This window comes from Corapipo altera, unplaced genomic scaffold (genome assembly GCF_003945725.1).
Source record: "Corapipo altera isolate COAL_440 unplaced genomic scaffold, ASM394572v1 343, whole genome shotgun sequence".
NCBI classification, from domain to species: Eukaryota; Metazoa; Chordata; class Aves; order Passeriformes; family Pipridae; genus Corapipo; species Corapipo altera.
The window spans coordinates 3,602,980-3,674,208 of NW_020884913.1; the positions used below are offsets into that span (position 1 = coordinate 3,602,980).

Sequence of the window (71,229 nt, forward strand, 5' to 3'; positions counted from 1 at the left end):
TTTTAGGCTGGGGTGAGCTCAGAGACTGACTTCCTAGAGCTCTGCCCCAACACAATGGGATAGCGACTGTTTTGGGGCAGCTGGGTCTGGGAACACAAACCCAAGGTCCAGCACAGCTACCAAAGGCAGCCTAAGATACAGCACAACCCAGTCCCACACATGGATCAGGGACTTAAATACTAACTGAATGAAAACAGAGGGTTACTATTCTGGGGCCAGAAGTGGGAGTTTCAAAAGTGCTCACAATTTGATCCCCATATTTAGTATTTCTCAGGCTTTAGGATAGTCTCCCATATGGTCTAGGATTTCAGATACCTGGTTTTCATCCAGGTGGTCCAGGTTGAACTCCTGGTATGGGAAGCTTTTGATTTTTTCCCTGGAAGTGTTCAAAGCCAGGTTGGATGGGGCTCTGAGCAACCTGGTCTAGTAGAAAGTGTCCCTGCCCATGTCAGGGCATTGGAATGAGAAGGAGTTTTAGGGTCCCTTTTAGCTCAAACCATTCTGTGATTTTATGATTCTCTTTAGCTGCTGCTGCTCTCAGTGGGAAATGATACCTCAAGGAAACTTGCTGATCTGGCCTATCAATGGGATTAATGTACCTAAATCACCCACCTGTGTTTTAGAATGGAAATAATCTGTATTAATTCTACCCTAACACCTAACCTTCCTGCTACTGAAATCAATGCTGAGTAATCCATTGAGTTCTATGGTGGGGAACCAAACCAGTAAACTGGACAACTCCCCCATCAGCAAATCCTACATGGCCAGAAGTGAAAACAGCAATGAACACTACACTGATGTTTCAGGCCCCAGATGGTTTTCAGTGTGTGCTTTGGCTATGGGTTTGGTGTATAGAAGAGTGCTATATTGTGTTTTCCTGCATCTGTCTCTGTGTGGCACTGGTGCACTTTGAGAAATTCTTGAAGATGAACTAAAGATGTGGGATTTTGATGGATTCAACTGCTGTGCAGACATTTATATATTGTTGTCATTCCATTTTACTCAGTGCCTTCCAAAAACTTTGTAAAAGTGCTGAGCAGTCCTGACACACCATTTATACAGTGTGCACATTCATGTTTCTACTATAGACAGCCAGAGCAATTATAAGCTTCTGCTACTGTTGTTTTATCAACTGCATTATGTAAAAGCCTTTCTTACAAATTGTTTCATGACTTTTGCAGTTTTCAAGAAGAAAATTCTAAATCTGGAAAGCTGAGAAGTAACAACAGCATCTCCCATCACAGCCACGCATGTGGAAGCCAGTCTATATCCTCCTCTCTTCTATGAGTCAAAGGGAAATCTGTTTTTTCAACATTTTTAGAATATGCAGAAAATCCAGCCTGTCTGCCACACCAAAAATCTTTATATATTTTATATATATTTTTATTCCGAAGTATTTAGGCAGGAAGGGGCATCCAGAGGGACAATCACCTCTTTTGCAAAGAACTGGCACACGACATGAGACATGCACTGCTTGAGCTGTCAAAAGGTGTCTTAAGTGGCCATTAAACACTGGTTTATAATGGTCTTCTTCACAGAGCTGAATTGAACCCCAAACTACGACTGTATCTGTATTGAGTATCTCATTTCAACAGAATTCCACCCAAATAGAAGAAGATTCAGAAAATAACTGGAGTTCCGCTGGTTTTCTGCCTTCTGATACTAAATATTTTTTATCTTTGGTAGATAGTTTATTATGCTGGACTCCTCGTGTCAGGACCCATCTCATTCATTTTGATTTAGACCTTTTAGCCACAGCTTTTCTGGAAAGTAATGCACTCCCAGTGCAAAGAAACTGGAGGTGGTGAGGTGTAACCTACTTGCCTGGCCTTGAGGAAAGAGGGGTAGTTTTAAAACTTCGCTGTGGGAAAGGTGGGATTTCACCATTACCTGCATGACCTAAAATGACTCATTCAAAAGATAAGCAAGGCTATTTAGATCTTGACTTGATTTGGAAAATGGTTGTCACCACCACCACACCCTCTACTTTCCTAACTTGTTTACATGGATGTAGAAATACTTCTAAACATTTCCTTTAGCATGTGATGCTAAAGCAGATGATATTAGGAATAGCTCTCTTTTGTGGGAACTGTGAGAACTGGTCTCACTGCAATAATTCTTTTTTTTTTGTTCCTTCTTAACTACCCTTTAGGTCAGACACTTGACTTACTGTTAATTTCCCAGAAGTCATCTACTGTGTAGGAGAAAATCTATGTATTTTACCTATATGCAGCATTTTAGATAGATCTTGTGCATAAATTGTAGTGGACTAGGACAGAGAAAGACTCATCAATCAGGCAGAATTCAGCCAGTGGTCTGTAGGTTAGCTTAAAGCTCATAATTTTCTTTCTGCTGCTGGAGAGTCCATAACAAGTGGCTGAAATGCTCCATGTTCATTAGACTGCCCATGTTCAGAGGGAACAGTGTGTGCTCTTTGTGCCCTACCTACTGGCAGAGCAGGGAAGCAAAATACAAAATGCCTCTTGACACCATCCTCTAGCTTGGACAAGTTACTTTTTCAACTCTTTGTCTGCATTTCCCTTCATGTCTTTGTGCCCTGTAAGTTTTTTGGGGTACTCAGTGCAGGTGGCAAAACAAGAAAAGTCCTCTCTGTAGAGCTGTGGGAGGAGATCATTCCCACCCTGACTTAAATCTCAGCTGAATCTGCTGGATCCTACTGCAATAGCCTCTAACACAAATCCTGGTTATGGTGAAAATTCAGGGCCTGGAGTTTGCTCCCAGGCTTCCCCCTGGCTTGGCCAAAAAGCTGCCACGGTGGCTAAAGATTCAGGGGTTCTGTAACCAGCTTCTGCAAGATCGAGGATTTGGCTTCTGGTGGTGTGGTGTATCCCTCTGCTAATTAAAAGCACATTGTCCACATAAGGAATGCAGCTCTTCAAATGGGAACGTCATGTAATTATGAAAGCAGTAGGAGATAAGAATAATTGTTTTCAGTTCCAGATGTCCTGTCTTCTTCAGCACCGCGGGGAGATTAAGTGAAAGTCGAGCAGGGCAATAACAAAGTTCACATGCACAGCGGGATAACTGATGTTGACCAAAGTACTGGTAGGACCTAATGGAGTTCAAAGAAAATTCCTTTCCATATTCTTGGTCACCAGAAAGGTTTCTCACAGTCGTTGTAAGCACATCCATTTCATGAGCCTGATTACCCCGGGAGTGGGTGCTTTGCTAACCAGGCTGAACTCCCTTGTGCTGTGAACTGTGTTAATGAGAGGGGAACTACAGCCTTTCATGTGGAATGATTTGGTTCTCTGGTTTAACTGGCTTTGGGCTCCTTTTGGACTCCATTCCTCGTCACAAAACACATACACTGCATGACATGGTAAGGATAATTTACAACATATTAAACATGTTGAAAGAGTGCTTTCTGAAAGTTTCAGTAAATGCAGTAAACTGGCATGTTGTGTCCGTGTGTGGGCTTAGGAATGAAATAAAGGAAAATTCAGTGGAGGGTTAGGGAAAAGGCAAGAAAAACTAATTGAATAGGGAGCCCACAATAGTTGTACTTTGCCAGATTAATGAGTCACTGTTTGCTGTGCTGTCAAGGCCCAGGAGACTGTTAGAAACTCAAAGGAAGCCATGAAGTATTGCAAGTGTGTTTGAGTCGGCAGAGCAACAGCATTGCTCAATTTAGGAGCAGAACTCTGCTCTCTCAGTGGGCTGCGTGGGTTCCAGAATCACACAGGCTTCTTGCTTATCATCCCAGCTTTGGGGCTGCACCTCCCTCTAAGCAGCTGTGCTAAAGCCCCAGGGAGGAGATTTTGTCATTTAGGGCAGGTCCTAAAGAGGAACTATGTATCATGGAAGCAGGGCGGTCCAAAACTGTGAACCTGTAACCCCTCACTGCAGCTGTTGCTCAGCCCTGAAGTTTCCTCAGCTGTTTGCACTGAATTTCTACAGGTGCCAAACGTGCTGCTTGGGGTATGTCTGGTCCTTCTTTCCTTACATCCTTGGAGAGCTGTGCTCAGAACACAGCAGGACCTTAAAAGGCAGAGGAAGTCACTCATCCCTTTCAAAAAAGGCCAGAGCTGTGGTACCCAAGTTGTGTGTGACCCTTCAGTGCCTGAGTGCTACAAACCCACCCTTCTAGGGGAGAGCCTGCTGATCTCCCAGCACTGAGGAGGCCTCATTCCCATCACTTTTCATGGCAGCTTTCGTGTTTCACAACAAGGAGTTACAATTGCAGGACAGAGTCTGACCTTCTAGCCTTTCTAGGACATCTATTTGTGCAGAAACATGAATTCTAAGCCCAGCTTAGCATTCAGTGCTTGTTTATGTGTACTTCAGATTAGTTCCTCAAAAAAAATCAGTATTGGGAGTTATTTTATGTAATACTTTCAGTGTTTTATGTAATACTTTCAGTAATAAAGTTGGCATAGAAAAGTGAGAATGTACTAGTGGAACTGTGGATGATGTAAGCATGGGGGAACCAAACACTGCACTGGAAGGACTAGAGAGGAATTGATGTAATAGGAATGGGGTGAAATTTAGGTCATGCACACATGTGCTAACAGCAAGAATTTCTGATATAAAGTGAAAAATGAAACTGATACTGGAGAAAAATCCAGACATGCTGAACAATCAGAGGAAAATTATGAAATGTTAGTATTTCTGGCAGGACAGGAAAATACTTGAACTTCCATGCAGAATTGGTAAGGCCACATGTGAAAAAATTATTGAAAATAAGCCTGAGATACTCTCATTTATCCCTCTTAGGACAGTAGAGACTTAATTGCCAAAAGAAAGAACATCTACTTCAGCCAAAGGCTTACTTGTCCATGTATAATTGTCTATGAATCCATGCAGCTAGAAACAAGACAGAGGTTCCTAGATACCAACAGAATAAGTCTCATAGCATTCCAACAGGAGGAGTAGGAAACCCAATTGGTTTGAGGTGGAACTCAGCAAGTTTAATAAAGCTATTACTGACACTGCTGCCTGCATTAGGAAGGACTGGACTTAATGGCCTAATGAAGTTCCCCTCAGATCCAGTTGGCTTGTAATTTCTGCTCAAATGCTGATGTATTTGAAGGGAACACTAGCAAATGGGGAAAAAAAAAGCCAGTTTCTTGTATAAAGCTGTGGAGCTTTTCCAGAACCTCCTGGTTGATTTTTCTGGAGCAGATGAACCCTTGGCAGGATCTCCATCACTGGGCAGTTCTTAACAACACACAGGGTGAAATCCTGGCCCACATGAAGTTGGTGGAAGTTTCACTATTAATTTCTGTGAGGCCAGGATTTCACCCTGGAAAGGGAGTCAAAAGTACATGCATGCTTTCAGAGACAGAGTGGCTGATTAAATACATCTGCTGCACTGCTCTTTTATCAATCATTGATAAAATAGTGCCTTTTAAATATAAACTTCGGGTAAGCTTAACCGCAAAATTCAAACACGTCCTTTACGAGACTTAAGAGCATAATTTGTCTGCTTTTTATCTGAAATAACAGGAATCATGGTAAAAAAAAATAACACCCACCCACATCCATCCACTCCAAACCCCTGCAGTATTTGATGTGCCGCAGAAACGAGCGATTAAAGCTTAGAAAAGCCAGTTAAAATATTTCTAAATGATACACAAAACTTTATCCCCTAAGAATGTAACCCAAAACTATGCTCCTCCTCATGTAATTCCTGAGCAGTCGAACTGGGAGTTCATCTGGAATTCGCTATGGCCTGTGCTTTCAAGTGACCCGGCGCGGCTCAGGACGGGCGGTGACCCTCACCCGCACCGCTCCAGAGGGGATGTGGCCGCACCCCCCGCGTGGTGGTGGGTGTGCGGGAGGACAGGGAGGGCAGGGGAAGGCTGGGGAGCTCCGGGGAACGCTGTCCCACGCCCCGCGTGTGTGACCTGTCGCGGCCGGGGCGCGATGCGGAGCCTCCCCGCGGTGCCGAGCGGGAACCAGGCGCGTCCCCGCCGTGCGCATCCCTGAGCCGGGCGTGTGAGCCGAGCACGGAGGAGGGAGGAGGGCCGGCTCCGTGCCCTGCCCAGCCCCGGACAGCCTTCCCCAGCCTTCCCGGCCCCCCCCGCACCCGGGAGAACGTCCCGCTGCCGCCCCGCCCGCGGCTGAGTTTGCTCCGGTCCCTTAATTGTTTCGCTCTCACCGAGAACTTTGTTTACAGTCCCTTGTGCAGCGAGCGAGCTGCATCCCCTCTTACGCTGCCTGCGGGCTGGCGGCCGCCGCAGTCCCGCCCGGCGGCCAGGAGGTAAGGTACGGCTCGGCAAGGCTCGGCTCGGCAAGGCTCGGCTTGGCAAGGCACGGCATGCTCGGCACACTGTGGCACGCTAGCCTGTACTATGGCATGGACTGGCACGGCTCAGCTTGGCTTAGCACGGCTCGGTTCGCAGCCGCTGGACCCGCGGCCGCGCCCCCGCCGGCTCCCGGTGCCCGCGGGGCTCCGGCTCCCGGTTCTCCGGGGCAGCTGGGGCTGCTCGGACACTGCGGGACCCGCTCCGGCCGTGGCAAAGGGCTCTCCCGGTTGTTCGCAGCTTCGGGGTCCCCGCAGCCGGAGCCGCTGCCCCGGTGGCAGGTCGGGGGTTCCCGGTGCCGCTCGGTGCCCGGAGGGGTTACGGGCAGACAGGGTGCACAAGGCTCTCCCCGCCTGTTCCCGTCCCTGCTCTCTCGCAGAGGTGCTCGGGGACAGGCGTGACACGCAGGGTTTTACCCCAGGTGTGTGTGTGTGTTGTGTGTTATGGGAGCGTTTGAAAGTTTTGCGGTTTGCAGATGGCAAAAGTCCGTTTGTGGAGGGGTTTGGTTGGCTCCCATCCTACCCCTCAGCTGTGTCGGAAAGACGAAAAAGGTGTGAGCTTAAATCTGGTCATTATTTTACGTAAAAACTCGGTGAGAGAATTTTACTGCATCCTGCGGCTCAGGCAATGGAGGTGGTGTGTTCTCCTGCCCCTTTGGCTTAGACCCTGATCCTCGAGTCTGGTAAATACAAATTCTAGTTGTGTGTTTCCAGGAATGTTCACCTGGAGAAGAGCTTAGGGACTGTGTTGAGGGTTACTATAGTCTGTTGGATTCCAAATGAACTCTGGCTCTTCTCTCGGTACAGGAGGACTCCTTGCACTGTTTTCCATAGTCACTTTAATGCATAACCAATTGTGAAGTGTAAGCATTATGATTTATTGGAATTTTACATAAGCAAAAAGGTTGTCTGAAGTAGTGTGCAAACTAGAGAGAATCAGGTCCAGAGCCTGGAGGCAGAAAACTCAAATGTGACCTGCTGGTTCTGAGTAAAATGCAAAAAAAGGGGAAAGGGTTGTAGTGGCTGAACAATGTTATCTCTTTGCCCTTGCACAGAGATATTCCTTATGTGGGAAGCTCCTGAGAAAGCACCACATTGAAATGATTCTGAGTTAAAATATTGGAAGCTTCATGTGTAGGTTTCGTGTGTTTCTGATTCTCAGGTTTGTGGTGAGAGAGGGAAGTGGAAAAGAAGAAATCTCATCTCTGAAAAGCTGCTCTGTCAATCAGGATTTTTGATAAAGATATTAATTTAAGAAAATTACCTAAACTGTGTGTAGTCAAGAATAAATGCAAATAAAGAACTGACAGAGCAATTAATCTTTTCAAAGCAAGATGCTGGCAGAGTGGCTTAGGGGGCACAATTGCTCTAGGAAGAGCTTTTCAAACAAACGTAACCTTTCTGTGATCTGAGTGGAAGTTGGCTGCAAGTACATTTCCAAGGTGTGTGTTTGTTTTAATGTAATTTAGATTTTTTATTTAAAGTGGGTTTTTTTCCTGCATTGCCCTCCAAACTTTTCAGAAAGTTAAACTAATTGCTAGGTGGTGTGTACAGGAATATAGTCAAGGAGACAAGCAAGGAGACTTCCTTATTATTAGCTAAGTTCAATAATCAGCTAAATATACTTTAGCTATGTCACAGGTTTATTCCAAGGATCCCCTGAGAACAGCAGCAGTTTGTGCCTGTAAATGTTTGTGTTAGTGAAATGTTAGTATGGTCTAAATAACTTAAAAAGAGAAAAGCCCTTAAAGTTTATCATTATACAGACTTATTCTCTTGAATTTGCTCTCGTTGTCACTTAGAACTCCTATTTGAGGGTGGAAATAATCTTCCATAATCATGCACATATAGAAAGGGAATGTCAAATAAGATTAGCAACATAAATCTCTGCTGCTTGGTCAGTTTTGCCCAGCTGCCTGCTGGTTTCACAGCTGTTTCTGCAGTTGATAACAATTTCCATCGCTCTGCTCTCTGCAGTCCTCACACTGCCCTGCTGCAGATTCCACCTTGTCCCTCTCTGAGTTATGAATCTTGTGTTAAAAAAATCCAGTAATAACAGAAATGAACAATGATAAATATTATGGAGTTACGTTTATTACAGTGGGTTCTTGGACTCTGTTAGTTTGCCTTTTTTTTTCTGAGAAGAGTTTTTGCGATCGTATTACTTGGGTTTTGTTATAGTAGGATAGTTTTAAAAGGGTTCTTTTTAGTGGGAAGTGTGTTGTCATGGCCAGTTTATGGAGTCAGGAGATGGAGTGATTTGCTCAAAGAAACTGGACACATGGAAAACACCAACCCCCAGGTATTCTGAGTTGTTATTCACAGAGGTGAAGTGAGCAATAGAAATGAGGTTAAATGAGATTTTTATCTGCAGAAGTTCATGTGCATTACCTTTTCCTGCCTAGCTCTTTCTGGGGGACTTGCCTGGGCTATGATACTCATTATCGAGACGTCACATCATCAAAGGAAAATGTTATTTAGGGCCAGACATGGGTGGCTGCTGCCAAGAAAAGAGGAGAGCCAGAGGGAGAACATCTCCTGCTGCCGTTAGGTTGGGAGCAGGAGTCAGCATACAGTGGGAGCTTTTCCAAGCAGGAGTCTTATTCTTAAGAAGCTGACAAAAATCCAACAACTTTTCTTGTAGGAGGAAACTTCCATGCTAGAATATTGTCATCTCCAATTCATCATTCAGCAAAATCTGACACTTCAAAGCCTGGAGCAGTCCTTTCTGCTGCCTGACTCTGCCTTGAACTGACACAAAGAGACATCTTCAGCAGTGTCCCTCTGCTTTTGAGACAAGGATTTGTTCCCATGGATTTCTCATGGACCTGGTAGGTGTGCATGCTGATGGATTTCACATCTTTTCAGTAAATGTCAACTTATAATTATTAGTGGCTAAAAATTTCCTCTCCCCATTACCCAGTGTTGGCCACGGATTGCCACAGAAGCACATTCTTCCTTCAACCCCAAGTAGCTCCTTAAGACAGTACTTGTGGTATGATTAGTCAGAGGATGCTGGTGCTGCCGGGTATCTTTGCCTAAATTTCTTACCCTGAAACTTGAACCAAATCACCTGTTGGCGTAAGTCAGAACTGACTTTGCTGGCAATGAGGATCCAGTGCCCTTTTTTCTAGGGCTGAATACCTTTACTCACACTTCAAATAGGTTCTGCTGTTTATTTAACTTAAAAGGATTTCAATAGAGGCTTGTTTATTTGTTTTGTGTGAATGCTCCTCTGCTTGCATCCTATTTCATGCAAGAACTGTGCTCCTCAGAAGTCAACAGGTATTTTGCCATTGTCCTAATTTTGGTAGTTTATAGGATTTTTTTTCTAATTCCTGTTAGTTTCAACTGTATAAACATATCTTCTTTCTTCATAAGTGTCTGTACAAGATATCTAAGATATTTAACTGCTCATTGGGGATGTATCTGAAGCAGAGGGACAATGACTTTAGAGACAGGAGTAAATATACTTTGAATGAATGTTGCAGTTTTTCAGAATAATAATGTTTATTATGAACCTAGTCCAAAGCCTTTTCAAGTTATTAAGAAGTTTCCCTATTTCTGTGACTGTTAGAGTATCTGAACTTTTGAAGTTATTACAGGGTATTGGTACCAGTAGATCTTTTATATGGAAAATTGTTATTTTTACTACCTCAACTTTAATAATAACATGTTAAACTAATTGAATATGGCTAATGGTAAGATCAAAGAAAAAGGTTGCATTTGGGGGCCACATTCTTATATTGTGCTGAACTCCTGTAACGTTTTATAGATAAATAATGCAGCAACATGATGGCACCAGTGTAAGTCCCACTGCCACGTAAGTCATTATTGAAAATGCAGAACTTGGGTTCAGATCCCTGTGGGAAGAGATCAATGGCACTCTAGAGCAAACCCATGGCTTTCCTGGGCTCTTCCTCTCTGATATAAAAGGTACTTAATCATGTTATGATTCAAAGAACAAAGCAACAGAACCTAGGAGAATTTAGGATATCTAAGGTGTCAGCACAGATATATTTGCTTTTCTGATAAGCACTGAACAAGTCTCCTTCCTGCCCTTGGAGGCAGCAAGTGCTCTGACAGAAGCTCATGGAATCATGGAATGGTTGTGGTTGGAAGGGGACTCTGGAGGCTGTCTGGTCCACCCCATCCTGCTCGAGCAGGGTCACCTAAGGAAGGATGCCCAGGACTGTCCAGGTGGCTTTGGAATACTTCCAAGGATGGAGGCTCCAAAACCTTTCTGGGCCACCTGCTCAGTCACCACTCACACTTGAAAAAGCCTTTCTTGGTGTTCCGAGTGTTCCGGTGTGTGCCCGTGGCCCCTGGTGCTGACAGTGTGTGCTCAGGGTTGTGTGGCTGTGTGCTGAGCACTCCTCCATAGAGCACTAGAACAGCTTTGGCAAACCAGATCTGAACTGTCCTTCTCTCATGAGGGCTTGAGACTCAGATACAAACTTTCTGAATAGAAACAGCGTGAAGCCTGTTTGTGCCTGTGCTTAAAAGCAGTGAAATCCTCTGTCTCTCAAAACCCACGGTCAGTTATAGGAGGTGCTGAGATATAAAACCAAGGGCTCTCCACAATGAACGAATATATCTTAGCAACAAGGGTGGAGTGGTGGGAAAGGAAAAGGAGAATACAAGTATCTGGCAATTAACTTCCTAGTCACAGATGTGAAGGTGATAAAAGTGATAAAAGCATTACGGCATTGCCAACGCTCTTCCTTGTTCTCTGAGCTGCATATCATGCTGCTCGTGAAAGCAAAAGCTACACAGCCCACACCAGAGTGGTGGAGGGAGCTATCTGCAGCAGGAGAATTAGTGGTTCCTCAGCGTTCGAGCCTCTTTTGCACATGTTGGGGTGCACTGGGCACACAGCCTGCTCTAAAGCAGCACAGCAGTGGCAGCCTTGGCGTTGTCAGAGGTCACTGCAGGCCCCAGGGTGGCCCCACACCACGAGAGCCCCAGTGAGAGGGCCAAGGGCTGTGAAGGCAGCCTGCAGCAGTGCAGAGCCGTGGGCTCATCCTCCCCTGATCAGGTGGACTCCAGTTACACGCTGGCTCCATGGAGCCAGAAGGTATTTGCCTCATAATGCAGATGCAGTCAAACTGTGCTTGCTGTGTGTAGGACTGAGAGTGTGTTTACACTATGGAGACAGGGGGAAAACAACATGCTGTAACTGAGAGGAGTGAATATGAATATAAAACTCCCTCCCACACGGTTACAGGGATGTGGTTTCACGGCTTCATTACTTTTGCATGAAGCCAGTGTAAATGGCAAGCTGTCAGGCTGGCACTGAAGTTGCTACAATGGGAGGTTCACCAGCTTTGAGCTGTGCTCAGTGCAGGAAACTTTCTGCATCCCCACTCTCCCCAACATCCACACTTTGTCATGGCCATTTGAATTGTTTCCCTAAGTAGCACTTGTGTTGAGAAAAGGCTCACTGTTCATCCTGGTTTTTGCTGGGCCCGTGCTTGCCCACAGTACTGTGATGTGCATTGGAGTAAATCCATGTAACGTGTGTGTTTAGGTGTATATATAAACAGTGTGAAAAGGCAAAAAATCAAATCAGACTGTGAACTTCACCTCTGTCTGAGAAAATGTAGTGCCATTGAAACCTAAATTACATCCAGAAATGCTGACTTCAGGATGTAACCTAAAATAGGATTTGGCTCACAACACTTCAAGATTGGTGTCTGTCTTGGTCTGTGACTCTGTTCTTTCTAGAACATAGGCACATATCGATGACTACTTGATTCTAATCCTCCACAACCAGTAGTGTCACTACTGATCTTGTGCATAAATCCTTGTGGGTTCTGAGTGTCTGGTTGTTTGTGATCCCAGGTGGGATCACAGTTCTTCTTGGGATCACCCACGTGTCACAGAGCAGTAATTGGTGATTATTGGTTGAACTCGTGCTCTTCTCTCCGCAGCGCCGCCCGAGCTCAGCAGAGCCTGCTCTAGCCTAGGAACTGCCCGACTCAAGGCAACCAAGATGACAAACGAACCTATTAAAGAGATCCTGGGCTCCCCAAAGCATCCTGACTCTGTAACCACGGAGAAGAGCAACAACAATGACTGTGTGGTCACCACCATCCCCCTGGTCAGTGAGTGCCAGCTGACAGCAGCCACGGGGGGAGCAGAGCTCTCCTGCTACCGCTGCACGGTGCCCTTCGGAGTGGTCATCCTCATAGCTGGCATCGTGGTCACCGCCGTGGCATACAGCTTCAACTCCCATGGATCCATCATCTCCGTGTTTGGGTTGGTCCTCCTGTCATCAGGACTCCTTTTGCTGGCTTCCAGTGCAGTGTGCTGGAAAATCAGGCAGCAAAACAAGAAAGCCAAGAGGCGGGAGAGCCAGACAGCGCTCGTGGCAAATCAGCGAACCTTGTTTGGTTAAAGACAACCAGGAGAAGGCTGGACAGAAGGCAGAGCCTTTGTAAGTCAGCTTGGCTATTTATCAGTGGGAGAGATTGCAGGTTTTAATTTAACTGTGGAAATGAGTGGAAATGGAAATGGAATGGATTAAGAAATACCCTTAACTCTGCAAGTGCTCTTGATATTCTCTTACTGCAGACTTGGTAGTGATTCTTTCCAAGACGGAGGAAAAACCACTTTTCCTTCACAGAAAACTTTGTCATCATAACTGCAACCATCCTAACTGCGTTCTCCAACATGCTGATCGTGTTGGAAAGGGAACCTGTGGGAACTGAGAAAATAATTTGAACTGACTTGACATGCCAGAGATCTCCTTAAACACACACTGTGACATTTGACCAAGGGAGAAGTCACAGCATTTGAAGTGACTACAAGCTTATGGTCAGAGTACCTGGGACTTAAACTGTAGCTCAGAAACAAACAAACAAACAAACAAACAAAAACAAAAAAAGAAGGCAATAAGAACACACTGCAGTTTGCTCAATAAGCTGATTCTTATATTTTATGTAACTTTCCCTTCGCAATATCTGTGGTACTTTCCCCCTTTTTTAAAACAACTAATATTAATTTTGTTTTCCTATTGAATAGAAATAAGTAGAAATGTGTAATTATATTGTCTAACCTGAATAACGAGGTATGATTATAGCTTAAAACATGAGACTTTTTTTGTAAATTAAAGTGACAGGTTTAGCACTTTTGATTATTTTGCTATAAAATTAAAAAGTAAATTTCATTAAAATAATATTCAGTGCTGCTAGACCTTTAGAAAAATCTTTATTGCTGTCAAGATAGCCTGTATCTTCAACTCTGACTGCTCTATGATTCTATTTTTGTAGAACAACCCCTGTGACAATAACTGTGAACACATGCACTGCTGATCTCTTCCAAAAATCTCTGTAGCCTGTGGACTTTGGTTTGATAGCCCATCCCTCTGCATACCAGCTCAGTTATTGAAAAATCATAGCAGTCAGTTCTGCAGACGCTGGCACAGTCAGTTTGAAACACAGCTATTAATTACTCATGAAAGCAAAGCCATGTGTTTGGTGTTTGCTGACTGAGCTTTGGGATGATGAATCTTTATGAAAAGCAGGTGCCAGGTGTCCCTGGTGTGTGTCTGAGATGCTCATTCTGTAACTCTCGTTTCTAGAGGTCTTCTGGCTTTTCTCAGTTAATGAATTATTGAGGGGCTGGTCCCAAATTGAAGCAAACCAGAACATTATTTCTTTGTCTATATCTTAAAGGACAAGTGAGCTGAGTCACAGATTTCCACCCTGGCCTGTGTGAGGGTGTCAGAAGCCAGAGGAGCTGCACGAAGTCCTCTTCCCCCTTACTATCTCCAGACTCCAAAGGGCTGGATGTGATTTTTGCTTTCCACTGCCACAGTGAGCAAGGCCAGTGCTAACGTGCCTCCTCTTTGCCCTCCAGAGGCTCTGGCAGCCACGAGGGCTGTGGTGATGTCCCTGCAGAGCACACCTGCCAAGCAGGTGCCGCAGGGGGTTCCTCCTGGAGGTCATCCCGGATCCACGCGCTCCTCCCGCCGAAACCACCCAGGCATCCTGGCTCAGGTGCCGCCATTTCCTCTGCCCTCCACACTTTAAGCTTGTTACATCCATAACTTATCCCCGGATTTGCAAAGTGCACTCCGTGTTTTTAAATAGAGCAGGCCTATATGTGCGGGGAGGGGATGTTTGGGGTCAGTATTTGCGTTGCCACACTCCGTGGTTACCAGACGCTATAATAAAATCACTTGCATCAGAGGAAAGCTGACAACACATTTTAGCACTTCCATAGCCCCAAACTTAATCACGGCAGGAAGCTTTCCTGCTGCTAGGAGAACATGTTGCGTCACCAGAACATCTGACACCGGTGTCTAGTGTCAATCACTTTGCTTAAGGTCATTAAAAATATTAGGGTGTCCCCTTACGATGTACAGGTTTTGCATGAGTGACAATTCATGGGAAACGCATAGCATGATAAATAATGGAACAGGTGGACTAAAGTGGTCTTTCCTGTTTAAAATGAGAAAAGTGATTGACATTAGCAAAGCTGGATAAGTTAAATAGGGCTGTTTATTTTTTTTCCTCTCCCTGGGAACACAATAGTTTTTCTGACTCCTTCTTCCCCTTCCTCGTTTCTTTTTTTTCCTCAGTGGAATTTTGGGGGGCTGCCGAGGAGAGAATTGCAAGGGCTATAGAGATGCAATGATTTCCACTACATGTGTGGCAGCTCTGGCCCACAATTCCCAGGCTGAGCCCAGAGCAGGAGCAGCCCATTGCTCTCTCAAGCCTTTCCCATCTCCCTTCTCCACTGCTGTGATACAGCTGAGCTTGCTGTGGCAGGAAGGTAGAGGAACAAGGTGAGGCTCAGCTCCAAGTCAAAAGATAAAGCCAGACTCAGTGGAACAGAGGCAGTGGGGTTTGGGGAGCAGTTTTTTCAGGAAGGGTAAATAAGAGTAAGAGTCACTCTGCTCCTACTACAGAAGTTTTCCTTTCCCTTATCTCTGCTCTCTTTTATATTTGCAGCGCACATACAAGGACACAGCAGAGTTCCTGCTCCACCCTCTGCCCTGCTAATTGTGGGGCACCCAGGCACTAAGAAACGTGTGAGCAGTGACAGGCAGCATTGCATGACCCTAGACATGATCCCCTGGCACAGCAAAGCTTCAGGTACAACGTGGTGTCCCATAATACCTTCTAACTGACAGGCTGGGAGGCCTCCAGGTGATATGGGGCTGCCAGAGCACACACTGCTGAGCTCAGTAGCATTGGCTGTATCCCAGAGAGAAGGTACATGCACAGGCATCTTCATATCAAGCACTGAGTGAAAGTCTGTGCAGGAATTCAGTCTTGTTTGGCCTTTATTCAGAGAAGCAAAACAGTAACTTTATTGGGGAGAATCCCAGCACTTGTTTCTGGTGTCCTGCAGGAGCAAGAGGTTGTGAATAGTTTAGTCAGAGACCTTATGCTGTTGAAGATGTTTTCAGATGTTTCATCACCGGAATGGTCACATGGTCTTAGAAACTGGCACAGACTTCTCCACTATGATGTGTGTGCATCGATTTTGGGACAATCTGAAGCAGTAGTAGCATCTTTTCTGAACGACCAAGGAGGAATCCAACACAAGTCTTACAAAGTCTTGCAAATCTACGTATTTCAGAGACTTCCATTATCATCCTCTCTCCCTGCACCCCTTGTCCTGGTTCTAACACAGGAACAATACATCCTTTTTGGCCCCTAAAGCCCAGCCATTCTGGGAGGTGCAGTGTGAGGACAGTGTGCAGGCTCAGCACCTCCTTTTTTCCCAGAGTCTGATGATATTGTTAGATCTGAGAAGTTTTTTTGACAGGAGCACATTGACAGTGCTTTTACAAGGGTCAGCCCCCTCAAACTGGATACAACCAGCAAAATTTCTGCTTCAAATTTTGAACCCCATGACCTAATCTGGATTGATTTGGGGTTTCATGCCTGTGTGCCAAGTCCACCAAGTCTTTGATACAAAGCCATTGGAACTCCACAGTTGCTGTTTGGTGTTTCCCATGGGAATCTGGTAGGCAGAAGGATGCAGCCCTGTGATCACAGTGACTTTCCAGTTCAGAAACACCTTCCCTTCTGGTGTGAAAAGGCTTTGAACGCGACAAATGATGTTTCTGGGAGAGGCTGGGTGGGAGCTGATGCAAATTTTATTGTCGCAGTTGCTTGTCTCTCCCTTCCTGAAAGCCCTGGCAGGACTGTGCAAGCAAAATTGCCCTCACAAGGATAGAAAATTATCTAATGGAGGAATTGCGCTGGTGCGCCGGGCAAACGTTGCCACGATCTTAAATAATAATTTCAAAACCCAAGCACAGGAAATTGTGTCTGTAACTACACCCTGTATTGCTATTGTACACAAAGACAGTTATAGCCTGGGACAGTATTTTAAAATAATAATCGGTTTGGTATGACAATGCTTAAGGATTTTGCTCAAGTCAAAACGCCCAATTTACGATTCCCCAGTCACTTCACGTGTCGTGTTTTGTACGTGACTGTGGCTCTTACACTGTAATTTGCCAGGTTTAGAAAAAAAAAAGGAGAGAGAGAGAGAGAGAGATAAAGGTTAGTTTCATGGACTTGTGTCAAGAATTAAGTTTCTCTGCCTGGGACACTTGGGAGAGCTCCTGTTACCAAACACTGAATGTACAGTATTACTGCAGCTCTTCAGAACAGGAACCAGGCTCAGAGTGTGGAACCAAGACAGGCCTGAGAGTCTCATCAGGATCCGGAAGGGTCAGGCCAGGAACAAGCCCTCTGGAATATCCCCTATTCTTGTCTCAGCTTTGCTTATCCAGAGTCAAATCCAGGGCCATCACTCCTTTAATATCTGAGATGGAAGTTGTTGTATGTTATTAGCAGGTTCCACCTAATTTTTAAAATGTTTTTAAATGTTTTAAATGTTTTTAAAATGGGCTCCAAAATAAGAAGAGCAGAACAATATTGGGAGCCATCATTTTGCATATATATTTCCAGCACCTCTAAGTATTAGCAGCTGTCATTTTGCATTTATATTTCCAGTACCTCTGATGCCTTTAGCTTGTAGGACATTTTAGTTACATCACTATAAATATTTGCCAATTACTAAGGGCTTCTATATATAAAATTACATTACATATCAAGAATTGTGCTGTATGATGCAAAAAAATATAAATCCTGGCAGAAATCTGTGTGTAGACTAAATCTTACAGGCTAAACCATATGGGACAACAATGGTCTTAAACTGCAGAATCAACTTGAATTTTTGGCTTTTATTCAGGTTGTTGATGTCACTATTAACATGACACAGGACCTAATCCTTCCTCTTCTGAGCAGCCAGTTGGAGTCCTATTGTCCTGATTCTATGCATCTTAAAATTTGCATTTGTGGCAAACATGGCATTTTTGAAAAATGCTTTTTTTTTTGATTGATTGGGTTTTTTCTTAACTCTTTTTCCGTGCTTTCTAGACTAAGAGAAAAAGAGTATTAAACTTTAAAACAGGGACAAAAAAGAGGGAAGCAAGTGAAGATCACACAACTGCAGATGTTGGACTATGCATAAAGACGTGGAGAGATAGTAAAGCTTTACATAAGTGCCTTGTTGAAAGACAGAGACTTAAAAAAATATGTAAGTCTTGTTTCTGCAACATCCTTGGCTATATCCTCACTCTCATTCTTATAATATGCCTGAAGTCCCCGGGTTAACATCAGTCTTAGATCTCACCTCGGGTTTATTTTCTGTTTCCCAGGAACCATTTAGCTCAGCAAAAGGCAGAATCTCTTAGCATCTTTTGCAGTCTGACTGAAATCAAATGGCTGTTTGGGATTAGCAAATGCAGTGCCTCCCTGGTTTTATGAGTTAGAAGGCATTCAGCCACAGTCTGCTCTTCCAGAGGTAGGTGCTGTGTAAAGGTAAAGATTTCTGAACTGCAGAGAGAGATGTCAGCGAATTATCTATGAAAAAGGGTAAATAACTGCAGGCCAGCCCTTCTCAGCCACGTTCCCTTTCAATCTGAAGGCCCGAGTTTGTGAATAGAGTTAACAGCTTTCCTGGAAAACTGGCCCATGACATTATTTCCTTGTGAACTCCATCCACCTGTCATGTTAGGGCTTGGTGCGACGCCAGCGCTGGCAGGAAATAATAGGCAGCAGGATGCTGGTGTGTGTCGATGGCCCTGACCCTCCCATTCCTGAACATGAATAAGCTCCGAGCTCACCAGGCGTCACAGCAGAGCGGCTCCCGGGCCCTCGGCAGCGCATGGGTGGGATGCACAGCCACTAAAATAACATCCAGCCGGCGGAGCTGCGGCAGGAGCCGCATGGGAAGGGACGGTGTCACATTCTCGCCGCCTGCTGCTCTTTGTTCTCGCCCTGCACGGTCTCGCTGTGCTGCAGAGAGCACGAGGGCTGCCTCACAAAATGAAAAAGTGCAAAGCAGGCAGGTATGTGAATTTGCTGAGACCCCCCCCCAAAAGAACACAAAAGGTTCATTGAACAACTTTTACCGCTTTGGGAGGGAAATGCACTGGTGGGGGAACATGAGTTATGAGCCTGAAGTGGTTTGCAGATGGCTTTCTCCTCTTGTGCCTGGGAAGGGTACCTCAGTTCGGTGTTTTGCAGGACAAACTCTTGGGACGTTAGGTGGTGAGACAAGGGAGCCCAAATCACCCTTAAATCAGGCTTGGGCTCAGTGTCTGACACAGTGCACACTGAAATGTGTGTTCTCTGAGACCACCCCAGCCACCCCTTGTCCATCTGGTTAGTTGGCATCCCCAAATACCGCACAGGCATTGGGCAGAATGCAGAGAGGACAGAAAGACTTCTTATTCCCATTTTTCCCTCTACCAGACCACATGTGACAAATCTGCTTAGGTTCTCATATGGCAAATGTTCTCTGAGGTACTCAGATTATTAATCTGGAATATAAATCCTCTTGCTCCTCATCTCAAAGGTGAAGGAGATCGCTGTGCTCTCCTGAAGGACATACCATTTTTAAACCCAAAGTCACTAGTCCATTTTATTATATCTTAAAAATTTCTGTATTGGTAAAAATAAATATAAAAAGATAAAAGATCGTATATACACACACACACACTCTTTGACTACATGTAGGGGCAAATAGCCCCTAATTTTCTAATTATTTCTAGTGCTTGCAACATAAAAATGCACTCCCCCAAAGGAAGCTCCTTCCCAGGACTGATGGCTGAGAGCCAGGATAATTGCTGGAAGGGCCAGGCACGTTGGGGCTGCAGCTGAAATGGAAGTTTATTTGCAAGCCAGGGCTCACCAGCTCCCCACTGCCTTCACAGAAGTTCTGGCTTACCTGTGGTGAGATGTCTTCTCCTCTAAATCAAGCCATGACCATTTTCCCTTCGTCTTACATGTAATGGAAGAGCTAAAATCCCACTGTACTTCACATCATGTAACTCAAGAGCTCCTCGGCTAAGAAAGCTGGGGTCAGATACACAGTCTGTGAACAGGCTTATTTCTGGACTCCATGGGGTATGTTATGTATGACCATCTGTGTTGCCACTTCTGATTTGCTTTTAGCTAGATAGAGACAAAGATAATTTCACCTTTGCCTACCAACTGATGGTGTTTCAAAGAATGACCTCTGCTATCACACAAGCAAAGAGCTTTTCAGCCTTCACTCTGGCTCGTAAAATAAATTTGTAAAGAAACATCCTGATCTCTTAACCATTTCCCTATAAATATTTTCCTCAAGAAAGTCAAATGACTGGATCTGGAGCAAAACTGATCTGGAGCAGAAGCGGTACAGCAGAAGTTTAATGAAATGCAGGCTGGAAGCAAAGCTTCCTGTCACCCCTTTTCCTTTTTGCCCAAAGGCAAAACTGCTGAAGTCAATAATGTAACTCCTGCAAAAGATCATAGAGATGGTCAAGTTATTGCTCATGTTTTAACTCTTGCAAGACGAGTGACTAAGTGTAATAGGACCAACACCTTCATTTGTCTTTCACAATAAAAACCCCAAGAAGCCAGAGAACGAGCTGTTCTTCCCTTGGCAGAGCATTTTAGCTCCTCACCACAGCAGCTGGGGCATGACAGATGTCATAGCCTCAATTGCCACCAGCACCAAGTGTTGTGAAAGATGTAAACCATCAGTGCTGGGCACAGCATTCACAGTCACTGACTTGCTGAGGTTCTGCCCCACTGTGTGCTGACATCAGGGGGTCTAAGGTGGCTTATCTGAGCAGCCACCTCTTCCTCACTGTAGCCTGGAGGAACTTACCTCCAGACATGGAAAAGCACAGTTGGTCTGTAAAGCAACCAGAAGTGAAAGCATGGACCTGGAGCTCAGGGTGGGACAAAAAAGCCCAAGGCAGAATCCATGTGCCCACATGTGCTTGGCTCACACTGATGCTACAGCAGAGGTAAGTAGTGCAGGGAGGACTGAAGCACGTTGGCAACCAGCTCGGGGAGGCTTTCACCACTGCTGCTGTGACGTGTCTGATCCCTGGCTGGGTGAAGGGCTTTGTTTTCCTTCACATAAAGCAATGACAGCCAGGTCTGGGCTCCACACAGAGTGTTGCTGGACACCCCGGAGCAGGGGATGAATCACAGCGTGGTGTTTCTGATGCACTTCTGGCAGTGGCTTTGTGGGACTTCAGGGGAACTGGCCATTAGATCATTTCCCAGGACCACCAACTGGGGACTCAATCAGATGGCATCAACTCTCACTTGGATTTTTGGCCTAAATGGTCAATAAAAAACATTCCCCTGGTGGTGGTGAAACCATTTGTGCTTCTGTGCAAGAATTACTGTTCAATTGCCTTTGGAATACAACAAACTTGTTCCAGTCAGAACTACAAAATTTAAAGCTGCCACCTGAAGTGGCCATTACTGAACAACAGGACTGCACAGGAATGGGCAGCCAGACACTCCCCTGCCTGGCAGGTCATGTTCTACAACTGCCCTGGGTCTCAGCACTTCTCCAAAACTCTGCTGTGTTTTTATAGGACCCAGATCTCTTAATCCACTTGCTTTAGGTGTATTTTCTGTTTAGTCTCACAGGGGGCTGGGCCACAGCCAGTAAGGACAACTGATGGCAGTGCATGACAGAGCAGGGTGCTGAGGGAAACTGGGGGAACTGGGACACACATAACCCCATTTCCTTTTGCATGGGTGAGCAGCAGCTGCCTGTCACTGCTGAACCCACCTTTGTGTGCAAGTCCTGCAGTTCTGAGCATCCCAGTGTCCCACAATCACGGTGACATTGCCAGCCCAGCCCAGCACCTTGTCCTGAGTCCTCAGAAGCTCAGGGCTGCACAGAGCTGCCTGCACCAAGCCCTTTGCACAGCACCGAGGTTCTGGACACAAATTTGGGATATTTTTGAGCGCCATCTACTGGAGTTTTATCTGGTTCCTAATTGTTTGCACACTTGGTGTGCTGCTTATATATTCTTACGTCTGTAATAGTCTGTGTTCAGAGGTATGAAGGATTTAAAATTGAGAAGGATGAGAAAGTAAGATTTCAGCACCGCAGTGCTCCGTGACTCAGGCATCTCCCAACGTCACAACAAGCACTTTGTCACGCTCCCGTGGTTCTGATAGTCTTTCATTTCCTAGGGTGACAGATTTCCCAATGCAAGAGCTAGAGCTGGTCAGAAACTCCCAAGAGAACAGTCCTCCACTGAAAAATTATGATCTGATTAAGTCAAAACATTTCATAGAAATGTAACAATTTTATTGCTTATTCATTTTTACAGGAAATCGTAAACATTGGATTACCACATTTAATTTTCAGCTGCATTGTTTTTAAAAAAATCAGAAAGGGAAGGATAGCACGAAAGATTTTCATCTTGCTGAAATGGAATATGTACATGTGGGAAAGCTCTATACCTAAATCCATGCATAGATAAACTCCTGAGGCTGAGGTATTCATCCTTATTTGGGAAGGCAGCAAAATGAGAACGACCCGGGAGTTTTTCATGGAATAAAATTCCAGACTGTGAAGAGCTCTGATCCCTGAATTTTTATTTCTCCATTTTATGTTGTTTTGAGAGAAAATAGCCTGGCTTGGGAAATTCTTTCTCCCTGTGTCTGTCCCGCTGCTGATACCTTGCTAAACCCTAATTCTGCCGACGTACTCAGTTCAGCAAGACTGTTGGCAGTTCCAGTTTCCTGTAGCAGAGGCAAACCTTTTGTACTTTCTCCCTTTGGGCAATTTTCTTTTTTCCCAGTAATAGAAGTGTGCGAGGTCTTTCCAGCTGGGAAATGCACGTTGCAGGCGGCGGGGCCAAGTGTACAAAGAGAAAGGAGGCTCGGTACGAGTTACGACACCGACATCTGGCAGATAGATTTGGTGTCTCTGTCACCTCCTTTGCTGGACAATGCTCTTGTCCCCAGAGTGAAGTCTTTGTTAAATGCTGGAACTCTGAGAATGTGACTGGCATCAGCTCTGCAGAGCACTTTGAGAGTTCTCATCTGCACAAATCTGGCTTTGAAAGAAGAAAAATCTCCCCTGGTTTCTCCCCAGCATCGTACCCTGAATGAACATCAGGTTTTTGCAGAAAGCTGCAGTCTGGACACAGGGCAGCAGACTGAGGAGCAATTTGGAGAAAGAGAAGCAGAGAAATGTTTGGGACAGAAGCAGCAGTCACAGCAAAATGATTGTTGCAATAAACAGCCAGTTTTGACCAGTGTTAAAGGGCTGCTGTTCAGACTCCAGCACTTTTAGCCCCTGATGGTAACACTCCATCTGTGGAGGACAACTGCTATTTCCATCTCATTCAGCCACTCTTTTTAGCTTCTTTGGGATGGGCTGAGCAGAGGGATCATTTAATCACCAGGACAAGTCTGAGCAGGAGCCACGTGAAGGACACACTGAATAGTCACTCTTCACTTTCTTTCCAGCTCCAAAGTGGTAGTGGGAGGGTTGATCTATTGGTATGACAGTGCTTGGGGATTTGTACTTAGTTTCTAGATCTTCCAGTCTTTGTGGGGTGTGTGCAACATACCCCAGATGGTGCTTTTTGATCTGCCTTGCTGGTGAGACTGCAAGTTCCCCAGAGCAGGGCTGTCAGTCCCGTGTGGGTGTGTAGGGCACAGCACAGCACTGGGCAGCTCTCTCCAGTGGTCCAACACCTGGGCAGCTCCAGCAGACCAGCAAGGTTTTGAGGGCGCCTAAAAGCTCCTGGATATGAGAAGGAGAGAAGCAACCCTCATTTCCAGCAGAGAGAGGCTGTGTGCTGCTCCTTGGTAGGGGCGAGGCGGGCAGAGCTGTTCTGCATCCCCTGCACGTCACACACAGAAGGATCAACAGTGTAAATTATATTAAACAGTCTAATCAGATTCTTTTTTTACAGCAGAGTTAAAATCCACCTTGAAACAAAATTTTCCCTTTGGGTTCGTGCAGCAGTTCAGCTGAACAGAAAAGATGTTATTGAAGCAATTTTTGACATGGAAGAGATTAAGCACCGTGAAGTCAGAACTAAAATCCTGCAGTTCAGCATGAAATTACATTCCTGGACATGTGAGTTATATCATGGTCAGAATTCAGGGCCATCTGACAACTGCCTTGGGAAGTTTTATATTAAAGTCCCGTCAAGCATTACAAGTGTCCTAAAGTGATGATGGAATGACTGATTAGAGAGGGGCAGCTGCTAATGAATGGCCTTGAGCTGCAGAGAGACGCTCCAGGCTCCCGACGGAGGAGGGACGTGCACTAAAACATCAGCTCAGTTTAGAGGATTTTGAAGCCTATTTGTAGATGAACATGTCCATGCATGAAGTGGCCTCCTCCTCTGTGAGCAGAGAGCAAACCTAGATGCCAGAGAGGGGAAAAAATGAAAAGCAGTGTTGCTTTTTGAATGGAGACCTTGGTAGTGGGCCCGAGAAGAGAACTCAGCTCCCATCTTTAAGTCTGTGGAGAATGGAAAGAGAAGTTTTTATGTTTTAACAGCATCTCTTGAATACTGGAATGTTTCCATCATCTTATTTGATCTATGAAGCATAAATAGGCAACTTTCTCATGCATGTCCTGTGTTTATATAACACAGTCTTATCATATGATGTTGGAACATTTTGACAGTGTTTGCCAAACACAGGCTTGTTGCTCAAGTTTCTGGATATATTTAAAAATTTCCAAGATGGGCTCATTAGTTACACTTTAAATCAGACACTTGTTCCTAATTGATGAAAATAATTGTGATCTGGTTTTCTCAAAGTTGTTTTTTTTTTTCCAGACATTATTTGTTTTGTTGTTTGTTTGCCTTTAACATCTGCTCAATTAGGAAGTGTATTATCCTTGTGCATAAAAACAATCATCCTGTTATGCCTTACTCATTTCACTAAAGTAAATAGTAATTCTGCAAATTCAGAAATGTGCCCTGAGCAATACACCTACAAAAGTCATACAATATAAAGAAACTAGAGCACCTCCTTTATTCTGAATCCCCAAAATGAGATAATAACCCAACTTTCAGATTTTTATAAACCCAAAAGATTTTACCCACAGTTGTCTATCTGTTGGCAACAACTTTTTCATTCTAAAAGGAGTTTCGTTTTCATGACAATTTTATAGAACCGAGGAAAGAAATTTATACTATCTCTAAGTGAAAATAGAAAACCAATTCTCTCAACCAAATTGGAGGAACTTTTTAGTTACAGATGTCACCTGGACCGAGGTCCAGAATCTGTCAGTGGATCTTTCCATGCTTTCTGTGGGTTTTATCCAAAGTATATAAGGAAGGAAGGTTCATTTGCCACAAACATGAGACAGCACTAGAATACTTTAAACCTGTTCAACGCCAGGGAATTCAAGTTTCAAGGGGTTTTCTCATAGTGAAAGTCATTTGGTTTGGGGCCATCAATTAAGCAATCCAAAAATCCAGCAGAGCCACAGTCTGATTACAGTCTAATCACATTGCAGTGAAACTGCACAGTAATCACAGTTGTCATTGCCACACAAAAGGTTGCTCTTAGCTGTCAGTCTTTCTATCACCAACAGGAAAATCAACTTCCACACTGTTTACAAGCCTCGCTTGGGGACCCTTGGGCCTAAATCCTAAACAAACTTCCTCTGCAGTAATTGCTAACAGAACAGCACAGCATGGAGACTTTGTCACTAGAGGTCCATTATTCTTTAAATTGCCATATCACAGAGCCAGTTCCCTTCTCTTCAACACTCCTTTCGTTTGTTCCCATGCCAGAGGTTCTTGGTAGTATCACAACGAGCTGTGAAAGCAGCCTTTCCAAAAACTGTGTTTGAATGCATCCAAAGAACAGCAGTTAAACTCAATATCAAATCCCCTTATTCCCTGGCCTACGTATTTTATTTGGAAACCACTGGCTACATTTGTTCAGATGAAAGTCACAGCGAGGGCTGCACTTTGGGATGACTTTCTGCTGTTGTTGTGAACCAAGCAAAGAATACAGAGATGCTTAAGGTTTAAATTGGGGTTCTGATGCTCTGCTGTACCAAGTCTGAGCTAAAGCCTGTGACTCCTGAGCCAAACCCTGGGTGACTTCTTGTACTTCTGCCCTTCAGTGACAGCTGAAAGGGGTCAAGCAGAAAGGTGCAGTGAGGTGTCTGTCAAATCACACATTGTGGTTGGAACACTGAAGGTTTCACTCTGATGTATTTTTGCTGTAGACCACGGAAGGAATTTGCATACAATGAAAATATTTTTTTCTAAGTTGAACCAAAACACAGCCTTATTTCAAGGAAAGTTTGGAGGGTAGCCATATACATTTTGAAATCCCTGGACCAGGATTAAGCCATAAAAACAGATTTTGCAAGATGTGGGGCTTTTTACAATAAAGGCACAGAGTGGATCTCTTGTTCATTTTGGATCCTAAGAGTAATATTTCGTTACTCTCTTTCCAAAATATAAGTAGAACAAATGGATTTTTTTGAGTTCCTTATTCAGGAACATTCCAATAACATCACACCTTATGCTTTGACTTCTGTAATAGCTTTTCCCTGAGCTCCTGACAGCAGGGTTCTGACTTTTGCTGAGTTAACAGCAGGTTCTCCAGAGTATTGATCCTGGAGGCAATAAGGAAACTGTAAAAGAGAACCTGGATACAAGACACAATGTATTTGAGACCTCAGCCAGACTGCTGGGTATTTTGCAAGGTCAGTCTTGGATTTCATGTTTAAGACTACAGAAGCAGCACTCAGAGCACTGTGCCCCTTGTAAAGGTCCTTCTACAATCCTCCATGAAACAAATTCTCTTGGGCTTTTATATACATGCCAGTAAATACATATATAAACCCCCCAACCTCTAATATTCTTCCTTTAAGAAATTATGTAATCTTTAAAAGTAATTTCCAATAAGAAGCATTACTTTCATTGCACTTTAGAGCTAGCAACTGATTAACTGAATTATCTACAGCTGCCACTGTTCTTAATTGGTTTCTAATGAACCACAATGCATTATAAATGTAATTGCAAGCCAGCCTGAGCTCCCAGCAAGCTGAAAGCTCTTACTGATCCCCGTGGGATATGCAGGTTTGTAAGATTGTGGTATCTTTTCTTTCTTTTTGTCTGAAAGAGCTACTTCTGTAATTGTTTACTGTACTCAACAAAATATGGGTTTCATTACAAATTAAGAAGGAAAATCACTAAAACAAAGATGGGTTCTGTGGGTGGCCTGGTGTGTGTATCAAGTTTGCATGTTAATAGAGCTGGAACAGAGCCACTGAATATCTGCTTGCCTGGCCTAAGCAATTATCAGTTTTGGTGGTATTTACTGAGCCTCTTCGTGCACTTGGAGCTTGATTTCTAGTTCAATTATCTGGTGAAGCACAGAAAAGCTGATTAGAAGATGTGCTTTCCCTACAGTGTGATGTTTTCTTATATAAAGACAAGCATACAGGGTAGTTTGCTTTGATGCTACATAATGTTTCCTATGGGATCCCTTATTTTCATAACAGGATTTAGTTTTGCTGTTTGAGTACCAGAAAGCCCAAATTCTTCTGGCTTTCCCAGGGAATTGGTACCTGTAATGCACTGTGCTCTGGGCTGATGAAGCCAATGTGATCCTTCTAAAATCTCCAAATTATTCTGTATCTTTAAAGTGTTCTGACAGGATTACATCCTCCACAGCAATACCTATACGTGGGAAAGAGAAATGTAACCAATTCCCCTGCTGACCTTTATCTTATTGTGTCTATTTAAAACAGGAAAAGCATGCCCATTGGCTCAGCTAATACCTTAAATAACTAAAAGACACCCTGCTATTCCCAATTCCTGACTACTTCCTTGTTTGCTTCCCTCCTGGCTAGCAGCAGCTTGCATATATATTTATATATGTATGCAAATTTTTGACTCCAGGCAGGTCTTACACAAGAAAATGAACCATTTTGTGTAGCTCTTCCCAGTCACTGGCTGAGACTCATCACCTGGGCTCTATTAGATACTTTTAGGTACCTTGCTGAGTTATCTTTTAATAAGACATTTACTGTCTTGTTGCCATTAATTTTAAGATGAAGAGAGGAAATGGTTTGGGTGTGGGTTTTTTTTTTATTTTTATGTATATAGATAATCACATATGGATCTTTCCACCATTATATGCAGAACTTCAGGACTTGGTTAATAAATCTGAGTTTACATTGATCTCAGTGTAAGGAAATTGGAAAGCAAATGCAGCTAATGGAGCTCTTGAGGGAGAATGTTGATGTTTTAGGTCTGTCCACTTGAAGCTGAGGCCTTTAGTGCCTTAATTGCTTACATCAACATACCTCCCACTTTCAAAGGTCCCTGAAAATAAAAGGCCTTTAAGGATTTACAAATGCAAAGAAAGATATATTTTTTTTTTTTTTTTAAGCCACTTAGGATCCTGGTGCTGCTTTGAGCATCTGGATCCTCAAGCACTTCTGTGATATCTGCAATTTGCAGATAGCCTGAGGGATCTGGGCAAGATGGAAAATAGACTGAGCCTGGAACAGCTGAACATCCTGGTATATGTCTGGAGTTTACTCCAAAATGCTGAAATCAACTATTCTTTTATCAATTCCTGGCACTCCAGGGAGTAAATATGGTCACCTGAACCTACAGGACTTGAACTGATAAGAGTCAATGGATTTGGGAGTCACTGTCACAACTTTTCAAACCAAAAAATCTGGGGCAGATCCTGAGTGCAGGCTCAGGGAGCAGCATTCCCTGTGCTTCTGTAGCCGTGTTTGCTGCGTGTCTGTTTGGTGCCTGTGGAGATCCAGCTGCTTTCCAGGGGTGAGCAGCTGACTGGTGAGACAGAGTGGCAGATACACTACAGCAGCTTGTGCAGATGGTTGTTCTTGCAGATGGAAATGTTTGTTTTCTATTTGCCAAGTATGTTCCCAAGCAGACAAAAGGACAGCTCTCCATCGCTGTTTGCAGTGAGGCTTGAGCGCTGTTTGCTGAAGGAAGGCTGAGAGTGGAATTGGTTGTCACGTAGAGCAGGGCAGGAGGAGTGACTGGAGTGTTAGTTTTCACCTTTACTGGTATTTCTGGAACTGTGCTGATTCTCCACAGACTGCTGTTGTACCTGTGCCCATCTGCCTCAGTGTGTGGGGAGCAGTGTTGCTTCCTCTGCGTGGACGTGTGTGAGGTGACTGGGGAAGGTGAGGGGCTGGTCAAAAGCAAAGTTCTCTCCAGCTTTCCCCTGTGAACAAGGTGAACCCCAGCCCTTCGTCTTGCCATGTCTGCAGCCTGACATGTCCTCTTTCATTACCCTCTTACAAGACTTGTCAACATCCCTTTAACAACAGAGGCTGTGGAGGTGTTGGCCATTGCCAACCCCTGAGCCTTCTGAGCTGCTGGTTCACACAGCCCCAGGGAAGGGTCCAGAGGTGCATTTTGGGCATGTGCCACAGAGTCTGGACCTCTCCTCAAGATGGTAGCCAACAATTCTTGTGGCTACATATGGTAGAAATGTCATTATGAAACATGTAATTTTGGGAAAGGAACTCACTTGCAAGAGTGACTATTTGGGAGTGAGTCAGTATATCCAAGTCAGCCCAGATGTGAGGTAAAAGGGAATGAGTATCCTTCCAGTTTTGTGTAAAATCTCAGCTCAGTTTGTATTAGAAATACCAAAAACTTGTGAAGATATTCACAGAGAGACAGTCCCTGCGTTTTAAGGAATAGTGGCAGTCACTGTAGAGTTAAAAATCATTTACCACCTTTATTACATGGAGGAAACATGGCACAGGATGAAAGGAAGAGCTTAATTTGCTGTTGAAGATGTTAGATTCCATGTGGTAGACAACATCCAAAAATATGAAGTCACTTCCAAAAAACACAGCTGCTCTGTGAGAGCTATGATTTCCATATGACTGGGCTGTATGAGAACATCTTAGTGGCAGTCTCAGGACAGGAATGTCGTCATGAACACTGCTGAACTTTAGAGGCGACTGGATTGTTTTCCTGGTAGTGTTTAGTGACACTATTTTGTAATGCTAGCCTTTAGGAAAGATATTCCCCCGAATTAGCACATTACGAGCTCGTTTCATGAATGCTCTGCCTCTCATGCGTGAGATTAAGCAAGTGGCCTATTGCTCTAAACTTTTAAGAGAAATCAGATCTAGAGAAGTTTATGTTCTAGTTTAAGCAAATTAAAGAAATTACTGGAGGAAGCCCTGGGAATGGTGTTTTGCTCAGGCTCAGCTTAGAGGGGTGTGATGCCCTCCCGAGAGATCACTGCTGTATCTGTGTGTACTTCAGCACTGACTGCAAGTCATTAGGGCTTGGCATTGACTTTACCTTCCCCAGCATGTTTTTGTAGCTGCACAGTGGAATCTCAGTCTGAGGTAGAAAGCACTGTCCTCTTCCACGCTAAATTCTCTAATCATAACATTTATGTTTTCTACCATTTGAAGCAGGCCTGCTAGTCAGGTTTCACTGTAGGAAAAACAAGTTTTCTTTCCCCCCTTAACTCTTGCAGTAAAAGAGCAATAGGATTTTTTTTGTTTAGAAACTTGGGTTAAAACAAATTTTTCAGCTGCTGCTCTGAAAGATTGATCAGTGGCTGAGAGAACTGAGCCCAGCTGCCTGTGAGGTCTGAGCAAACCCCAAAAGAGCCCAAACATACTCTGTGTGTGGGAGAGGAGCCCCGGCTGCCGTGCAATCCCCAGTGTCAGCAGACATGGGATACTCCAGCACTGGGCAAATAAATACATCAAAAATGAGTAACCCAGTGAGAGAAGGTGACAGCCTTGGTGAAGGTGGTGAACCTGTTTGAATGTAATGTACACTCCAGTGGCTGGGGGAGGAGGACTGGTGTGGGCTCTCTGGTTTCAGTAACATGTTGAGTTGGGAAGTGTTTGAAAAGAATGACCACAGTGTTCTTGTGGGGATGGAGTCAGCCCAATTAAGTCTGGTTTCTTAAACTGCTGACAGGTCTGGATAAACAAAGCTGGCATGGATGGGCCTGAAGCTCACAGGAGGTGGTTGACTTTAAATCATGGTTCAGCAGAAGTAAAATCTGAGCTAGAGGTATTTGAAAGGTGGAAAGCTGGATGCTCCCAGCCTGGGTGGGTATTTGGATTCTGCAGCTTTCCCTGCATGCAGTGTCCATCAGAACACAGCCCACATTGGTGAGTTTGGGCTCTGTGTACCAGGATAACACCTTCTCCTGGAGTTATATGGGTAGGCAGGTAACACAGAAAATAACACTGTCCAGTAAATTTACAGCCACTGCTTGAGTGACTTTGATAACGTCACTTCTGAGGACGGTGCCTCAGAAGGCATTTTGGAGACAATGTGAGATGCTCTTTGATTTACAATTTACATACCAAATATAAGCAACTGAAGTGCTGCAGGCTTAGACCAGAGCCATAGACAGCAGTTGTAAACACTCTTTCAGTGGACCGTGCCAGTTTTCTGGTCATACTTTATATCTCTCTGTCCTCCCTTGTCCAGATTCAGTGTTTGTTAGCAAGGCCTCCAAGTTGCAGGGCTTGTATCAATATTCAGATTTTTCCCCTCATGCAAACAATAGAGAACTTGAGCAAAAGCCCATCCAGGATCCTGGGAATTTCCTACAGAGCTCAAAGGACTTTGGAGCTAGCTTATAAGTGATCAAACTGTTTCAATTAGTGAGGTTATGTTATGAATGTAATCTGTGCAGGGCAGGGAACAGCCTTCTGCACACAAATCCCTGAGCTGCTTCCTTCTGTCTTCTTGCCTCTTCTTCGAGCTGCTAGAAAAAAACTTTCCAGCACGGGATTAATTTCTCAGAGAACAGTTTGTATCTTAATATTTTTTATTTTTTTAATTGTGGACCAACACCCTCTGATTTGCCTCATCAGATCTAGGGATTGCAGTGATTCAGGAAGGTGTGGACACGGACTCTCTGGGCACTGGTGTTCAGCAGCCCCGAGTGCTGCGTCTTCAGTAGCAGGGCTTGGCTCACAAACTTTCCCAGCAGGAAGCTTATAATGAAAGGGTTATTGAGCAAGAAACAGAAAGATTTAAACTAAAGTCACTCCCGACTGAACAGCTGCCTTTGTTTTTAATCCGTGCTATCAAGAAGGGATGGGGGTAGAGGGGAGGAAGTTTTTCCTCCTTCATGTAGAGACCATCCATGACCTTCAGGTGCTTAATCACAGTGTTTTACTGCTCTCACTTCTAACACTTCCTCATCTGTAACATCTCTCTTCTGAAAAGTAGTGAAGTGCTTTAAAATTGTGATTAATTGTGAATTTAATTGCCGCCCCCTCCCCAAAGGAAGCTACCACAGCCAAAGCAGAGAGAATAAATGACTGGCCCTGGGAATGCTGAATATTGGAGCTCAGTGTTGGAGGCAGAGCTGGAGCCCAGAACACAGCACTCCTCCTCACTTTCTTTCCTGATGAGAATATATTTTTTGGAGGCCGAATGTGCGTGTCAGGATGGAGGGGAAGGGTGGAAATCTGGTCCTGGAGTTGTACTTGCCAGCTTTTACCATGAATTAATTGCACTTGGCTTGCCCAACAAGTATTCATTGCCTTGAGAGAATACAAACAAAATTTTGCAAGGCTGAACTATCCCAGCTCCAGCTGTGATGCTTCCTACCCCAGGACTGCAGCAAAAATCTGTGTTCTACCCCCCCCTTTTTTTTTTTTGAAAACACATTATGAAAGCACTAATGATTTTGCATTTGATAAATGCTTGGTGCCACTGTATCCATCCCTGACTTCTCTCCTCTGTCTGCAGCCTGTCTGGTGCTGGCTGGTTAACTCCTTCCCCTCCAGGTGGGGCTGCATTTCATGCCAGGTCTGCAAGTGGTGTGAAGTTCCTTAAAAAAGCATGGAGCTCTTTAACAGGAAAGTCTCTCTGTCAGTGTTAGGTGTATCATTAATGTGGCATCTCCTACCAAGTGCTGCTGCACTTCTCATATTCAAAGCATTGCCATGAATTCCTGCCCTGCAGAAAGGTCAGCACTTCCCCAGCAAGTGTATCCCCACTGCTCAGGTGGGCAAAGGGTCAGAATCTCCAGGCAGAGTGGGAGCTCTCCTGCCTTCCTGCCCTCCCCAGGGTGGGAAGGGGATTCTGGCTCTTCTGCCCCTTTGCAGATGATGACAGTTCAAAGAGAAAAACAAAGTACATTATTTCTATCATTCTATATTTCTACTGCTCCTGGATGCTGTCTTCTTCCCTCTGTGCCCTGTAATACAAGCAGCTTCAGAACCAAAAAATCCACCAAAAACCCAGCAGAGGGTTCTCAGAGGGTTTTTCAGGTTAAAAAAGGGAGAGGAAACTGTTCAGGCTTCAGGCTGGTAGAAATCCTTTGTTTATCAAAAGAATAAGAGAAGCTGTTACTCCCCTTTGGGAGTCCTGTGTACCTGGGAATTGCTGTAGGCTCAAAGCTTCCCCTGGTACTGCACTTGCATCACTGCCCCATAACTGCAGGGGTTTGGTTTTGGCAGCTCTCATCTGGAAGCAGAATTCCTCAGTCCTCCTTATAGCCATGTGGCTTTTGGAAAACTTGTTTGAATGAGCATCTTCTCCTAAGGACCAAGTGCTGTCTTGCTTCTCTTATCCCCTCTTTTTGTAGGAATAAAGATGTGCCTGCTCTGTTCAGAAAGGTTCTTCTGCTTCTTTCCTCTCTCAGCCCCCCCATGTGGTGCCCTGACCACAGAAATGCATGCTTGGCTTGTAGCACCTGGTCTTGAATTCCTTAATGCATGGGGCAGTCCAATTCCTGTGGGATGCAGCATGCACACAGAGTTTTACACCTGGGAAATGTGGAATATAATTGTAAGTCAGACCCGATAAGAGCAAAGTATCTGTTCCCTGTTGTGCCACCCATATCTGGTACAGAACTGTTTGTTGGCAGCTCCTGTGTCCCTGAGGATGTCTTCCACAGAGGGCAGAGCTGTTTTTGGCTACTGCAAACCTGAGCCCAGGGATCTCCAGGAGCTCAGAGACTTTACTGATGGGCAGGCAGTGCTGTACAAGGGGAACAGCCAAGGCCGTGCTGTGTGTGACTCCTAACACTGGTACCTGCAGGAAACCTGTGCTGCTCCTGTGATCTGGATGACTTTTGGTGTCTAGATTGGAGGGCAGGTGCTGTACCTTTGTCTCTTCAGGTCTGACAGCCTCCTCAGGCAGGTATGTCCCCTCTTGGTTTCCATGCTCACATCCAGAGCCTCAAACCCTCTCTCTTGCCTCCCCGGCCCCTCCAGAGCCCAGCCTGCTTCTATATAATAAATAAATCTGTTTTCTTTTGCCTTGAAAGGAAAAGGGCTGAGGGCTTCCTAAAACCAATTGGGTAAATTGTTTATTGTGCAAATTTCAATAAGGGTTTTAGAAAGGAAGTGGTCTGTAAGCCCTGATAAACACTGTGCAGTAGATAGCGGCAGGGAAGGGTTGTGGTTCCATCTGGATGTATACACAGACCACGGTCTCTCTTGGGCTCGTGAGAACAATGAATTATATATCATGTGCTGCAGGGCTGGCTCCTGGGCTGCTGATGTGCTCTCCCAAAGCCACAGGTACCAGTGGCTGTTGGGGACAGGTACTGGGCTGGCAGCACCCACGTCTGACCTGGGACAGCGAGGACACAAGTTCCTTCTCATTAGGTGATACAGTGATGTTAATTGCTGTGGCAAACTGTCCACCCAGAGACTCCTTAACTGTGTGAAAAGAGCACTGAATGAGGAATAAATACAGGCACACACATCCCCAGTCCAAGCTGGGTCTTGTATGTGTGTTTCTTGCCTTGTTGCCTGTGCAGGCTCACAGAGCCCCGACAGACTGGGAGTCTTGGCTCGCAGCTTACAAATCCTGAAGACAATTTCTCCTGCCTGGCCAAGAACTACTTACATAATTATGTGCTTGAAGAGATAGGTTCTAAATAAAGACATGATTTCGGCTGTAAGCACGCATTATCTTCAAAGCGTTAAAAATTTCCACAAAGTAAATTTCTAACTCTAATATCTTGGGTTACTGTGTGTTTAGAGAACTATAAATCAGTGGAGGAAAGGCAGCTAAAGTGAAGTTACAGCAGGAAAAGTTCAATATTAAGGTTAAATATAAAATGGATGTTATCCATGAAAAAGTACCCATTTTTTGTCTTCTTAAGAAGGATCCTGGTACTTAGACTGGTGGTTATATTCTAGGACTTGCAGATGTTTATTTCAGCAATTGGCTTTCTGCTACAACTATTTGTTTCTCATTAAGATGTAGATAATCCTTTCCTGAAACTATTATCTTAAAAGGAAAGAAACCCCAAACTGGAACTGGCGTGGCCAGAGCAGAATCTCACTTGGGGGATATATGAGAACCTCGTAGCATATTGGCTTGTATTGGCTCTGAAATCCTTTATGTAATAGTTTCACTCTCATACTGAAAATTGTACACCATCTGTAGCTCAGGGCTTTTTTTCCCAGTGTTGCTGAGAAATCTCTGGATATTGGTCAAGTTCTCTTGACAGATGTAGAGAAAATGGTGTGCTAAGATCTTGCTGGAGTGGCTTAAACCATTAAGTGCCTGTTCCTGTGTACCCGTATTAAAGCACTGCCCTTCACCACGTGCAGCTCCACTAATCCTGGTGAAACAGTGTGAACTCACACTGAGAAATTACTCCTGTGAGTAAAGCTGTGCAGAGTTGGGCACAAGTGTTGCTTTTGGAAAAGGATGAAGGTGTGTCTGGTGCAGCTGCAGAGGGTCACAGTGTGGATCACAATGAGCTAATAGGAAGCTCTGTAGTTTCTCTTGGTCCACATGAGAAGTGTTTGTTTAGGAGTGTCCTCCCCAGAGCTGGGGAGCAGCGGAGTTGTGAGGCTTAACTTGCATTTTGGAGGTAGAGCTACAGCTCTCCTGGGGTAAGGGTGGGAGCATTGCAATCAAGGCTCCTGCCCTCAGCATGATAGGAGAGGTGGAGGGGAAATGACTTTCCAAATCACTCCTAGGAGCTCTGTATTTCCATGCTGAAAAGGCAGGCTTGGCAGGTCACGCTGCCAGAGCGTGGGCTGGGATAGAAACCCCTCCTTAGCCTGTTGTGCAGACAGGAGGTACTGGGTGGCTGCAGTGGCTGCTTTGGGGTGTGACTTTTTCTGCTTTACAAATCCAGGGTTCTGAGGAGGCCTTTGTGCATCAGTGGAGCCCCATAGAAACAGTGACAATCCAGAGACAGGGCAGCACAATGGCCCAGCCACCGCAGTGAGCAACACCCTGCTAAATGTGACTGTGAACACCCTCTTGTTCGAGGAGTTTGGAGGTCAGCTGAAAAGGCTGGGGAGAAGGTTTTGCTGTCACAAGTGAAAAACCAGGACCAAGAGACTGAACAACCTATCAGGGGCAAAGGTTATTATGGCCAAGTGGGTGTTTCCATGTCACCTGCACCCCAGTGCAGCAGTGTGGCCACGAGGCAGCAGGAGGAGGGAGCAGCCAAGAGGTGCCATCTCCCTTCCACTCCCTGAGCGCTGGCAGGATTACGTCCCGGAGGGTGACTGCAAGCCCTGGACAGTGTTTGTTGTGGGGTTGCTACTGGAGTCTGTGGTCTAAGGGAGTTTCTCAGGCATGTTGGTGAGTCATCTGATACAGGAGGAGTCTGAGACAGGAGCTCCACGTTGCCTCCTCGCCCAGCAGCCGATCCTGGCCGGTGGCTGCTATTTAAATCGACAGCAGAAGTGTCAATGTATCTGTGACATTTTTTTCAAGATGGCTGAGGAGACCACGAGCTGACAAATGATTCTTCCACTTCTCCTGGCTAATTTTGGATTAGCTGCGTTTACAGACAGGTGTTGACACGTCCACAGGTCCCAAAATTCCTCAGTGTGTCTCTTTAGGGTTTCCAACACTCAAACCTGTGGAGAGCAGTGAGCTCAGGTCTGTTGGTGTTCCACCCTTTGCCATGTATGCAGGTGTGTCACATGTCATTGGGTTTGGTTTTAAGTGCCACCTTGGCTGGCTTTTTAGAAGGAGGCAAAGCCCAGTGTACCCTGGGGCTTGACCCAGCAGGGAACTGTGCTGGTTGCAGCAGCACAGCTCACAGCAGAGCCTGGGGGACAGAGAGATGACACTGAAATGGCTTTTACCATGAAGAGGCAGGTCCAGGAGCAGGGAATCTTCTAGTACAGACTCACAGGAGTCCACTGGTCCCCACTGAGGTTTTCATGCCAGGAGTGAGGGAGTCAGCACCCACTGAGGGTTGGGATGCCCTCTCGGATAAAGACTGTTTCAGCTGTGCTCGGGGTGCTGAGGCTTTGCCCCAGGATGGAGCAGGAGCAGGGTGGTGCTTAGGGACATTCAGCTCGCTCAGACCTCCCCTGCTGCCGAGGTGTGTGTGAATGGTGCCGTATCTGCAGACCTTTCTGAGGGTGTGTTTATCTCTGAGGCATTTCCAAAGAAAATACTCGATTTCCCCAGCTTTGTGCTGGCACAACTTCTGTGGAAAGGGAAAATTAAAAACAAACAGAACTTCTTTTCAGAGAGCTTGGTGCAAACCACAGCACTCTCCCATGCAGCTCACATGGCTCAGGGCTCACAGGGGCTGTCACTGCTGGTGGGAATCAGGGAGCTTTTACTGAATGGTTACAATTAAACTTAGTTTCTTCCCCCCCCCGCTGACTCTGTGCCAGTGCTTTCAGTCCCTACCTGATTGAAGGAAGAGGAAATCGTGGCTATCAGATATTCCTGAACCTTACCCTTTATCACTGAGTGAGAAGGAGCATCATCATCTCAGGGGCAAGCAGTCTGATAATTTTTTGGCTTTTACCATGATTCTCCTGGACCTTCTTTTTTTTTTTTTTTTTTTTTTTTTAAGTCCCTATAGATCCACAGCAGCTGCAGGTTTGTCAGCTCTTTCTCATCAGGGTAAGAGCTCTGAATTCCATCTCTCCCACAGCATCCTCTCCAGGCTCCTGATGCTCCTCTTTCCCTCAGCAAGAACTCAGATTGAGTTCAGCACAGGGATGTAACCAATGTAAATGGCAGGGAAAAAAAATTCCTCAGTGGCTTTTCTAAAGAAACATAATCTGCAAAATTAGACACTGTGAGGACACTGTGAGGGTTTATACTTGACAGCATGTGGTACTGAAGAGTGGCTGTTTGTCAGCCTGACTTCCTGCAGTCTTCACCTCAACAGAAGTCTTGGTGCAAGGCCAAAAGTACAAACTACTTTTTAATCAGCTCTAGCTTCAAGTGCAGATCTAATGTTAAAGGTGAGGGTGTCAAAAAGAATTCAGAATTTGGGGAGAATATGATGTCTTTGACAAGCCTGTTTTCCATTTTCCTTTGCTGGATATTGATTGAAGGACTCTGAAGAAAAACAGTGCCTTAAATCAACATGCTGTCAAGTAACAACACCAGAGAGAACAGAGCTCCTCAGAGCTGCTGCAAGCCTGAGCTGCCCTGGGAACTGTACAAGCCTAAGAAGTCAAAACTACTGACCTGAATAAGAATGAGACCATTTTGGGCAGCTGAAATTTAATGTAGACCCTGAATAAAAGACCTTCCAGTTCACTGGGAGTAAATGTGAATAACTTAGTGTTTCTTGGCTGAAATCGTGGTGTTAAGAGCAGGCAGCAGCATTACACAGCACGCTTTTCATTGCTGATTTCAACTTTGATACAGTCCCAGTGGGACTATAGAAAACTCTGCCCCATTATGTTTCAGAACAATGGGATCACTGCAAAAGAAAGACACCAAGCGTGAACGTGCCAAGCTAATTCCTTTCCAACCTCAGCTTGAGCAAAAACAGTCAGGAGTGAACACCCTCAGATCCCGAGGTGCACAGAACCAATATCCAGGTCTGTGTGGTGGCACTTTTTCTGGCCTTTCTCTACGTTTGTATCCTAATTTTTGCAAGGATGACCCATCACTTTCTGCCATCACACGTGTGTGTCCGAGCCGAGGACCTGCAGCACCTCAGGAAGGGTGTTGTGGGTTGTGATGCTGATCCATCAGCTCCTGTCTCCAGTCCTGGTCACTGGCATGAAGGTATAAGAGTGATTTTAAGGATGTTTGGCTGAAGCTGTGCATTTATACACACATGTCCAGGGACTGTTTCTAGGATGGCACTGTTGTTAAGGAAGTGCTGGTGTCTCACTGCCCTGACTTCCAACAGCCAGGCTGTCACTAACCTAATGATTAAAAGTCAGATTCTTCTTCCTGCATCCATTTTCAGAGAATTTAACAGTGAATGAACAGGACACTAAAAGAAGACATTTAATAACTCTCTTTGTGGTCAATTGATCCTGAATAGCCAGTTGTTGCCAAGCTTGACAGCCACCAGGTGCAGTGAGCCCTGGGACAGGCACTTACAATCTCTGAGAGTAAGAAAGAAAACAAGGTGTAAAAGCTTCTGAACACAAGCCCTTCTCACTGAACTATATCATGAAGGTAATATGTGCATCAGAAGGGTAAGGACCAGGGAGGAAGAAGAGCTATTTAAAAAGGCAATGATTGCACAAGAACAGATGAGTGTAGGCTGGCCATAAATAGGCTGGTGGAATTTGGAAGAAGGTCTCTAACCATCAGAAAGTATTTCTTTCACTTCAAGGAGTGTGGGAGACAAACAATTGGTTGGTTCCCCCCCACCCAAGATGAAGTTTAGTAGGTGTATATGTTCTGAGGATCCCTTCCTGACCTGTGCTCTTATTTCAAAGGATAAAGGCAGATTTTTTGTCACCCCACTTCAGTTAATTTTTGTAAAGAAGGACCTCCTGTGCAGTTTTTTAAAAACACAACTGATAGTAATTCCAGCTTTAGACAAAAGACTTCAGATTTCCAATGATTTTTTGAGTCTATTCAGGAGAACAGAGAGCAGCAGTGAGGGAGTGATGTGCAGCACAGCTAACAGAGTCACTGCCATCATTCTGCATTTTGCTTTCCCAGTGCTAAAGCCAGCAAGACCCTGGAAACTGGAATTTGCAAAGAAAACCATGTCCATAGATAATAAACTGCAGGGAGAAGGTAGTAAATCTATCACGTCTCATCTCCATAAACCAAATTATGAAATCCTCATCAGAGAGCAGCAAGTGTGGTTTATACTCAGAGCTGCTATGCCTCTGCCTTTCCTGAAATGTGAAATTTTATCACGTGATGGGACTCAAAGGCAAGTCTGTGGCCTCCCATCGCCTGTGTGGCACTGCATTGACTCACCAGGGGACACACTGTGCCCTGTCTGCTCCTCTACATCCTTGGTGTTTGCAGGAGCTTCTCTCAGCATCATCCAGGATCTCCTTTTCCCCCAGGAACAGGACCAAACTCAGAAGGTCTTGACTGGATGTTCATCTTGGATGTGGCATCCTCCTGTTCAGGCCCAGGGATGGGTCCACACCTCCCTGGGAACCAGCCACCTCCTTTCCTGGTTCTTTGCCCCCCACAGTTTGCTTCCAGGCTTTTGGCAGCCTTATTGCTAAAGGGGTTGCCCAAAGTCCCCTCTGTGCCTTGCCCTGTCAGGCCAGGTAACAGTCCCAACATGATTTTCCTCCTAAAGATGCCTTTGGACTTAACTTAGTCTAGAACAGACCAGGAATTTGACAAAACTGGCCTTTCATGCAGAGGGCAAAAGTTTTCCATCTGCTGAAGCTGAACTTCTGTGCAGGAAAATGCTGTTTCCAACTAAACTTTCACTGGAGCTCTTTGATCCAGAGTGGAATTTCTGGACAAAATTAAAGTTTGTGTGAGGCCAATTCTTTTGTTTTCTTTCCTCAAGATGTTTGGCTCCTTTGAATCCTTTGTTGCATCCTAAAGGCACAACTGTGGGCCTGTGGATCACCCTTTCAACCTGCTCACAGCTGCTTTTTCCCTTTCTCTGGATGGCAATTCTCATTCTTATAATTGGGAGGAACTTCCCTTAGTCTTAAATTAACACTTCTCATCTCAGTTTTAGGACGTATCTGCTTTAAGATAGGGTGGATAAATGGTGTAGAACAGAGGCTATTGAAACTAAAAGGTCTGCCTCTTAAGGTAAAACCATTCATTCACCCCAAAAACCCCTCTGCTCCATCCTAAACAACTCAGGTTTTCTTCTTCCTTATCCTAACAACATATTTGAAATTTCTATTAAAATTCATAGTTACTCTGAATGTACTGTAGCAGCATAACTATAATAAGTTACCCAACTATCTATACTGATAATATCACAAGTAAACAAGCAATTATAAACAGGCAGGTTTAAATTAGTTTAAGCAGGATTGGATGTACAAGCCATTGCAAGCTATTAGGAGAGCTGATACATTAGAAGATATTTTGGTGTACCTTTACAATCAGATATCTTCCCACGATATAACCTCATTTTACTTCAACTCCTGCCTCTTTGTATAATTTCTTGTAATGATGAATTTCCCAGCCTTGGAGATGTTTATGGTTCTCAGTTCACTGAGGGTGGAACAGATGGCAGCACTCACATCTTCCATTTGTGCTCTCAAAATGCTGTTACTGGCCATTGTCAGGAGGTGACCTGTGCTTATAAATATTTGTAGGAGCCCCTGAGATGGATTTTAATGAATTTTTGTAGCCAGGTTTCCCCTTCCTTGCTCCTTTTTTTTTTTTTTTTTTTTTTTTTTTTTTTTTTTTTTTTCCCAAATGTGCTGAAAGAATAAACCAAAAAAGCCCTGTGTAATTTATACACCCACAAAGGAATGAGCCAGAAAGTGATAGGGTAAGGCTGAGTTATTAAAATCAGGTCGTACCCTGAAGGAGATTACAGCAAGACAAGCCAACATAAATATACACTGTATTTCTGTCATATGTCTCTGTTACCCTGGGTGGCCTGCAGTCAACTAACAGGGCAAGGGGAGAGAAGTAGAATACATGAGTGTTGCAGGATCCTAATCCAGCTGGTTGGAATCCAGTTCTCATTAACCAACTACTTTATAATTCTTCTCTGAACCAGAATTTGACGTTAGTCTGGTGTAAATCTGGCAAAACAACTATAATTCCGTGTTTTACTGAATTCAAGCCCTACAGCCCCTTCTCCTTTGCTGTTGTTGAATGTTCCTAATCCCCTGAATAACAAATGGAGGTTTTCAGTGAAACGAGACTGCCTAATGATAAGAAAAGCCATGCTAAATTAAATGCAAATCTTGCACAGACAGTGTGTTTTATGGATTTTCAGATCTTGATCCCTGGAAAACCCATAAAGGAAGGCTTACAAGGGGTTTGGAGGAAGATGCACAATACTGGAAATCATTAATTTATTGGCCACGAGTACAGAGAGTGTTATCTGTTAAGATGTAGAGCCAAATTCTGGTTTTCATTTAGCTGGTGAAAATCTGGAAAACACTGCTTGCAGTGCCATCACTCAAGGTTTGCTCTCATAATAAGAAACAGAATTTGGTTCAAACATTACACCATCAGCCCACACAGAGTTAAGCTCTGCTGTTAGTCTGGGTATATGCAGATGTAAACCTGATTTTTGCTTGGAGCAAAAATGAGGGCTTGAGCTCCTCTGTGCCAAAAACCCCAAAGATTTCCCCTTAATGTGACGCCTTAAAGCATCTTGTGGGAAAACATGGCCCTGGCAAGGATGTTCCAGCACAGGAATTAACCAGGGGATTAACCACCCTCTGCCACAAGGCTTGTGTTCTACCAGCAGCTCAAGGCCAGGTTGTGAGAAATGGCTCCACTCACCTGGGGATGGCTGCCAGACCTTCTCCAGGAGGGACACTGCTCATCCCAGGGCACTCTGGGGCAGCTCAAATTCAGGAGTGACTTCTTGCTTTGGATGATTTAGGAGTTTCATGCCTGATGGCAGCTTGTAGTGAGTGTGGGCTGAGGTGGAGGTTGGATGCTGATACAAACCAGTGCCAAAAGGGAGCAAAGTCTGGTGTGGGGGGTATTTTAACTCAGCCTGTGAGTGCTGGAGAGACCCATGTGGGACGGGGCTGGGAGCTGCAGCACGCAGGGCACCCCTTGGATGAGCAGGAATTACACCTTTAATGGGAGGTGAAGGATTCTTTCATACTCTGCTGAAAATCCTCCTGTGTTGGCACCACAGTTTCCTGCTTGAATCCTGGCAGATCTGGGAAAGGCTGTTTTAATGAACTCAGCAAAAGCACTATGTGAGTTTTGGGCCACAACAAGCCTCGTGCACAAGGTGCAGTGCTGCCCTGCTTCCTCATCCTTCCCAGGGAACTTGCCAGCACTGGTGGCTGGCTCTGGGCAGGAGCAGGACAGGGCAGGGTGGGCAAGGGGAGGCTCCACACTCACCCTGCTCCATCCTGTGGCTGTAAAAATAAACAAACTCCTGGGGTTGGGGGGGAACCCTCCAAAAACATCACTCCCTTGTTTTCCTTTGCCTATCAAAAATCTAAACACAATATTTTCTCATTCTCGGGCCCGTATGAATTTCTGACAGTACAATTGGAGGCCAGTGCCTGGAGTGCATTGTCTGGAGGAGCTTACCAAGGAAATCGAGAGTTTGGTCAGCAATTGTAAATATCCTCCTGTAATTGAGTTTGTTTGTTCTGCAGGGCCCTCCGGCGTCACGGGCTGTGGGACACCCTGGCACCAGGTTGCTGGTGGGAAAGATCCACTGCTCAGATAAGGATGGGAATAAACTCCACCCACAGAAATGCCACAGAAAAATCCCTGATTTATCCATTAATTGCTTTAAGGGGTGGTGAGTGCGAGTACAACAATGGGGTATTGACAATAATATGCCTTGTTGGCAGGAAAAGGGCTTTCCCCTTGCTCTGAGGCTTTAATGTGCTTGTTCTTGGAATTATGAAATGTTTGCAAATCCTGCACTGGCTCAGGGATGCAGAATGAAAGACAAGAACCCAGCACTGAATGCTGGAATGGCTGTTTCCTGCTTGGGATGAAACAAAATGCTGTTCTTGCTGTGAAATGCACCCAGCACCACAGGCTGCGAGTCTGCTTGTCATGGAGTTGGTCACAAAGGGTTATTTGGGGATTTTTAAGGTTCTTTTTGGGACCCGCTCCTTATTTGTGATTCACAGTGTAGATGGGTGTCCTGGGTCCTCAGCAGGCACAAAGAAATCTGTTTGTAGGAGATGAACCATTTACAAAACCCAGCCATTTTCTAAAAGGCTGCACATAAAGATTAGCAGAAATTGGGTTTCAGACTCAGGGAATGTCCGAAACACAGGGACTCCTGGGGCTCAAATGAGAATGAGTGTTAAAAAAATGGCTCAAGCCTCTTTTAAGTCTTTTGAGAGAGATGGTGCGAGGTCCCAGGACTTTCACTGCCCATCTGTGCTCACATGCTGACATGATGTGGGACACTGTCTGCTGCAGAGGCTGGTAAACTGGGGCATGGCTCATTGCTGAGCCCTCTTCAAAGATAACAGAGATCCCAAAGGATCAAAGTCCTCAGCAATAGCCAGCCCTTGGCATATAAGTGATAGTGGGACAGTTAGTGCTGTATTGCTAAAAACCATGCTGAGCCCCACAGCCAGGGCATTCCCAGCAGCACCTCCTGCTTGTGCTGGCAGCAGGGGATTGCTTTGCCCGTGTGAGAAAAGGAGCTCTTTTCTGTGTTGTTTGTCTTCGTGTGCTTGTGAAAGATGTGAGTGGTGCAGGGCAGGGCACACCAGGGGCCACTGTCAGCCAGAAAGGGGCCACCTGGCCCCACACAGGGTAGCACATTCCTCCATTAGGGGTTTTCCCAGTATAAACAGTCTCCTCTCTGATAAAGACATTAATAAATCAAGCCCAGCTTCAGCGCAGTTACGAGGGAGGAACTAGATATGATCCACGCACAAGAAATATCCCCGGGGCTCCTGAGATCCATCTCTGTGTGCAGCCAGAGCTGTGCCGTTGCTTTGGACTCATCTGCTCCCTCAAGGCTGCTCAGGCTCCATGTGCTCCCAGGGGCAGGATTTCAGGGCTTTGCATTAAGTCTGAAATGGCTTTTAAGGCGACTTTCTCCGTTTCACTCTGTCAAGCAGAAGAAAATCTTTTCAATGCTACAGAAGTTGCCTGTTGCAGCCAGTGGGTATCAGGCTGCAGCTCAGCAGTAAGTCAAGCTGTTTCCACAACCAGGGCAAGAAAAAATTGTGCTCAAGGGATGTTTATCTACTGGGAGCTTAATTTCAGTCTACGTTTCCTTGCTAATGAGTCAGAGGTTCAAGTTTGTTCTCTCTCAGACAACACGAACCTAGAAAACACAACAGATTCTGCTCTCCAGTAAATCAGGTTATGCCATGAAAGCCAGTGGAGTTGTTCCAAATTTGCACTGATGTAATTGAGGGCAGAATGAGCCCTGGCAGCCCAGCTGGCAGCAGTTGAGTCAGTGCAACTTAACCAAGCAGACTGTGAGCAACTGGCTGGGTGTTTTACAACCAACCTGCACCACTGTAAATGTTCTCCACCTGGTGCATAAGGTGACTGGAAGATGCTTTAGTCTGGAAGTTTCTGTAAAGCCCTTGTGGAAGGCTTTGGTGTGATGAACATGTGCTTGATCCCAGAGCATGGATGGGTAGCTATGGAAGTGGAGTTGCAGGGAGACCCTGTAGCCATTGCCATGGGAAGGACCAGCCAGGTGGACAAGCCCTGGTGGGCTTGTTGTGCCATCGAGTACTGGGAGCAGAGCTGCCTGTCCCAGCTCAGTGTGCAAACAATCAGATACCTGAGCTGTTCAAACCTGCAGCATCTGAAGGAATGGGCAGAGATGCAGGACCAGAGCCTGTTCTGCTCCCTTTGGCAGTGGTGGGACTCGCTCACAAATAGCAGGAAATAGATGTGGATGTAGATCTGATAGCACGGTGCTCCCTGCTGTGCTCAGAGCAGATATCTGAGCTCTGGGGGGAGAAGAGGCTGGGCACGTTGTGTATCCATGGGTCCAAAGGCAGGGCTCTATTGTTCTGTGCTGTGCAGAGGCTGTTCCCTGGAGGATATCCTGTCTGAGACAGCCCTGTGCCAGTCTGCTCCATGGCTGTGGAGGGGTTGGGTGGTCACAGTGAAAAGAATTTGATAATGCCTTGTAAAAGCAGTGATTTGTCTGCAGAGGTAAAGTGAGCAAGCAAAGTTTGAGATTTTGCCCCTCTTGCTGAGTTTTTAGCAGCATATCCACGATCCCACTCCTTGGGACATGCCTACAGGCTGCTGGGTACTCAGGGTGCCCTGTGGGTATGCAAGGATGTTTCCATGTCAGTGTTTATCTGTTCCTGTGGGGAACGTGGCCACAGAGAGAAGCACCCAACTGCAGCAGCATAAGGAGCCCCAGCAAGGGGTCTCTGTGCTGTGGTGCTGTTTGGTAAATGCTCTGGGAAAAGCTGTTTATTCCAATGGGACTGCCTTGTGGAATATCCCAGTTTGCTGTGCTGGATATGAAAAAAATAAAATTAATACATAATTTAAACTAAATAACACACTAAGTATTTTTGGACATGGAATTCACCCAAGACAGGATGGTTTTGCTCCTTCCAGCAGTGGTTTAAGGGATGTGCTCTGCTGTGAGCTGGTGTGGTCCTCAGAGGGACAGATGCCTTCAGAGAGAGCTGGTGAGGATCTGGGCAGTTTGGACTCTTTGCTGATCCTGTAACTTTTCCCTTCAGGGCTGGTGCTGCCGGTTGCACCACCAGTTGCATGTGGGGATTTTAGGTTCCCAGTTTGCAGGGGATGACTGGGAGGTTGGGATGGGATGGGAACAGGCCCTGGTGAGGTATCAACAGCTGCTCTGTTCCCATCGGCTCTCTGTAAACACATCCTTTTCCAATGAAAAGTACAGATTTGGTGACATCAGGATGTTTTCTGAGCCTGTGCTGTGTTTTCTGAAGCTTTTGTTTAGACTTTTAGGTTTTTCTCTAAAAATTACTTCAACGTCCTCTTCTAACATCCTCGAAACTAAGGTGGTGCCCTATCTTGGAACAGAGGTGGAAATAGTTTCAGCATTTCCTCCAACTCAGTACTAAATAAAGGAAAAAAAAAAAAGGAAAAATTGGAAACCCAAAAAATTGAAATAAAAATTCTGGATTTGTTGAGCTATTTTTTCAGTGAATCCAAATTGAAATTTCAGTCTTATCACCTCCTCACAAGTGTGGCACTGGCACGCACCAGGACAGAGCTGCACACAGGAATTGGTCCCAGTGGTCCCTCTGGAGGTGAGGGCTGAGCCCTTCCATTCCCAGTTTAAGCCTCATTTTGTGAGTAAGGCCACCAGGACATGCAGTGCCCATCAGTCCATCCTGTGGAGCTGCATCCCACAGGGATTTAACTTGGACCAAGGGCAGCAATTTATCTGCCTTTCCTCGCTTTCCCAGTCAAGTCAGTCATCGTTAAACTCGAGTGACCTGAGCTTGCTCTGTGGGCTGGATGCTGGTTCCTGAGCAATGCCAGGGCAGTTGGAGAGGATTTGTTGTATTTACAGTTGTAAATCACAGCCTGGAGCTCAGCTGCCCCACCAGAACTTTCCTGATGGCTCTTTCCCTCTCCCATCCAGAAAAACAGATGGTCACTGTCCTCCCCTCCCCTGCAAAACCGCATCACAAATTACACGGGTGTGTGTTCGGGTATGTGTTTGTGAAAGTCAGGCTTGCTCAGCTTTCAGATTTTACAAGAATCATCAAGAATTCAGCTTAGACTTTCCACAGAAAGGGAAAAAAGAAAAAAAATCCATTATTTGCTGCTGTTTGGCAAGTGTGGGAAGGGAAGTGGCACATGAGCCAGGACTGTGATCCTCCCCTTGGGCTGCACCAGCAAGGATATTGCTCCTGCAGAAGTTTTAAGAGCAATGGCTTGTTTCAACACTTCATTTGGCTTCAAGTTCCTTTGCAGTTGGCTTGTCTGGCTTTTAATGAGCTGAGAAGACTTGAGGTCTTCTGCACCCAGGCTTGATATTCACCAGAAATTCAGCCCTTATTTGCTATACGCTTTAAGGATGTGAGCGAGGCAAGATTTTAAGTTCCCCATTGAGGAGTCTGTTTGATGATGCAGAGCTGCAGGTCCCACAGGACGCTGTCCTTGGGATGGGCCACTGCTGTGTGCTGTTGTCTGGGGTATGATAGGACATGTGGGGCTCATCTCCTTCTACTTGGCATGGACGTGGTACCACAGGTCCTTAAATTTGGCGGGTGGACTATGATGAGGTTGCTGTGAGTGCTGACTCATCTGGCAGCTGGACACAGCCTGTGAGTCACCGTGAATCACATCCGTTGCATCTTGGGGTACATCACTGCTCTTGAAGTCTTTGATCTGAGCTATATGTATGATTCCTTGGAAACAGCTTCCCTTAATTAAATCAAAGGAAAAGCATCACTGGACTTCAGAGCCTCAATTAGCAGGAAAAGCAAACTCCAGTCACAAGAATTTAAACCTGTTTCTGGCAGGACACAGTGAGCTCTGCTTCGTGCAGGAGTTTCCAAATGGCACTGAGTGTTGCAAATGGCATGAGAAAACTGATCCCTAAAATTGCCTCAGTATAGCTGAGAGATGACCAGAGATGAGCAGCGAAACTCAGCTTTTCCTCACGCAGGGCAGAGCTGCCACAGGCCGTGGAGGCGTGACAGGGGAAGGCAACTTGGTACCTGTGGTCTGTCCCAGAGGCCATCAAAGGCATTCAGCAAAATCCCAGGGCTTTCAGTTGGCTTTTGCAGACACTGAAGGCAAGTAAATATGCTAATTCTCTAATTCAGCAAAGCACTTAAGCACATACTTGAAGCAGACAGCTTTTTAAGTGCCTTTATGAGTGGGAGCCAAGAAGAGGAGGGAAAACAGCAGATCATTCTTCCCTGGCCTAAAATCAACAGTCTTCAGCACATCCAATGCAACAGCCTTCTTCAAATCCTGTCTGCTCCTTCCCCTCTCATGGGAGCAGGAGACCTCAGTCCAGAGTCACCAAATTCACTGCAGTTGTCACTTTGCTGGAGCTGGTGGCACCTTCCTGCCAACCTGGCCCTGTCACCTTACTTTTATCCATGCTATTGACCCACTCTTTCTTTCCCCCTCTCCCCAAGTCTCTCTGATTGCTGGAGGCTACAGTTTTTGGGCAGGTTTTTTGGATGAGCAATGCTTGAAATGCCATGGGATCACTGCCTGTTGGGATGGAGCAGGGTCTGCACATCCTGTGTGAGGCCCGGTTAGACCTGGGTACATCTGAGGCTGCAACCTGGTAAGAAAGGCCAGATTATTCTTTGTTGCTCCCACTCTTTGACTTTTGATAAACAACCTCTTCCCATTTTTCATATTTTTCTTAGTTTATTCCTCTGGTTCAGTCCTAGCTGGAGTGTGAGAGCTGGATAAAGCCTTTAGCAAAACCCTGGACAAGCATCAGGGTGTTCTCTGGAGTGTGCATGCACTCATGAATACAAGAAAGAGGGAGTGACACATCTTATCTCAACGAGAAGATGATAAATACATTTTCCTCATGGTTATTTTATTATCAATGAATAGTTTCATGAAGAAGATTCTGCACTTTTCCCTCTCAGGCTCTTGACTTGGTGATTTTTGGTTTGGATGAAGGTCTATTTTGCACAACAGCTGCTGGGAGGCAGCAAAGCTGTAAACTCAGCCATAGATCCAGACTGTCAATCCATGGTGCCCAGTTGTAAAAACAGAAAAAAAAATTTCATATGCTGTCTGCTTTGTTGGCTCCACCTGCCTTCACTTGAGACAATTTCCTTTTGCAGCTGAGTGAACCCTTCCAGGGAGATGGTTGCTGCGAAAGGAGCTGGGCATTGACTGGGATCAGCACTGCTCAGATCTTGACACTTTGTGTGTTACAGGTTATTGCTTTCAGTGCTTCTTTAACCAGGAGGAAAAAATACATAAACTGGGAAAGGCTGATTGGTCTCCAAACAACACCCACTCGATGATACTGAATTATTTTCTCCAACCCATGTGTCAGACCATGGTACAGCTTATTTTGAAAGAGGAGTTTCTTAGGGTGGGCTGGAAAGGAGAGCTGAAGTTGAGGTTTAAGAAGGGTGTCTAAAGAAGCTGCTTGCCTCATGTCAACTTTGCTGTGTGATCTGGAGAGCCCAGACAGAGCCTTTTACCACTCCTGTCGCAACAAACAAGCAAACAAAAAAACCCACAGTATAAAGTGTTTGGTAAGCAAGAAAAATGGAACAATTCACTGCCAGTAAGTGAAGGAAAATAAAATCAAATGGGCTTAAGCAGAAAAACAACCCTCCACATGCTTCTTCCCAGAGAGACAGACACACTGTGGGACACTGTGGCATGTGATTCCTGCCAGAGCTGGTGTGGGTTGTGTGGCTGTCTCCTGGCTGGCTGTAAAAGTCACTTCCAATATGTCTGTCTGTGGGGATGTGTAAATTATGGCAGGGAAGGCAGCCCGGGTGCATTCTCAGCCCTGATCCAAATGAAGATGATGTTATTTCCTACTCTGCTTGAATCCCTCTCATTACCACTGGTAAAATACTCTTAACTGTTGGTGCTCAGGTTGTATTTGCTGTGACTCTGGGAACTCAGAGGAGGCCTCTGCCCAGCCTGGGGGTAAGAGGGACCCTATCTGCTGTTTTTATAGGATTGCAATTCCATGAACATCTCAATAGTTGAATTTAGGATTTCCTGCTAGTAAAAGGGTGGTGGTGCTGAGGGTCTGTGATTGGGAGATGGGGTCTGATTTACTGTATAATTCCCACTTCTTTTTGCAACTTCTGGGAAGACAGCCCCAGGCTGGTGGTGCCGTGGGACAGTCACTGCCAGTGCTGGCAGTGCTGCAGGGGCATCATGTTTTGTCCTGTGTCACATGGGCAGGGAAGGGCTCATCCTTCATGAGCATCCATTCATCCTCTGGCCACACCAGCCGGGAGGGAGATTTCCTTTGCAATGGGATGAGGCTGAGAAGCAGGTGAGACTTTCAAGAACATAATCAACATTTTAGACTTATGCGGATATGGCTTTGGGTTACAGCGAGGTGTGTGCTGGGGGCAGGGCAGCTGGGCTGGGCTGGGCTGGCTCCATACATGGCTGCTTTTATCCTGGGGTCAGGAGAACCTTGGATCCACTTTGATTCAATCCACTGAACCCCTCTTGCAGGATCAATGTCAAAGAGCAGGGCTGAGGTTGCCACGCTAACAGCCACTGCCATCTGCTCAGGGAAAAGTGCTTGGCCACAGAATACATAGTTTTTATGTGTGTGCATGGAATTACTGAAAATAAAACCATAGGTTTTTTTTCTTTTTTAACGTTTCCAAACATTTTTGCTGTCTAATCTGCTGCAAAGTGCTGGTGCTGCAGGTTTGTTCTCTCCTGGGTTTGAAGGAATGAGTGCCTCACTTGGGCTTTTGGAGGCTCCTTCGCTCAGTTTGTGGTTGTTGAGTTCAGCATTTTTGGTTGTGAGTGTTTTAAGGAGTGATTCACTTATTTTTGCTCAGGGCTAGCTGAGTTTGAGCCAGGAGCAGGCCAAGGAGGATATGGGTTTGGTTTTGCAAAACCTCATCTGTGACTTTCAATTTGCTAATCCAAAGCCAGAACTAAAGGGTGGCTGGGGTCCAGCTTTGAATTTATCTAAAATGATTGAAAACTAAAGCTGAGGTTTGGGAACGTGGATCTCCTTTTAACCCTCTCTTGCTCCATCTTTTTATCTTCTCTTTGAAGAAAGAATGAGCAAGAGACTTTCTAAATGAGCATCAAATGCCAGAAAGCTTTTGATAGCATCTTTTTTGATGGCATGCTCTTTTCCTGATTATGACTTATTTCCAGCTGGTTTTGCTCTTTGCACATCTCAGGGACACTCTGCTCTGGAGATGTAGCTGCCTGGGGGTCTCAGTGTGGAGCAGATTTGCATCCAGAGCAACACAGGGGTGGTGGGTCTGTGGAGCTGGTACCTGTTTGTTCCCACCCCAGGAACAGCCTGGGCTGTCCCAGGGGACAGGAGGGAGCCCTCAAAGGCCCAGCCCAGCCCAGCCCTGCCCCTGATAAACCCAGGATGTAACTGGGCAAAGGGACATTGTCCTGTTTTATGGCTGGGGAACAAGGCTGAGAGGCAGGAACACTGTGCCCAAGGGGATGTGGCAGGGCCAAATCCTGAATTCAGGGTTCCTGGCTCTTTTTCTGGTCTCAGGGTCACATTTTGGGGGAGGGGATTAGAGGCTGAGCTGTACTTTCAGCCCTGTTAAGTGGCAGGGGAGCAGCACTCTATCCTTTACACTCCCAGACAGGGAGGCAATGCACAATATAACCCTTCTGGCCCTTTTTCCCCTCTCTCCTGGGTACAATCCCATGTAAGCTGAGCAGAGCCCTCCACACAGCCCATCCCCATGGAGGGGAGCAGCTCAAACAAAAGAGTCCGTGTCAGAGGGTTTTCTTTCCACTTCAGCATTTCAGATTTCCAAAAGAGAGCCTCCAAAACACAGCAGTGCAGTGTCTGTGAGGGAGCATGAATTGAACATCTGGTAAAGGTTAGGGTCAAACCTATAAATGGGGGAAGCACAGCACATTTCATTAAAATACTCAATCTGTGACGTCAATTGAACTGATCAAGCCCTTCTGCGTTGCAGTGTAGGGAACCATTAACTTTATCCAGTGGAGAGTGTTTATATGGAAAATATGAGGCCAGGAAGTCTCTCCTGATTGTGATGTCGAGGCTATCAAAGGAGCTCGCTCTCCCCTTTTTTTTGTCAATCTCTACGTGTTGCTTTTCCACCCTGTTATGGTAACACCTCTTCCCTGGCCCCCGTGGGGTGACACTTGCCACCTCCTTGCCAGCCAAGCTGCTGTTCCTGCCTTCTGCTTCTCCTGGATTGGATGCCACAGGAGCCTGTGGAGCCGCTCTCCACTGTCCTGTCCTGCTCAGAGTTGTGTGAGGAGGCTTCCTACCACACATGCACGGGTTGGCCACAGCCCAAAGTACACTTGGAAGTATTAAGATGAAGTTTAGGAGTATAATAAAAAAAAAAAAAATTAGCTTCCATGGGAACAAAATTTCTGCTCTTGCAGTTTGTTTAAAATGTAAGACAGTGTGTCTGTATGGACATAAAACATCAGGGATTGGTGGACGACACCCCGCTGTGCTCACAGGGCACTTGGACTTGTGGGTCTTCTGCATGAAACATTTAAAACTTGATATTTATCTCCAGTAATTCTGGTTCATTCAAAGCCTGTTCAGTTCCTACCAGGCAGGTAGAGGTCTTGATTTCTGCGCTCCAGGGTAACAAAAAAAAAAAAAGAAACTGTCATGGGAATTACTTGGTTACAGTGTCTGGTTCTTGGAAATCTGACCAGTGGTAAAACTGGAATCATTCATTATGTGCCCAGGGAAACTTCCCCCCTCAGCAGCTCCTCCCTGTTGCCCTGCAGCCCCACTGTGCTATGGACATGGCTGTCCCTGCTATGGAATTGCTATCCTGGGACCCTGCTATGGAATTGGCTGTCCTGGGACCCTGCTATGGAATTGCTATCCTGGGACCCTGCAGCCAGGCTGGGGTTTTATCCTCACCAGAAATAAGCGTTTCAATCACACGTGAAGTTCATGGCTGTGGCAGGAACTGAATTTCTATGTTCTGGATCCATCCATTTGAGTTTTGATCTTTTTTTAGCCAGGCCCTTATGTCCTCCTTAGTTTTTCTCATGTCTGTTTTTATCCCTTGTCTTAAATCCTGGGTATTTATTTCAGTTGCTGAAGTATTTTCCCGAAATACTCTTACCTTATAGAGATAGTCAAATCTCACCCAACTCACACACCTTGGCAATGTTAGTTGTGGGCCAAGTCAGCCTTGGATTTCTTGCAGAAAAGCCTTCAAATCAAACTCTTCCAATATTGGAGAAGGGGTCTCCCTGGAAGTGGCCTTTTTTTTTTTTTTTTTCTTTGTAAGCTTGAAAGAGCTTTTGTTTAACTTCTGAGCAAGCCCTTTGCTTTCTGTGACCTGATCTCAGGCACACAAACCAGCTGGGAAAACAAAAGAGCTGTAAAAGCAGCAGAACAGCAAAGGCATGGAGAAAACCATGAGAAACATGGGGTTTTTGGCCATGCAGCTGGGTGGTCCACATGGAACATGGGTGTTGTGCTTGTGGAACATAACACACCTCTGAGCACAAAGATCTCTGCAGGATCAGGCACTGAAGGACAAGTGCTTGGGGGTGGATAGTGGTGTCCACCTGAGCTGTGAGGATGGGTGGCTTCTTAGGAGGTTCTCTTAGGATCTGAGAAAGTGTGAATCCAGCCCAAAAGGATGGCTTTGTTCTGTCAGTCCCCAAGGGCAGCCACAGAAGACTCAGGGATGTAACAACCCCAGGGGTCACTGAGCACAAGCCCTTCTGGTGGCCTGAGCTTGCCATGGCCTCAGCACAGCTGATCTGGCTCTCTGCCCTTACAGCCTGGGTCAAGTCACCCAGAGAAACCCTCCACCTGGAGCAGCACACCCCTCCCTTGCTGTCCTGTGGTCACCTTTTCTCCAAGAGTTCCCACTGCAGACCCATCCCAGTGCATGGTGGCTCCGCTGTCCTTCCCCAGCACCAGGGGTAAGGCAGCTTTGAGCCCTTGGAACAACCATCTCAAATGTTTGTGACAGAAAGAAAGGAGGATCTCTTGGAAGTGGTGAGGTGTATGGAAAGCTGTGAGGTAAAATTGCTGCATCTGTGGAAAAGACAAATCTTCCACAATTTTTCCACACGAATCCAACCTTTAAATCCTTGCACTTACAGACACACACTCTCACACAAGTGAGCCATTCACTTCCTCACTGAAGAACTCTCTGTGTCTCCCTTGAAACAGCACCAAGGGGCAGATGGGCAGCTCCTCTCCCCTTCCTGCAGCTCTGAAGCTTGAGCATCCATTTGATGAGGCAAGGAACAAGCCTTAGTTTTGAAAACATGTATGTGAAGCTCTTGAGGTCGTAATCCAGGATGGGTCAGCCAATGTGCTGTTTAGAAAGAATTACAGTATTCAGAATGAAATAATTTTTCTCCTTTGAATCACGGCAGTCAACTGAAGTGCTTCCAGACCAGAGCCAACTGTTTGTAATTGGATATTTAATTTGTTTTGTGTAGTTTAGCACCGAGTCTCCATGTCGTCTGAGCAAAAAAAACCAAAATAAATTAAAAAATCTTTCAAAGTCAAAAGGATTTACCAAGCTTGAGGATATTATTTTGTACTCTAATTAGCTCATTTGTCAGAATAAGAACGAAAACAACACTTGGCTGTGCTTGGTTTATTGAGGGTGCTGCCCAAACCAGGACAATGCTCATGGTGGGGTTCACACTTCTCGCTGTCAGGAGGTTCAGCCATCACTGCCCAGGCAGTGAAGGGACACCAGAGAGGAGGTTGGCATGTGCCAGTCTCATATGGCACAAAGTTTTCCTTTGCTTTGGTTTTGTCTCTGCTCTGACTGGATCTGTGTGGGCTGCAGCTGCTGCATGTCATTGACTCATGGGCAAAGGTGGCACATCGCTGACAGTTGGACTGGAACACCTCTGTCCCCAGGGATTATTGATTGTCTGAGCATAGCTGTGACCAAGAACTGCTGAACATTAGACAAAAGACAGGTTTGTTATATTAAACTGGAAATAGATGTCTCTATACAGTGTGGCACTCAGCCCAAGAGCACAAATTGTTGTGTCACCCTCCCTTTTCACAGGGTGACCTCCCTCTGACACAAATGGTGGATTTAATGCTGAAGCTCTCAAAATTTCCTCTTTGGCCTTTGCTGCATGAAAGGTTGTGTGCTGCCAATCAAAAGAAGTTGCTGAGCAACTTCTGAAAGTGTTGGAACCATTCTCAGAATATCATGTATTTGTGTCAATTTTCCTTGTGATTTGCCTCCACTGAATGACCCAATATACAGAGAAGTGCTACCAGGTTGTTAATAACTTACCTGAAAGCATTAAGTAATTTTATTCCCATGTGCAGGAATTGGCCATCTGCTTGGAGATCTGGCAAACCAGAACTTCTGCAGTCACTTGGAGACAGAAAACTCATGATTTTTCAGCAAATCATGTAAAGTTCTAAGCAGTGCCTGATTTCAGAACAGAACCATATTTTGGCAGGAGTTCACACAGATGAGTCTGTGGAACGTCAGGGCTCATTTCACATTGTACTTGGGAACACTTTCATGGTCACCTTCACACCACCTGGCCTTCCCCCCCAGCTCAGGGCTTTTTTGGTCAGCTGGAGGATACATTTGATTTGAGTTCCACTGAGATTTCACTCAGAGAGGTGGAAATACATCAAATGCATTGACAAGAACAGAGAGAAACCAGAATGCTGTGACAAATGGTAATAAGATGTCCAATGAATGACATCAAAACCTGACTGAAGATAAGCCCACAGTGATACACACAGAGCCAGAAGACAGATAGGAACTGCAGAGGAAGCCAAGAGGGAACAATGCAGTGATGATAAGACAGCAGCCGGGAGAGAACAATGGAGAAACGATTTGGGCTAAATTTGCAGCAGAAAACCATGTCTGGTGCCAAGAAAGAAACCTGGGGAACGTGGCAGGACTGACTGCAGCACAACTGATGGGGAGAGGGAGAGCCCAGGTGTCAGAAGGAGGAGATCAGAGGCCATGGTTCCTTCCTTGTCAGAGAGGAAAAACTCTCAGGAAAAGTCCCTTACTACAGACTGGAGTCCCACCTTTGGGGGAATACAAAATTCAAAGGTGGGTGTGGAAGAATCAGAGACAGAACAAAAACTCCTGATGCTGAACAGGGTGGAAGTGGGTGAGGCAGGGGAACAGGATTCAGCCGGGACTGACGCATCAGCTCTTTATCACTGTTTGTATCCCCATATCTTCTATCTCAAAAGGAAGGCAAAGGTTTTGTCCTCAGGGCTGGTTTATCTGTGCCCAAGGGCAGCTGGCACCAGTGGGGCTCCCATGATGAGGGACCATGTCCCTGTGACAGAGGTGGCTCCAGGCTGACCTTGTGAGAGGTGTAGACAGGCATGGGAGCTCTGGGTGCTGGGATGGTGACAGGCTGCTGTCACATTCAACCTTCCCCTGTGGGCACATGAACTAACTCACAGAAACGTGTGTGGCTGTGAAGGAGGGAAAAGAGAGGTGACAACGTGGATTAGGTTTGAGCACAGTGGGGATGGAAGTTCAAGGAGTCCGTCTCAGCAAAACACTGGGATGTGCCCAGCTGTAAACATCAAACAAGTCCTGCAGCCTTGACTGAGGATTAGGAATAAGCCTTTTCTGGTTTTCTGAATTAAGCCAAAGCTTTAAAAACTTCATGAACTTGAAACTAGGGACAGCAAAGCCAGTCTTGCTCTATTTTTCATATTTGTTCCCAGAGGCTTCTTGGCAAAATTGTACTCTGTGCTTTTTCAAAAGAAATCTGGGACAGAATTACTTGAATAGGGAGCTATAAGTGATAAAAATCTGTTTATACCACAACATCTCCAGCCAAATGATTGACGTATACATTTCTGTCCTTTCATTGATGTAACTTTTCAATTTCCTGTTGATGTCTAAGCTTGATTTATTTTTCCATTTATTTGGGTTTTACAAAGAGCAACTACAGAGCTTGGCACTTGGGGCTCCTTTTTTTGTCAGTTCAGTCCTCTCAGTCCTCCATCACTTCATTGTTTCTGCAAACAATGAAAAAGAGAGATGGAAAGAACAGCTGTGAACAGCTGGTTTGCTCACCAGGTGTCTGACTGGTATTCAAGTATCCTCTTTTGAGGGAGGCCTGTATTCCCTGAAAAAACCCCAAAGAATCTAAATTCAGAGTTCACTTTATTTGCTTCCTTCGTACACGATGTCACACAAATTTGCAGATCTGAAAGAAGCCTGAAAAAGCAAAACAAACAAGAAAAGCTGCTCCAAGAAACCTCAGGGGTTTTTCCCTCAAGTTGCACCCCACCCCAGCTGAATCAAGCAGAGAGCTCTGCAGAACCTTCTTAGGCAAATTGTGCATTTTTAGAGATTCCTTTTTCTTCTCATCATACAACTGCCCTCTGCCTCCTTCACCCAACATCATACTCAACAAAGCAGTGGTCAGGAACCAGACCTGGAGACCTCTGGTTTTGGAGATGCTTCAGCAGTGGCTGCTCATGACCACAGTGACTCCTGTGGTTTATTCTGCCTGCAAACCTGCACACTTGGGCAAAGAGTTTCCACCTATTCCCAGCTCACAGAACTCCTCTGGTTCCTTGAAAAGTAGCTCTGTGTGGCCAGTTGGCCCAAGGTAGCAGAGTCTTGAATGCAGATTGAATTCAGAAGCAAAACTGATTTATTGTAGTAACATGATCACACCAGTGCTTGAACATGCCCCAGGAATAGGGAGGTATTCCTTACATCCTGCCCCATGGAGCTTTATTCAAGGCAAATAGAAAGAGGCAAACACACATATGTCAGCCTGAGGGAGGACACACAGATTTAGTGACAAACAGAACCAGGAACTGTTCAGCAGCTCTGAAAAGGATTCTGTGTGACTGCCACACCTTGTGATCCCCTTGGTGTGGGTCAAACTCTCTAACCCCTCCTCCCTCTGTCATGCAGCATCCTGGACTTGTACACACTCTCTTACAAAAATCGATTTTTTTTTTTTTTTCCTGTAAAATCCCTATCCAAAGCAAAAATGTCACAGCACAGAATCAGATCCTTCTGGGTTTTTCTCCTTGCAGCATCAAACAGAGCCAGTTCTGATGCCAGCAGAGCCCTCCAGCAGGGAGCTGGGGTAGGACTAAACAGCAGCACCCCATTTCTGCTTGATACATCTCAGCTGGGCCAGAGGTTTGAGGGACATCTCTCACCTGCAGCTTGAGACAAAGGAAAAGCAATCAGGAGAAAAGCTGATCAGCATCTGCCACCTCATGGTAACTGCTTTAATTTTCCTGAGGACCAGACCCTCTCCAGCTGAGTCTTTTCTAGTAAGTTGATTTGCAGATAAGGGAAATTGGATTTAAGTCAGTGTGTTTGTCTGCTGGGTATAAGGGGCTGTAAGTGGAAAGTGTTTTTGTGGCTGTGGTAGCAATAGTGTCTGAGCTTTTGGGGAGAGGAGCTGAGACATGCAGGCAACGTTCGTGAGCTTAATCTGGTAAGGCTTCAGTCTTTGTTTTGAGCTCCTGACTTTTTTTCAACTCGGGATATGTTTAATCTCAGTTGCCAGCTGTCTCCCTCACCTCTGTAGAACTGTTCATAGCCTCAAAGTCTGTTGTTTCAGTGACTGGTGTGTGTGGATTTAGGGTCCCAGGAGAGCACTGCAGTACAAAGAACTGAGCAACCCAGTTCTGTATTCTAATGGCTATTTTCTATTTTACCTTTTCATCTTCCTGCTTGAATTTCTATTCCTTTCTCAAAATTAGCATTTTCATAGCTGTTTTCTGATGCTGTAAATAACAACTTCACCTGTAAAGTAGGAAAGGGCTTAGCCACTATGTCAATGCTTCCTGAGAGTGAGCATCATGTGAGCCCTGAGCAGCGACAGCGGGAGCTCCTCTCCCCCTTCAGATGCTGAAGAAGGATTGATGCCGTTGACCAAAGGAGCTTTAAAAGTAGAGGTGCCCATCCTGATAAGCGGTGCTGCGCCCGGCAGAGAGGGGTTTGCTGTCGGCGGGGTCCGCCCGCGGTCCCCCGGTGCCACCTGCCGGGCCCCGCGCGCTCCGGGATGCTCCATATGGAAAGCAACAGCACCTACGTGTGGCCAGCCGGGATCAGGCACGGGGAACGCTGGGGTGATCTTGGAAAAGCTGGAAGAGGCCACCAGGGGGGAAAAAACCCGCAACAAACCCAAAACCAACAAAAAACCCCCCACAAAACACCAGATATAAAACCATGCTGTTACCTCGTACAATTTGCTTGGGTTCTGGGAATTCAGGTCTCCAGTACCATGGAGATGCTTCAGCTCCTGTTATTTTTAGTGGCACTGGTCAATTCCAGCCTCTTTTCATCAAAGTTCTCTAATCTATTACTTCTTGCATTAGGGGAATATGTAGGTGATAGGAGATGTGGGTGAGTGTATCCTTCTAGCACAGCAGGAATATGGGAGGGGGTCAGGCCCAGAGTCTGTGCTAGAAGAAAGCATGACCCCCAAAACCTCAGGCTAAGGACAGGACACACCCATGTGAGGCCCCTCACAAACACCATGCACTGTTTAAACAGGCATTTGGGCATCCCAGAGACACCCCCAAGGAGCTCAGTGGTTCTGCCATTGGTATTTGCACCCGAGTGTGTAACATATCTGCTTTTGCTGGATTTGCTCTGGGCACTCCAGATTTGGTCTGTAGGTATTGGAGTAACTGTGGTTTGGCTCCTGATAACATTGAGTTTCTCCCTGCTGCCCCAAAATCTCTGCAGTTTCTCAGTCTTAAGTTATGACTTGTTTGAGGAGGGTGATGGCCTTGGGTAGCTCCCTCCAGCTGTCCTGAGCTGCAGACACAAGGCATTATCCAGCAGGTAGGCCTGTCCTTTCTGATTTCCTGTCTCAGTCCAGTTGTTATTCTGCTTGGAATACACTGGTATTCTGTCATCCATATTCCCCTCTTTCACACTGCCCCACGATTGAAAAGGTTTATTTCTGAGGGGCTATTTTTAGCAGTGACACCATGGCTAAGCCAATCCAGCCCAGCAGTGATGGCTCTCACTGGGTTGCAGCTCCGAGGTGCAGGCAGCTGGAATTGGGTCAGCCCTGCCAGGCAATTCCTGCAGCACACAAGGCTCTGCTGCCTATTGGGCTCCAGCTGGGTAGCATCAGGACTGGGGACTGCTCTTTGTTTCCTGAGTCCAGCAGAGCCTGGTCTCACCTGGATGTTCTGCTGTGTGCATCCATCTCGATGCCTCGTGTGCTGGGTCACCCTCCTGAGCTGCTGCTTTGGATCTACCAGCCAAAATGCTCCTGTGACCACCCCTAACCTGCTGTGGTCAAAAAGAGATGGCACAGAAAGGACCTGGTATTGAACTCCTGCACTGGATGAGAAGATGCTATAGTTTCTCACAGACTGATTTTTTTCTGGCCATTGCCTGCAATTCCTTTGTAGTTCCTCTCAAAACAGCTCTTGTAGCTCTCTCCCACCAGAACCTCTTCCCAAGACTTTCTTTTTAGATTCTTTTTTTTTTCCTCTGATTGTAGAGAGGTTCTTTGCTGTTTTAGAAACATCTGAACTTTTGTACTCTGAAACTCACTGTGCAATGGCTTCAAGAGAAAATTACAGAAAATATTTAGTTCTCAATTACATACATCTTTTACCCTCATCTCTCCTCCCAGCTGAGCTGGTGTTTGCAGAAGAAGAGGTGCTTTCTGTCCAGAAGTATCTATAAAATGAGGTGGAAAAAATAAGAGGAAAAAAACCTGAGGGAAAGACTGAGTATGGAGTCACATTGGTGGCAGCTGGTAGCCTTGGGTCTTGAGCCAGGAGCTCTGACCCTCAGGTAGGCTTTTTGTCAAGCATTAAATAATGGAATAGTGGAATAAATAAATAGTGGACTCCAGCTAATCCACTTTGAGAGGCTACAGCAGAGGTTTTGTGCAACCCACCATCCCTGCACTCTGGCACAGGTGGTGACAGAGCTGGTCTGGCCTTTGAAGCAATTGTAGCACAGATGATTTGTGGAGATATGAGGAAAGCGTGTTCTCCAGGTGCTGTCTCACCAGTCACTGCTAGATCCAGCCTGCACGAGGCAGTGCTTTTCCCTGACCACCAGCCTGGCTCCTGCCTGCCTGGGGAAGCACAAACACAACCTGCTAAGGTTTTTTTTCCCAACCCAGCAAAGCTCCTGCCGCTCTCAGTTGCTCAGGGGAAATGTGTTCCTGCTCAGTGCAGAGCTGGGGCACTGTCAGTGCTCTATCAGTGTGGGTCCAAACAGGAATTTGAATGACTTTTCTATGGAAAAGGGTGCAGGCATAAACAGCAGGAGGAGGGTGAGATGCCAGAGGCTGGTGAGGGATGGTCAGCTGCAGAGCTGAGGTTGCAGGATGGGCAGGAGGGAGCAGTGTTGGGCAGGGGAGGACCCTGGGACACTGATCCTGGGAGCAGTGCCAGCTTGTTGGAATGAGGCTCCACTATAAAAAGCCCCAGTGTGTGTGTGCAGATGAGGTTCCCAAGGTGGTTTGATGCTCCTTCTCCTGGGACAGGGCTGCTGGCAGATGGTATTAGATCCTGGCAATCCTTGGGCACAGGAATATCGAATGGTGAACATCTATAGTTTGCCCTGGATTTGGGCTGGGAGGAGGGAATAACTCGTGGTATTAAAGCCAAATCCTCTCCTAGACTTCAGTTTTCATCACACTGACTTGGACAAAGGCTGCAGGGAGCAGCTCCAGCTTAAGGACAGAAATCCTGGGAATACAACAAAGGCATAAATGTGAGATCTCCTTGCTGCAAGCCAGGCCCTAGGTACAACCTGCAGGAGGTGTCTTGAAAGTATCATCTGTTTTCACTCTAAGAGAATGTTTCAAGAAGCTACAGAGATGGAGAAACCAGAAAGCTTTTCTCTCTTCAAGAGATTGTGTCTGCAGTAATGTAGTGCCAGATTTTACATTTTGAAAAGGCCCCTAAAAGCTGGCCTGATGCCTATCTAAATCAAACACTTTGTGACATGTATCTCCCTGCTGCAGAGTTAGACAGAAATCTGAAACCAAGCTGTTAGTGTGGAGGACCTTAGAGGAGACAATTCAGGTTTGGCAAACTTGCCAAATGTACTGAATACGTGCAAGGCAGAAAAGTCCCATAAACTTTGTTTTGTGAGCACAGTGCTGTGTTTTCAGAACCCAGGCTGCCATTTGAGGACCAGTTTAAAAGACTTAATGTAAAATCCCACCTCTCAGCACGAGAACCATATATTTCCTACTCTAGTACTGATCATTCGTAGCACAACATGAATGGAATTTAAGATCATGAACCCTTTTGCCCTTCAAAGGCCTGGGTGTTCCTGAACACTTTGGAGGGATTTTCAAATTACTTTGAATTTTCCAGTGAACACTGAAACCAAATCCCAGTTCTGGTTGCCATGGCTTTGGAAGGGAAGTGCATCATTAAGAGCCTGTCTTGAAAAAAAATCTCAGCCTCATCTAACTCACGTCTGAGAGCCAAGTGCCTGCCCTCCTTCAGACACAGCTCGTGACGTGTGACAGACACACAACAGCAGGGTCACATGAACGTGCATTCTGGGTGCTCTTGGGTTCCCTCTGCCCACCAAGCGTGCCCTGGCAGTGCCAGCCTTGGGATTACTCCTCCATACCAACTTCTTCTCAGCTAAAGAGCCGTGAGGGCAGATGGTGGGGGATGCAGCTGATGTTGACCTTAAAACGAGCGGCGTGTGCTGAGGTCGACAGCAGCAGGGTGGCCCCGTGACATATTTCTTACAGCTTAGACGCGCCAGATTGGATTCCCGCTGACACATAAAGCCCTTTTCCACAGCTCTGGCAGTGCTAAGACCTGGGACAGCCTAATCCCTTCCTAAAACCCTGCTGTGCTGTAACCAAAACCTTGGAATTTTGGGTGGAGCGGCGAGCGTGTTGATGTAGGGTCTGTGGTGCTCCTTGACACCACCTCCAGTCTGCCTTCCTGGTGTCATACACTGGGACATCTCTGTTCTGGAGGAAGAAGGGTGGTGTCTCTAAACACTCACTGTGTGGGTGATGTGTGGCAGCTGAGTGTGTCCCTCCTTACTCAGCAGCTTCAGAGATGTAAACCTGGAAGGTGCAATAGGTCCTTGGAGGTTTTGTGGTTGGGAGCCTGGCCCTGCTGCCACATTGCAAACTTCCCCTTCTTTTCAGAAAGCAGAGGGTCTGTGTAGGAATAACAAATTAGCAGTGCCCAGGCTAAAGAAACTCTGCAGTCATGTTGTACCTTCTCACACGTGGGAGACTCCAAGGGGATGGAGCAGCCTGTGGGAAGCAGGATCCTGCAGTGGAGATTGTGCAAGGACTGGCTGGGCCATGTGTGACACAGCAGTGTGACGTGTCCCTGTAATCCTGATAGGGACTTGGGTAATAAACATCTTTAATTCACTTTAAAACCCTACTGTAGCACTAGCCCAGAAAGGTCTTAGTTGAAAGCAGAAGCAGGCTCATGGGATTTTGAGAAAAGTTACTTTGCAATGACTTCCTAATTATTTCTGAATTCATTTACTAATTTCACAGGGCAGTTTTTTACAGCCCAAAAGCCCAAACCCACCTGAGGAAGGAAGGCTCTGCAAAATGCCTGTAGGAGAAACACATTTTGGTACCTGCCTGTCAAGGATAGAGATGGTCCCTGAGCAAGGGGGCTGTTTTCCTGTCAATATAGCAATCAAATTTAGCTTCTGCCACTGTAGGCAACGTGGCATTAAAAGAAGGAGCTTAAGTTATTAAACTGAGCTGCTTTAATCGTCCGGTTCAGGGAAATCCATTGCTACAGGAGACCTGAGGATTAGTGTATTTTTACCACAAAGCCAATACATCTATTCTGATCGGTCACCGGCCGCTCACTCGTGCATATGAAACTTCATTCTCCGGGTTTGCACTCGAGAGTATGGGACCAAATGGAGTTTTATCTGGAGATTGACCCCGTTACCTTGAATCTCATCATTCTGGTGTCCAGTTATGTTATTTTGCTCCTGGTCTTCCTGATCTCCTGCGTGCTCTATGACTGCAGGGGGAAGGATCCCAGCAAGGAATACGCTCCTGAGGTCCCCGCAGACACCCAGCCCCCGATCCGGCTGGTGGTGATGCAGCAGGGCTCCCCCGGCACCCGCTGGGCGAAGGGGCTCATCTCCGCCTACGAAAACCCCGCCGACCTGCAGGGGAAAAGGACTACTGCTGTGTAAGGGGACCGAAAACCCCGCCGACCTGCAGGAGGAAAGGACTACTGCTGTGTGAAGGGACCTGCCCCGGAGCGCCGGTCCCGCCGCTCCGCCCGCCTCGCCTGCTATGTTTACTGCCCGTTTGCAAAAGGAGAACGCGCTCACAAGGTAAGTTGAGACGCCGCTTTATTTGATACGGTGCCATAGCTGAGGGAGTCATTTTATGTCGAGCTGTGCTCTGCATCGATATGAGCCTGCAGTTCTGCCTGCCAGCCATAAAGAGACTAATTTCCATCGGCGCTGCCGCTGCCTCGCAGCCCACTGGCAGTGGGAAGCAGTGACGCTGTTCATCCACTCGGGCACTGATGAGGGGCCTTGGTTCAATCTCGAGTTGTGCCTGGCACAGTTATTTTTGCAGGAACACGGTGCTGTTCAAGGCATCCCACCCGGACGGGCTGAGCTGTGCTGCAGCCTCGGCACATCTTCCTCGGCCAGCAGAGTGCAGATGACCTTGGTAGGCTGTTCCCATCTTCCCAGGGAGGAAAGAAACACTCAGGATTTTAAAAGGATACAGATAGTGCCTTTCTGATAGGAGCCAGCTGCTGCTCCCATCAGAATTTAATACTTTCCATGTTGTCTGTGAGCTCCCCTGAGGGTACTACCTATACCTACCTACCAAATACCTGCCTATTTTCCGTAGGTAGAACATGAGCTCTGCTCTTACAGGGCACTCTTACCCTTTGCCCACACAAATCCCCTGATGGGATACAATATGCTTCCTGGAAAAGCTGGGTATGATGTCTCCTGCCCAAGAGAAAGCGTGAAATGGGGTAAATTTACCAGTAATGTGATATGTGAGTCATGGCTGCCATGTGTCCCACTGGAACAGGAATTTCTGAACCTCCATCCTGGCTTCCAGTGAGCATCTCCACATGTCTGACCCTGCCTCTCCCCCTGAACCTTCCTTCAGCTCTATCATGTTCCAGCTGAGCCACATGAAGGCTGTCATTGCATCTCCAGTAAGTCTGATGTTATCTGCATCAGCTCCTGTTATTCTTCTCACAATTTGGGAGTTACAAGCTCAAGGCCTTTTTGGTTCACAAGGTTCTTCTTCATCTTGCTGGGTTTCTCCCTCTCAGTGCTTAATGGGATGTTTGACAGCAGGTTACTGTGTCCCTCTAGATAGTGCTCAAGTTCCTGTGTGTGGTGCTCTTTAACTGGTGGATTTTAACTGGTTACTAAGGGAAAATTAGCCCTGAACCCCAGACTGTTGTAGGTGTCTGTCCCTTGGGCTGTTTTACATCATCTTAATGTGAAGCACCCACAGACTCCTACAGAAAGCTTTAGCAAACCCAGTGAGATTTATTACCTGTCTGTGTCAGGTGGATGACTCACTGGGTTGCAGTGGTCCTAATGCCTTCAGGACAGGCATTTTAAATACTTCCAGAAATAAACTGCAGTGAATTTGAGCCACGATTGAACAAAGCTGTTGGCTGGATTGCATGTTTTGTACTCCAGCTGGGTAGGAACTGTCAGCCTGTGCTGCATCCCCAGACGTGCTGGTTTATGAATCAGCCGCAGAACATCCTGGCAGTGGCAAAGAGATCTAGAGAGTATCTTTTCATTTAACTGTATTTTAAGAAAAGGAGCCAGAATCATTAGTGGTTTTTCTTTTGGTTTCTTAATTCTTGTGTGTGAACCCAGGTTTTGTTTTCAAGCTGTCCTTTGCACCCCGGTGAGTTATAGATATGCCTGGTTTTGGAAGGAAGGGTCCTGAATGCTGGGAGCTGGAGTTAAACCCTTGATGTGATGAAAGTGGTAATAAATCTGAAGTTGGTGGCATGGTCCTCTTCCACGTATCAAACTGAAATAATTATGTTGAGTGTTGTTTTTGTTATTTAGCAATGAAAAAGTGCAATTATTCAACTGTGAGTTGTAGCTGCTTTGGCAAAACTTGGCAGTGACTAAGCTGCTCATATGTCATGGCCACTGTCACCCAGGCAGGCCAGAGTTGTCTTTCCTTGGGCTCTCCCATCTGCCTTCTATTCAGCCTGTAAGCTCTTAAAAGCTTTTTGTGAGTTCATGTATCATCTCACATATTAGAAGCCTTCTCTGTGATAAGGGATCCCTGGCATTAGGGAACAGAAATAATAATCTTTGCTAAGAAGACCTTGGGGGGACTAAAAAGAACTCAAAAATATCTCAAAGAGCTGTTTTCTTTGATGGTGAGGTGTCATAATGCCAACAGAAAAGCTCTGTGGTTCTTTGATGAAGGTCATGCAGATAATGTAGTGATTCCATGCCACGTGTGCCATATCATTGCCACGTGTTTGGTTCTGTAATACTGACTGGCAAGGCTGGGCTGATAAATACTTTCAGATAGCTGAAATCCTCCTGATAGTTTCCTCTAATGGCAAATCTTTTGTGTACACCCACCACAGACCCCTGGCTCCTTGAAACTCAGTGGGAAGTTGCTGATTTTGGAAGCTGGGATGTGGAGCTGCCAGTGGTGCCAGGGAGGTTGTGGGCAGGGAAGCAGTTTCCTGGAGCACAGTGTTCACTCATAAGGAAATTTATCAGTTGTGATAGAGTTGGTGGACTCTGCCCTGAAATGTGGAGGCAAAAGCAGCAAATGACACTTTTCTCCTGATAGCAGGAAGGCAAACAGAGGATAAATCCCCTTCTGGAAAATGAGAAACTAAAGTGCATCAGGACTTTGCCTTCCCAGTTGGGATAAAATGGCTTTCTTAGTTTTGTCTGTACTAGAACAATACTGGAGTATTAAAGCAGTGAGAGAGCCCTGGAGTATGTACCAAGAATTCCAAGTAATCGAGTCACTGCCAGTGAAATTACTGCTTTGGGGAGGTCTCAGCTACCACGTTTTTTTAATGACTGTGGCAGGATTAATGCATGCAAATGGGCTTTTATCAGGCCAAGCTTGCCAGAAATCACCCTTGAAGCTGCATTCCCTCGAGTGCTTTCAGTCCTCTGCCACGTCCTTTGCACCACTGTGAGAAAATGGGGGTAAATGTTCTCAGAGCAGTTTTGCTATTTTCCCTAAATCGTGCTGTGTAAAATGTGTGTTCCTTGCTGGAATTCACATGGTTTGAAAAGCATCCTGTGCAGCTCTTTGCACATACTCTGTGCCTGGCTCTTCCAACACCGTTCTGTCGATCCTGGGTTTGTACCTTGCTTAATCCTACCCATGCCTGTCTGTGTGTGCTTTGCCCAGAGGATTAGGCAGTGCTTAGGGCTGGGATATCCAGCACAGAAACACTGTTCTGGAGCAGGTGCTATTTGCAAGGGAGCAAGGTGTTGGTAAAATTGTGTTAGCGTTTATTCAGGAGCAATATGAATTGGAGAACATTGGATGGACAGGCAAGGATTTAGAAAATATGCTCTACTTCCAGCTTTGCCCTTGGCTTATGGGGCTCCTGTTCCCGCTGCTCTTTGCTCCACGTGTCTGCTCTGCATTTATTTTCTCTTGCTCTTCTGCCCTCTGCACTGAGATTTCTCTCTTCTTAGTCATTTATGCAGTTCATAAGGGGTTACTGTACAGCTTGGCATGCAGGGGATGTACCTGAGTTCCACTCTATGAACTAACCCTGATAGGTTCAAAGAGAATGAAATAAAATATAGTCCCACAAAAAATGCCCAGAGGAGTTGATGGACAAGCCACATTAAATCTGGGTAAACCCTGGACACAGAGCCTTACAACACCTGCTTTGAGTGACCTGTGGTCACCATGGCACTGATCTCTAGCTCTGTCATATGAGGGGAACTGAGGGGTGCTGGGAGGATTTCTTGCTGTTCTGCAGGAAGCAGGAATTCAGTCTGCACTGGCTCGCTTTCAGCTGGCTTTAGTGCCTCTTTAAAGTTACATATTACTGCTTCTGTAAAGCCTTCATTAAAGGGTTTCACAGAAACAACACAGGGGAAAAAAGGATTTCTAGATTTCTCCAACATTAGTTCAAGTCAAACATGTCATTAAATTCCCTGAAAATACATCTTTCATGTGAGCCTGTTCCACTGTAAACATACTATCTGAGCCTTCAGATTTCTTTTTAAAATCCTTAATAAGCCACTACATATGAGTAGAGGATTAGTCCAGACAGACTAACCCATATTCACAAGAGAGAATTACTTCCCATGCTGTGATTGTTTTGAATTTGAAAAGGGATAAGTCTTGTCTCATTTTGCACATTGTTTCATGGTGCAAATGCTCATCCTCTGATAGTGCTGAGTATGGAAGCACAGTGACATGCCCAAGTCAAACCTCTTGGCTGTAAGAAGAACTTTAGAATAGTTTTTACTGCCTAGAACTGCATCACCTTGAGTTATCAGTGATTCAGCTTGTGTGATGTTGGTGCTTTGGTGGGGATGCCAAGAGGCAGGAATTGATGTTGGGAGTTTAATTGGAAATACTGTTCTTCCAGCCATGAGCCAATACTGCTTCGTGCTTAGGGGAGCCCTACAGCCCACTTGCCATCTTTTAGATGGATTAAAACCCAAGTATCTTGAGCTACTTGTGTCCTTTTTATAAGGCAAAGCATCAGACTGGGTCTCCTGGTCCTGCTCCAGCCCAAATGATTCCGTGACTCCCCCAAGCACTTGGCTCCCTGTGCAGAATCTGTCCTGTCAGGTGGGGTCTGGGGCTTGAAAGCAAATCCACGTGTCCTGCTGGTGTCCCTGAGGGGCTCCTGCAGCCTGACCTGGAATAGCTGCTCTCAGTGGTGGATGGGATGGCAGCTGGAGCTGTAGCGAGGCTGTCACGTGGGGAAGGTGTGAGGGATGGGGAGATGTGTGCTGGAGTCTGCTGGTGGCTGCTGCTGCCCAGGAGGGAAGCAGGAGGGCTCCCGGGGCAGCTGTCAGGGCTCTGAGGTAGAGCTCTGGTTCTTCATGCTTGGATAATGGAAAGCTAAATTAATTGTTTATAAATAAACTGCCCTGACATTCACAACAGAAAGGTATCTGACTTTTTTATCAAGAGAAAATCATAGCAGAAATATAAAAAATGGGAAAAGCAGAACAGCTGCCAACTCTAGCTCCTGTTCTGCTCCTGGTTTAGTCTCCTCAATCCCTCCTCCTCACGTGTGCTGGTTTCCTTGGAGACACTGCTCCTTAGTTTCCCTCTCTAATACTGACGCTGTTTGACATTAACATTTCAAAAAGGCATTTCCACCCTAACGTGACAAACTGGGAGCAGATTTGGAGGCAGATCCTTGTCACAAGGCATCCGAATCCAGCATCTGATGGTTCAGCCCAGGCTGTGGATGGGTCAGTCTCATCCCAGATCTGCAGCAGATGCTCTGTGTGGGCAATGAAGCTGTGCCCTAGTTTCTCCATCTGTTAATGGCAGCAATAATTGTTACACAAGTGGAGTGTTGGGTTGATTTAATTAATATTTATGAAGGAACACGAGATCCTTTCATGGGTGGTGCTATAGAGAAATTGTTAATTATGAATGATTATATATTTGTGTCTCTTCCTGAATGCATAGAAGACCTGGACATATTGTTTAAGCACCCACATTTCACACTCCTTCAGTATTGAAGCTGATTGGGCACATGGTATAGCTCTTCATTATCTAAAAATACACTGAATTTAATTGCTATTGACTTCAGATGAGCAAAGAATACAGGCTTAGCATCCAGCTCTATTTTTAATAATTGTACTTCCTAAATCATCAATATTTTTTTGTAACTTCATTAGGCAATATTTTTTACATTCTATTTTTAGCTCAACCACTTCTTATATATAAAATAAATGTGCCAGTTCCAGGGCTAAACCTTTCAAGAAAGGGGAGAGGAGGCAAGGATTGGGCACATCCACCTTTGCCTTCTTCAAAGGACAAAACAGAACCCCAAAGTACTGAGGGATTAATGGGACTTGCCTCAAGTTTACTGCTGGAAACTGGGCATGCATGAAACAAATGTAATAAGCATAAAAGGTGTATTGGAAAAAATCATGAGTGGCAGCAGTTGATTTAATGTCTGCACATGCCCTGTGCATTAGGTATGACCACTGTACCTCTTACCCTCCCCCACAACCAAAAATGCAGTTCTTGATGGACTGAATAAGTACTTTTAACAGGTGATTTCTTTCCCATTCTCTCAGGAGCATATTAAGCATAAACTTGACATAAGTCACAAACTTGTTTCCTCAAAAAGAAGAAACCCACTTGTTTTCCTTCCAAGAGCAGAGGGCAGCAGTCTTGGCTTGCTGGAGGACACACCTTTCACCTGTCCTGAGCCTGAAGGACACGTCCCTGAGCAGAGAGAAAGGTTCTGTCCAAACTTCAGCTGTACCCCACGGGGAGCAGTTCAGGGCTGTGCTTTACTCTCTGCAGGGCTCAAGGCAACACCTCCTTTGAATCATTTCTCATCAGCCACCAGCAGCTCTGCAATTTCCAGCCCTCCAGGCAAAGCACACAGGTCACCACGGCAGAGGAGGTGTGAACTCAGAGACGCTGGAGGGGAAGAAAAGCGTTTTACCGAGATGGGAATAGTATTTTATCACTTTTCAGTTTTAGACCAGGTTTACACTGGAACCAGGGTGGTTTGATAATGGGTGGGTGGTTTTATTACTAGCAAAATCTCTGCTGCTGACATGACTGCACCAGCAAAAAGCAATTCGACAATAAGCCTTATTTTCCTTGCTGAAACAATGTGTACTAACTTGGCAGATAATCTCATTAATTAATTGAAGCTCTATTTACAGTTGATGGAGAGAGGCAGCTTGTAGGGACACGCCGTGAAGTCTTTTCTAGAGCAGACAAGGCTCTGTAAAGCTGCATTTTTATTTATATACATAGGCTGAAATGAAAATCGGGGCATTGCTTGTAAAGCCAAGAGTTCTATCCCTGGGGAACTGAATAGAAGGCAAATCTTTGGCATCAGGAGGCTCCGTGTTTGTTTTGGGAAGGAGAGCTGGCAGGGATCCCAATGCTAACTCTGAACATCTGAGGAAAAGGCTGGCTGGAAAGAATTATGTCCTGACGCAGACAGGGGAAAGCCAGGAAATCTGAAGCCAGGACAGAGACT

The 71,229-nt window shown here is 45.7% G+C and overlaps 2 protein-coding genes across 3 annotated transcripts in view; both read left to right on the forward strand.

Annotated features, from left to right (window-relative positions):
* The first annotated feature begins 6,052 nt into the window (after nucleotides 1-6,052).
* Nucleotides 6,053-13,463, forward strand: TMEM100 (transmembrane protein 100). Of its 2 annotated transcripts, none has more exons than XM_027654707.1 (3): nucleotides 6,053-6,231; nucleotides 8,913-9,099; nucleotides 12,202-13,463. In XM_027654707.1, the coding sequence occupies exon 3, from the start codon at nucleotides 12,264-12,266 to the stop codon at nucleotides 12,666-12,668; it is 405 nt and encodes a 134-aa protein (XP_027510508.1). In that variant the 5' UTR covers nucleotides 6,053-6,231; nucleotides 8,913-9,099; nucleotides 12,202-12,263; the 3' UTR covers nucleotides 12,669-13,463. The 2 variants fall into 2 exon arrangements, with proteins under 2 accessions (XP_027510508.1, XP_027510507.1); XM_027654706.1 differs by having other exon boundaries at nucleotides 6,053-6,226.
* A 50,835-nt stretch (nucleotides 13,464-64,298) lies between these two features.
* The window catches only part of MMD (monocyte to macrophage differentiation associated), a 41,744-nt gene continuing 34,813 nt past the window's right edge, over nucleotides 64,299-71,229 (forward strand). The window contains exon 1 of the mRNA XM_027654466.1: nucleotides 64,299-64,354. Within this exon, the coding sequence (XP_027510267.1) occupies nucleotides 64,314-64,354 (41 nt within the window). The 5' untranslated portion in view covers nucleotides 64,299-64,313. The remainder of the gene's footprint in view (nucleotides 64,355-71,229) is intronic.

Coding starts and splice junctions, on each gene's coding strand:
- TMEM100 (XM_027654707.1), top strand. CDS start 12,264: ATGACAAACGAACCTATTAAAGAGATCCTGGGCTCCCCAAAGCATCCT.